The 71,695-nt window shown below is 40.8% G+C and overlaps 5 protein-coding genes and 3 non-coding genes across 8 annotated transcripts; 4 read left to right on the forward strand and 4 right to left on the reverse strand.

Moving 5' to 3' along the window:
- Nucleotides 1-4,569: 4,569 nt before the first annotated feature.
- LOC147005582 (U6 spliceosomal RNA) lies at nucleotides 4,570-4,674 on the forward strand. The gene has a single exon (XR_015046800.1). It is a non-coding gene; the product is annotated as a U6 spliceosomal RNA (small nuclear RNA).
- Nucleotides 4,675-8,305: 3,631 nt separating this feature from the next.
- Nucleotides 8,306-8,602, reverse strand: LOC110291977 (late cornified envelope protein 3B-like). The gene has a single exon (XM_021159155.2). It carries the CDS (start codon nucleotides 8,600-8,602, stop codon nucleotides 8,306-8,308), a length of 297 nt encoding a protein of 98 aa, XP_021014814.1.
- A 12,145-nt stretch (nucleotides 8,603-20,747) lies between these two features.
- On the reverse strand, nucleotides 20,748-21,044 carry LOC110292033 (late cornified envelope protein 3B-like). The gene has a single exon (XM_021159191.1). The coding sequence runs from the start codon at nucleotides 21,042-21,044 to the stop codon at nucleotides 20,748-20,750; it is 297 nt and encodes a 98-aa protein (XP_021014850.1).
- A 9,268-nt stretch (nucleotides 21,045-30,312) lies between these two features.
- On the forward strand, nucleotides 30,313-30,417 carry LOC115030681 (U6 spliceosomal RNA). The gene has a single exon (XR_003836286.1). It is a non-coding gene; the product is annotated as a U6 spliceosomal RNA (small nuclear RNA).
- A 3,660-nt stretch (nucleotides 30,418-34,077) lies between these two features.
- Nucleotides 34,078-34,374, reverse strand: LOC147005583 (late cornified envelope protein 3A-like). The gene has a single exon (XM_085835313.1). It carries the CDS (start codon nucleotides 34,372-34,374, stop codon nucleotides 34,078-34,080), a length of 297 nt encoding a protein of 98 aa, XP_085691439.1.
- A 5,258-nt stretch (nucleotides 34,375-39,632) lies between these two features.
- LOC115030692 (U6 spliceosomal RNA) lies at nucleotides 39,633-39,739 on the forward strand. The gene has a single exon (XR_003836294.1). It is a non-coding gene; the product is annotated as a U6 spliceosomal RNA (small nuclear RNA).
- Nucleotides 39,740-42,663: 2,924 nt separating this feature from the next.
- Nucleotides 42,664-42,960, reverse strand: LOC110292006 (late cornified envelope protein 3B-like). The gene has a single exon (XM_021159173.2). The coding sequence runs from the start codon at nucleotides 42,958-42,960 to the stop codon at nucleotides 42,664-42,666; it is 297 nt and encodes a 98-aa protein (XP_021014832.1).
- An 8,010-nt stretch (nucleotides 42,961-50,970) lies between these two features.
- On the forward strand, nucleotides 50,971-51,267 carry LOC110292002 (late cornified envelope protein 3A-like). Its single transcript, XM_021159168.2, has one exon. The coding sequence runs from the start codon at nucleotides 50,971-50,973 to the stop codon at nucleotides 51,265-51,267; it is 297 nt and encodes a 98-aa protein (XP_021014827.1).
- The last annotated feature ends 20,428 nt before the right edge of the window (nucleotides 51,268-71,695 follow it).

Consider the following 71,695-nt stretch of genomic DNA (forward strand, 5'->3'; position numbering starts at 1 on the left):
ACTCATTCTATGAAGCCACAATTACTCTGATACCTAAACCACAAAAAGACCCAACAAAGATAGAAAACTTCAGACCAATATCCCTTATGAATATTGATGCAAAAATCCTCAATAAAGTTCTTGCTAACCGAATCCAAGAACACATCAAAACAATCATCCATCCTGACCAAGTAGGTTTCATCCCAGGGATGCAGGGATGGTTCAATATACGGAAATCCATCAACGTAATCCAGTATATAAACAAACTCAAAGATAAAAACCACATGGTCATCTCCTTAGATGCGGAAAAAGCATTTGACAAGATCCAACACCCATTCATGATAAAAGTCTTGGAAAGATCAGGAATTCAAGGCCCATACCTAAACATGATAAAAGCAATCTACAGCAAACCAGTAGCCAACATCAAAGTAAATGGTGAGAAGCTTGAAGCAATCCCTCTAAAATCAGGGACTAGACAAGGCTGTCCACTTTCTCCATACCTATTCAACATTGTACTTGAAGTCCTAGCCAGAGCAATTCGACAACAAAAGGAGATCAAAGGGATACAAATTGGAAAAGAGGAAGTCAAAATATCACTTTTTGCAGATGATATGATAGTATATATAAGTGACCCTAAAAATTCCACCAGAGAACTCCTAAGCCTGATAAACAGCTTCGGTGAAGTAGCTGGATATAAAATTAACTCAAACAAATCAATGGCCTTTCTCTACACAAAGAATAAACAGGCTGAGAAAGAAATTAGGGAAACAACACCCTTCTCAATAGTCACAAATAATATAAAATATCTTGGCGTGACTCTAACTAAGGAAGTGAAAGATCTGTATAATAAAAACTTCAAGTCTCTGAAGAAAGAAATTATAGAAGATCTCAGAAGATGGAAAGATCTCCCATGCTCATGGATTGGCAGGATCAACATTGTAAAAATGGCTATCTTGCCAAAAGCAATCTACAGATTCAATGCAATCCCCATCAAAATTCCAAATCAATTCTTCAACGAATTAGAAAGTGCAATCTGCAAATTCATCTGGAATAACAAAAAACCTAGGATAGCAAAAACTCTTCTCAAGGATAAAAGAACCTCTGGTGGAATCACCATGCCGGACCTAAAGCTCTACTACAGAGCAATTGTGATAAAAACTGCATGGTACTGGTATAGTGACAGACAAATAGACCAATGGAATAGAATTGAAGACCCAGAAATGAACCCACACACCTATGGTCACTTGATCTTCGACAAGGGAGCTAAAAACATCCAGTGGAAGAAAGACAGCATTTTCAACAAATGGTGCTGGCACAACTGGTTGTTAACATGTAGAAGAATGCGAATCGATCCATTCCTATCTCCTTGTACTAAGGTCAAGTCTAAGTGGATCAAGGAACTTCACATAAAACCAGAGACACTGAAACTTATAGAGGAGAAAGTGGGGAAAAGCCTTGAAGATATGGGCACAGGGGAAAAATTCTTGAATAGAACAGTAATGGCTTGTGCTGTAAGATCGAGAATTGACAAGTGGGACCTCATGAAACTACAAAGCTTCTGCAAGGCTAAAGACACCATCAATAAGACAAAAAAACCACCAACAGATTGGGAAAGGATCTTCACCTATCCTAAATCAGATAAGGGACTAATATCCAATATATATAAAGAACTCAAGAAGGTGGACTCCAGAAAGTCAAATAACCCCATTAAAAAATGGGGCTCAGAACTGAACAAAGAATTCTCACCTGAGGAATACCGAATGGCAGAGAAGCACCTGAAAAAATGTTCAACATCCTTAATCATCAGGGAAATGCAAATCAAAACAACCCTGAGATTCCACCTCACACCAGTCAGAATGGCTAAGATCAAAAATTCAGGTGACAGCAGATGCTGGCGAGGATGTGGAGAAAGAGGAACACTCCTCCATTGTTGGTGGGATTGCAAGCTTGTACAACCACTCTGGAAATCAGTCTGGCGGTTCCTCAGAAAATTGGACATAGTACTACCGGAGGATCCAGCAATACCTCTCCTGGGCATATATCCAGAAGATGTCCCAACCGGTAAGAAGGACACATGCTCCACTATGTTCATAGCAGCCCTATTTATAATAGCCAGAAGCTGGAAAGAACCCAGATGTCCCTCAACAGAGGAATGGATACAGAAATTATGGTACATTTACACAATGGAGTACTACTCAGCTATTAAAAAGAATGAATTTATGAAATTCCTAGCCAAATGGATGGACCTGGAGGGCATCATCTTGAGTGAAGTAACACAATCACAAAAGAACTCACACAATATGTATTCATTGATAAGTGGATATTAGCCCAAAACTTAGGATACCCAAGATATAAGATACAATTTGCTAAACGCATGAAACTCAAGAAGAATGAAGACCAAAGTGTGGACACTGTGCACCTTCTTAGAATTGGGAACAAAACACCCAGGGAAGGAGCTACAGAGACAAAGTTCGTAGCTGTGATGAAAGGATGGTCCATTTAGAGACTGCTGTATCCAGGGATCCGTCCCATAATCAGCTTCTAAACGCTGACACCATTGCATACACTAGCAAGATCTTGCTGAAAGGACCCAAATATAGCTGTCTCTTGTGAGACGATGCCGGGGCCTAGCAAACACAGGAGTGGATGTTCACAGTCAGCTATTGGATGTATCACAGGGCTCCCAATGGAGAAGCTAGAGAAAGTACCCAAGGAGCTAAAGGGATCTGCAACCCTATTGTTGGAACAACATGATGTACTAACCGGAACCCTGGAGCTCTTGTCTCTAGCTGCATATGTATCGAAAGATGGCCTAGTCGGCCATCAATGGAAAGAGAGGCCCATTGGACTTGCAAACTTTATATGCCCCAATATAGGGGAATGCCAGGGCCAAAAGAATGGGAATGGGTGGGTAGGGAAGTGGGGGGCGCTATGGGGGACTTTTGGGATAGTATTGGAAATGTAATTGAGGAAATTATGTAATAAAAATATTTAAAAAAAAAAAAAAAAAAAAAAAAAAAGAAAACCCATCTTTTATAGGTGTGCAGTTTGGTAGACTTAGGATATTCAAAGGGTAACATTATTGTCACTAATTTTGTAACCCCTCTACTACTATCAGAAGTATATCCATACCACTGTCACCTGCATTCCCAAATCCCTATTAAGACACTTGACAAGACAAGATACTATGTAAATAAAGTGATTCAAGAACAAGAGCCTCTTGTTCTGGTCTTTTTTTACTTAACTCATTTTTAAAACCTCACTAAGTAATTTATTAAAAATTCTTCCTGAAAGGAGAACTGGAGAGATGGTACAGTGGTTAAGAGGTTTGCCTGCTATTTCACAATACTTGAGTTTCCCCCCAGCATCCACATGGTTGCTCTCAACACCTTGTAAATCTTGTTCCATAGTATATGATACCCTTTTCTGGACTATGTGGACATCATGCATTTTAGAGTTGAGGACACGTACATTCAGGCCAAACACCCAAGTACTATTTTATAGCTCTCTCTGGGGCACAAAATTCAGGAACTAAACAACTGACAAGGGCCCAAGGTACTCTTGGAACTTAAGGATTCACAAATCCCCTCTCTGAGATTTACATATGGAGTAATGATTGCTGGGAATGAAACTTTACAGCCATTGGAGCTGCCTGGAAGTCACACAAGGAGCTTCAACAGCTTTCATGAGTCATCACCTATGCTGGGTGGGCATTGTGATGATCCATCTGCCCTTTAAGCCCAATAAAAATTAGTTTACAAAGTTGAACTTTGGGAGAATCATTTCTTTGATTGGTTATTGGTGTCCATATCTGAAGTGAGGAAACTTTTTCTTTTTCTTTTTTCCCCAACAAATCACATGAAAGGAAGAAAAAGAACCAGAGTTGTAGAATGGGATTTTCTGTGTCTACTGTCCTCTAGCTCACAGACAAAAATCTCACTTTGTAGTAGTCTCCAGCCAGTCAGGAGCTGGCTGCCTTCACATCACCACTCTTGCCCTTCTCCCATAAAACTCTTACCTACAACTCCTCATATATTTTCAATACACAGAGACTGAAGAACTTTTGCTTGGAGCTGCCACTAGGGCACCTTAGTGACTGATGTTTAGAACTCTGAAAGATTCAGGAGTCAGAGTCCAAGACCACAGACCTTATCACCAGATCCTATGTTTCTAGTTCATAGACGCAAAGTCTCCTGGAAGAAGAAAAAGGAGAATGAAGCATAAAGGTTCCTTAAGGAGTGCTCTAAAGCCTTCATAGTATTTGCTTCTTACCCTCACTGAGGTCTTCTTCCTTCCTGCTCTCTTTCTCTTTCTTTTAAAACTACTTTTTAATTCTTTTTTTTTCTTTAATTTTTTATGTGTATTGTAGTTTCATGTGTTTACATGTCTATCTGTTTACTACATACGTGCAGTGTACATGGAGTCAAAAAGGGAAAGTTAAATTCCCTGGAACTCTATCTACAGATAATTGTGATGTACCATGTGGATGATGGAAACCAAGCCTGGATCATCCAGAAGAGCAGCTCATGCTCTTAAATTGTTGTGGCATCTTTCTGGCCATGATTTTCCTTAGGTGTTTAAAAATAACCCTTGACATTGACAACACATATGCTAATATTGGAATGAAACAGAGAAAATTAACAATAGGCCCCATGCATGGACGACATGCAAATTCATGTAGTGTTCCATATTTAAACAGAAATCAAACTGATATTACATAACAGATTCCTGTGATAGATGTTTAATCCATGAGGTGATAAACACATCTAAACACAAATGCCTATGTCACAGTCCTGGTTGTATAACTTGCTGTGTAACGGGACAGGCAGTCAGGTAAATAAGTCACTGCATCAAGTGACAATCTCACAGATGAACACCTGAGGAGTAATCAGGTTTAGGTAAGAGTTCACAGGTATAAGTTTTTTTGTTGCCTCATGTGTTGGGATGTTGTCATTTAATGTCACTTGGGAGTGCCTGAGATGAGGTCAGTAGCCTGTCAGAGATGACAGTGTTGGGAATGCAGAAGGAAGAGTGGGATGAGAAACTCCACCCTACCAAAGAGGGGGAGGGTAGCCTGTTCTCAGGCACTGAGAGTAATGAATGAAACCCAGAGTAGAGAGGTCCCTAGAGAGCAGACAGTGCACATAGAAATCATATCTGAGAGCAAAATTTAATGTATAATAATAGCAGACTACTACTCTCAGTAAAAATGCTGATTCAGGAGCCCAGTATTCCTGGCTTTGTATCCTGATCTGTATGGATGTTGACTGTCTGAAGGTGTGGGTGTTCCAGGAGAGACAAGGCTACTGTGTGGTGAAAGCACAACTTAGTTCAGATGTCAGATCATGACCCAAACAATATCTCCTCAATGAATTGTGTGTCTGCCACTTTGCATATCTCTAAGCTTCAGAGCTAAGTCATAGAAGGTGCTAACTCCTTTGGGTTGGGATACAGAGAAGGAATCAGCTGATTAATAACAAATAAATGTGACAGTGATTTGTGTACACATGACAGTGCTATTGACATAATGTGTTCACACCATGCAAGGTGCTTTTAAAGTTGGTTTGTTAAATCTTCCTCTTAACACTAGAGGTACATTTCCTTTTGATCCTTAACTGAACACATGGAACATGAATTACAGCCACTAATCCACACAGTGGTTTTCTTTTCCCCTTTCTGGAGCTTCTGGGTGTTCACTGGTTCATGGCTCTTGGTCCACACAACAGTACAATATACTCATCTTTGCAGCAACCAGCCCAACTTATCATTCTGATCTGCATTGAGTCATAATTGATTAATAACTTGACAGCATTCTGGCCGAGGATGGAGGGATACCCAACAGTTTTCCCAGTAGTGACTCATGATCATCTTGTGGTCGTAGATATCATCATGGCAGCTGAGGGTTCCAGTTTAGGGAGCTGGGTTATTCTAGAGAGTGGGTCCCAAAAACACCTGGCTAGTGTATCTTTTTGGGAATTATTTTCTTTATTAAATTATAAAGATTAAAAAAAAACCCTGAGTCCTTGGATCTTGGAATGGAAATAATCAGATATTTTTCAGCCTTGTAATTTTAATTTGAAAAACCTCTATATTTTCCTGGGTTTGGTGGACTGCTCTTTCACAGTAACAATTTTTAGAGCCTTACAGGTATATGAGACTAGTAAGAGAACCAACATTCTCCATTCTAAATGTAAATGTGAAAGCCATATTATTAGAAGGGGAGTTTGAGTCATGTATTAGGATATTATTTTTAAGTATAAATATTAAAAGATAAGAAAAATCAACCTGTCAGAGGCTAAATAATAGATCAATGTTTTTGTAGACTCTTGAAAAATTACAAGGGAGAGTGAAGGGCCTAGTGGCCAAGAGCATGGATTTATAAGCTGTGCCTTCTGGGTCCTGGGACAAAGCAGTTTATCTACTGTAAGATGTGTGGCCTTTCAGAGAAATGACCTTACAGGTTACTTACAGAGCTGCATGTCTGTCTCTTAGGAGTTTCTCACATGTAAAGCTCTAGGGAAGTATTGACCAGACAGTTAAATAAATCCATAATCTGACCAGCATTTCTCTGTTCCTCTCCTCCCTTTTTCTAACTGCTTGGTATTCACACCTGTTACTGTCTCACTTACTAAATCATCAGCCCTGACTGCTCTCTTGACTTACTCTGTTTTAACTTAATATCCTCACCTGACCTCTCTGCTAGAGTTTTGTTGTGTTTGTACTTCTTATACCTTCGTTCTTTACTTCTTTCATGATTTGTAATTTTTCAGTCTTTGTGTTACTGGTGTCTTGGAATGGATATTCCTTTACCATTGTCCAGGGCTAGCCTGTGACTTGTAGGATGTTTAGGGCTATCCTGGTTTCTACCCACAAATGCAAACAACATCCATCATAAACAGAAAATTATTTTAATTACAAATTTGTATTAGCATACAAAGGTTTATGCTTAATTATGCAAAAATCAACAAAATCTTTTTGTCTTTCCTCCTCTCCCTGACACCTGCTCTTCTCATCCTTCTCGACTCCCTACGTTCCTTTTCACATTCATGTTGTGTCTTCTTTTGTTGCCCCCTTTCCTACCTTGTCTTGTTCTTATTTCATGAGCTTGATCTGGTTTTCAGTCTAAACCTACCCACAATTATATTTTTTAGAACATGCATACAGTCATTTAAAGTATCCTCCTATGAGAGAGATGCACATTTTGTCTTTCTGAGTTTGGGTGACCTCACTTCATATGAGATGATACAGATCCATTCATTTTCTTGCAGAATTCACAATTTCAGTCTTCTTTACAGGTAAGTAAAATTCTATTGTGAAATATGTTACATTTTTTAATCATTCACTCTTCTGTTGATAGGTATCTAGGCTGCCTTCATTTCCTCGCTATTGTGAATGGATAAGCAATAAACATGGATGTATAAGCATCTCTGTGGTTGGATAGGATTTCTTCTGTGTCTGTGTCCAGAAGCAGTGTGGCTGAGTTACATGCTGGATCTGTTTTTTCATTGTTGAGGAACTTAAATTCTGACATATGGTGGCTACACTAATTTATATTTCCACTTGTTTCTCTTCTTCACAACATTATATTAACAATTATTTTCTTCATTGTAGTCATAATGACTTAGGTGAGATGAAATCAAATGGTAGTTTTAATTGGCATTTTCCTATAAGGAAGTCCATTTTGTTTTTACTGCCAGAATTGCCTCTGGGTATTTATAGATACTCCTCAGAAATCCATGATATCCCTACTTAAAAACTACTCTATTTGAATACTTAACAAACTGTAGAGTCAGTATTTTTAAAGGAGATGCTGGAAATCAATCATCAGAGCAAATAGTAGCTCCTCACAGTAGGTTTAGGTTTTTACTGTGAGATGAATATACACTCCATATGTCATAGGACATACCATTCCTTGTGAGATACCCCAGTCCTGTCCATTTCCTCCTCTGCTTTTTAAGCCCAAGTGAACATTAACATGTCTGATAGACCCCTCCACTCTTCCTGTGTAGAGCTATGATTGTTTTTTCATTTTGTGGATTATGTATTGCTGTATTTGTGGGTTAGAGGGGAAGGGCACATATCTGCCATCTGTGGAGGGACAGGGAAAAATGAGAGTGACACACCAGTGTGGTGGGGATAGAATCTTTATTCTAGTCAAAACCAAGGATGGGCACATGCATTCCACAGGAAGGAAGTGAACAAGGGGAGTGAGCATCAGACAGGCAGAGAAGACTCTCCAGGATCAGACAAAACAAGACTAGCTGGGTTTTCCTTGACCCCTGGGATGTTTCCTCCAGACTGTCTTGTCTCAGCATCATGTTCCAGGTCAGGAGCAGCCCCCAGAGCTGTGACCACAGCCTGAACCCCCAGACTGCTGACCACTGCCACGGTCACAGGAACTGGAGCTCCTGTGCATGCATCTGTGGGACCTGCGCCTGTGGTGGCTCAGGCAGCAGCCTCCCTCAGAGCTAGGGACACTGCAGCTCCCAGAGCTTGTAGCACAGCAGGAAGAGGCTGCAGGCAGACACTGTGTTGTGCTCTTTGGGGGGCATTTTGGGGAGCACTTTGGGGAGGGGCACTTGGGAGGAGGCTGGCACTGCTTCTGGCTCTGCTGGCAGGACATCTTGGCAGGAACTGGACCTAGAAGAGTAGGATAGAAACATTATAGGGAGAAGCTTCTGATGAGTGTCTACTGACTTAGTCTATCAAATGCCTGCCTTCCGTGACCTATCTGACTTTCATAGTCAAGATTTCTATGACATAAACAGAGACATAGAGGCACACATCAACTTGAATATAGCATTCTTTAGATGATCAGAAAGTTCAGCATGCATTCCCAGTAAGTGCCCTCAGAACAATGAACTTTAGAAAGGCAAAGAGTAACTGATCTCAATGTCTGGCAAGGCACTGTCTTGCATTTTCCCCTGCTTGCAGGAGGGGATGTGGATATATCTAATTAGCTCTCTGCTTAACTGTAGCTAGTATAGGTAATGAGAAAATGACTCTTGGAGAAAACTCTGGGCTGATACAGACCCCCATCAGAGTGGAGGCAGTGCTGAGATCCAGGACTCTGGTTTGTCTCAGCTCCAGAGGTACCCAGAAAGGCTCCTCTCTGTGTTCTCCTCCCCCTCTCTTGGCCACCATCTCTTGGTCAAATTCCTGTAGTCTCTTCTAAACACTTATGCTTCTTTGAGCCCAATCAATTCCAGTTTCTAATCTCCACATGGTTTTAGCTGAGGTCCTTTAAGCCCAGTCAAGTCCAACTTGTCATCTTCACACAGGGTCTTAGCTGAGGTCATGTCCCTAGTTAGGTACTCACCAGATACAGCAAAGGCAGGAGAAGAAGGCTGTGCTGAAGAGGCTGTGGCTGAATGGTCCAGGGCAGCAGCTCTTTTATCCTTGACAGGTGTGTGATGCACAGCCCAAGCATGCTGTTCTTTCACAACAGGGGAGTTGACAGAGCCAGGATCATCCATTCATCATCTTTCTGAGTTCCTACTACAATTACCACCAGCATGGAACCTGGAAAATGTGACTTTGCACTCAGGCCTGCCTAGTAAGGATATAAGGAAAGGCTGTTCTTCTGCCAACTTTACCATAATTAGTCTGTTTATATTCTTTTTTTTTTTCATTTAGCCTTTACTGGGAAAATGAATTTTAACACAGTAAACTGGAGAGATGTATTAAGGAGTAATTGCAATAATCTAGGGGTGAGATGATAATGTCCTAGGGTGATGATAATGAAACACAGAGGCATGTAATAGCCTGACACAATTTGGAGAATTAAAATTATGAATTAATGCATGTGTTTTTCTACCCATTATGTCCTCTGTTAGGCCTAGCTCTCATGCTTGCTTCCTGTAAACAGTTCTTGACTATGCTCTCTTTCACTGAACGGTTTACACTGAAATAAAACACTATCCATCTATAACCTGCCACTCAGCACTTAATTTTCAGATTCTTTTTTTTTAATTTTTAATATTTTTTATTACATATTTTCCTCAATTACATTTGCAATGCTATCACAAAAGTCCCCCATAGCGCCCCCCACTTCCCTACCCACCCATTCCCATTCTTTTGGCCCTGGCATTCCCCTATATTGGGGCATATAAAGTTTGCAAGTCCAATGGGCCTCTCTTTCCAGTGATGGCCGACTAGGCCATCTTTCGATACATATGCAGCTAGAGACAAGAGCTCCGGGGTACTGGTTAGTTCATCATGTTGTTCCAACTATAGGGTTGCAGATCCCTTTAGCTCCTTGGGTACTTTCTCTAGCTTCTCCATTGGGAGCCTTGTGATACATCCAATAGCTGACTGTGAGCATCCACTCCTGTGTTTGCTAGGCCCCTGCATAGTCTCACAAGAGACAGCTATCTTTGGGTCCTTTCAGCAAAATCTTGCTAGTGTATGCAATGGTGTCCGCGTTTAGAAGCTGATTATGGGATGGATCCCTGGATACGGCAGTCTCTAGATGGTCCATCCTTTCATCACAGCTCCAAACTTTGTCTCTGTAACTCCTTCCGTGGGTGTTTTGTTCCCAATTCTAAGAAGGGGCACAGTGTCCACATTTTGGTCTTCATTCTTCTTGAGTTTCATGCGTTTAGCAAATTGTATCTTATATCTTGGGTCCCTAAGTTTTGGGCTAATATCCACTTATCAGTGAATACATATTGTGTGAGTTCCTTTGTGATTGTGTTACCTCACTCAAGATGATGCCCTCCAGGTCCATCCATTTAGCTAGGAATTTAATAAATTCATTCTTTTTAATAGCTGAGTAGTACTCCATTGTGTAAATGTACCATAATTTCTGTATCCATTCCTCTGTTGAGGGACATCTGGGTTCTTTCCAGCTTCTGGCTATTATAAATAGGGCTGCTATGAACATAGTGGAGCATGTGTCCTTCTTACCGGTTGGGACATCTTCTGGATATATGCCCAGGAGAGGTATTGCTGGATCCTCTGGTAGTACTATGTCCAATTTTCTGAGGAACTGCCAGACTGACTTCCAGAGTGGTTGTACAAGCTTGCAATCCCACCAGCAATGGAGGAGTGTTCCTCTTTCTCCACATCCTCGCCAGCATCTGCTGTCACCTGAATTTTTGATCTTAGCCATTCTGACTGGTGTGAGGTGGAATCTCAGGGTTGTTTTGATTTGCATTTCCCTGATGATTAAGGATGTTGAACATTTTTTCAGGTGCTTCTCTGCCACTCGGTATTCTTCAGGTGAGAATTCTTTGTTCAGTTCTGAGCCCCATTTTTTAATGGGGTTATTTAACTTTCTGGAGTCCACCTTCTTGAGTTCTTTATATATATTGGATATTAGTCCCTTATCTGATTTAGGATAGGTAAAAATCCTTTCCCAATCTGTTGGTGGTTTTTTTGTCTTATTGATGGTGTCTTTTGCCTTGCAGAAGCTTTGTAGTTTCATGAGGTCCCACTTGTCAATTCTCGATCTTACAGCACAAGCCATTGCTGTTCTATTCAAGAATTTTTCCCCTGTGCCCATATCTTCAAGGCTTTTCCCCACTTTCTCCTCTATAAGTTTCAGTGTCTCTGGTTTTATGTGAATTTCCTGGATCCACTTAGACTTCACCTTAGTACAAGGAGATAGGAATGGATCGATTCGCTTTCTTCTACATGTTAACAACCAGTTGTGCCAGCACCATTTGTTGAAAATGCTGCCTTTCTTCCACTGGATGTTTTTAGCTCCCTTGTCGAAGATCAAGTGACCGTAGGTGTGTGGGTTCATTTCTGGGTCTTCACTTCTATTCCATTGGTCTATTTGTCTGTCACTATACCAGTACCATGCAGTTTTTATCACAATTGCTCTGTAGTAAAGCTTTAGGTCCGGCATGGTGATTCCACCAGAGGTTCTTTTATCCTTGAGAAGAGTTTTTGCTATCCTAGGTTTTTTGTTATTCCAGATGAATTTGCAGATTGCACCTTCTAATTCGTTGAAGAATTGAGTTGGAATTTTGATGGGGATTGCATTGAATCTGTAGATTGCTTTTGGTAAGATAGCCATTTTTAAAATGTTGATCCTGCCAATCCATGAGCATGGGAGATCTTTCCATCTTCTGAGATCTTCTATAATTTCTTTCTTCAGAGACTTGAAGTTTTTATTATACAGATCTTTCACTTCCTTAGTTAGAGTCACGCCAAGATATTTTATATTATTTGTGACTATTGAGAAGGGTGTTGTTTCCCTAATTTCTTTCTCGGCCTGTTTATTCTTTGTGTAGAGAAAGGCCATTGATTTGTTTGAGTTAATTTTATATCCAGCTACTTCACTGTAGCTGTATATCAGGTTTAGGAGTTCTCTGGTGGAATTTTTAGGGTCACTTATATATACTATCATATCGTCTGCAAAAAGTGATAGCTTGAGTTCATCTCTTCCAATTTGTATCCTCTTGATCCCCTTTTGTTTTCGAATTGCTCTTTCTAGGACTTCTATTACAATGTTGAATAGGTATGGGGAGAGTGTACAGCCTTGTCTAGTCCCTGATTTTAGTGGATTGCTTCCAGCTTCTGACCATTTACTTTGATGTTGGCTACTGGTTTGCTGTAGATTGCTTTTATCATGTTTAGGTATGGGCCTTGAATTCCTGATCTTTCCAAGACTTTTATCATGAATGGGTGTTGGATCTTGTCAAATGCTTTTTCTGCATCTAACGAGATGACCATGTGGTTTTTGTCTTTGAGTTTGTTTATATACTGGATTATGTTGATGGATTTCCGTATATTGAACCATCCCTGCATCCCTGGGATGAAACCTACTTGGTCAGGATGGATGATTGTTTTGATGTGTTCTTGGATTCGGTTAGCAAGAACTTTATTGAGGATTTTTGCATCAATATTCATAAGGGATGTTGGTCTGAAGTTTTCTACCTTTGTTGGGTCTTTTTGTGGTTTAGGTATCAGAGTAATTGTGGCTTCATAGAATGAGTAGGGTAGAGTACATTCTGTTTCTATTTTGTGGAATAGTTTGTGAAGAACTGGGATTAGATCTTCTTTGAAGGTCTGGTAGAACTCTGCACTAAACCCATCTGGTCCTGGGCTTTTTTTGGTTGGGAGACTGTTAATGACTGCTTCTATTTCTTTGGGGATATAGGGCTGTTTAGATCATTAACCTGATCTTGATTCAACTTTGGTACCTGGTATCTGTCTAGGAACTTGTCCATTTCATCCAGGTTCTCCAGTTTTGTTGAGTATAGCCTTTGGTAGAAGGATCTGATGGTGTTTTGGATGTCTTCAGGATCTGTTGTTATGTCTCCTTTTTCATTTCTGATTTTGTTAATTAGGATGCTTTCCCTGTGCCCTCTAGTGAGTCTGGCTAAGGGTTTATCTATCTTGTTGATTTTCTCAAAGAACCAGCTTCTTGATTGGTTGATTCTTTGAATAGTTCTTCTTGTTTCCACTTGGTTGATTTCGCCCCTGAGTTTGATTATTTCCTGCCGTCTACTCCTCTTGGGTGAATTTGCTTCCTTTTGTTCTAGTGCTTTTAGGTATGTTGTCAAGCTGCTAATGTGTGCTCTCTCTAGTTTCCTTTTGGAGGCACTCAGAACTATGAGTTTTCCTCTTAGAAATGCTTTCATTGCGTCCCATAAGTTTGGGTATGTTGTGGCTTCATTTTCATTGAACTCTAAAAAGTCCTTAATTTCTTTCTTTATTCCTTCCTTGACCAAGGTATCATTGAGAAGAGTGTTGTTCAGTTTCCACGTGAAGGTTGGCTTTCTATTATTTATTTTGTTATTGAAGATCAGTCTTAGTCCATGGTGATCTGATAGGATGCATGGGACAATTTCAAAGGCTTGTTTTGTGACCAATTATGTGGTCAATTTTGGAGAAGGTACCGTGAGGTGCTGAGAAGAAGGTATATCCTTTTGTTTTAGGATAAAATGTTCTGTAGATATCTGTCAGATCCATTTGTTTCATAACCTCTGTTAGTTTCACTGTGTCCCTGTTTTTTTTCTATTTCCATGATCTGTCCATTGGTGAAAGTGGTGTGTTGAAGTCTCCCACTATTATTGTATGAGGTGCAATATGTGCTTTGAGATTTACTAAAGTTTCTTTAATGAATGAGGCTGCCTTTGTATTTGGAGCATAGATATTCAGGATTGATAGTTCCTCTTGGAGGATTTTACCTTTGATGAGTATGAAGTGCCCCTCCCTGTCTTTTTTGATGACTTTGGGTTGGAAGTCAATCTTATCACATATTAGAATGGCTACTCAAGCTTGTTTCTTCAGACCATTTGCTTGCAAAATTGTTTTCCAGCCTTTCATTCTGAGGTAGTGTCTATCTTTTTCTCTGAGATGAGTTTCCTGTAAGCAGCAAAATGTTGGTCTTGTTTGTGTATCCAATTTGTTAGTCTATGTCTTTTTATCGGGGAGTTGAGTCCATTGATATTAAGAGATATTAAGGAAAAGTAATTGTTGTTTCCTGTTATTTTTGTTGTTAAAGTTGGCATTCTGTTCTTGTGGCTGTCTTCTTTTAGGTTTGTTGAGGGATTACCTTCTTGTTGTTTCAAGGGCGTGGTTCCTGTCCTTGTATTGGTTTTTCCCTTTATTATCCTTTGAAGGGCTGGATTCGTGGAGAGATAATGTGTGAATTTGGTTTTGTCATGGAATACTTTGGTTTCTCCATCTATGTTAATTCAGAGTTTAGCTGGGTATAGTAGCCTGGGCTGGAATTTGTGTTCTTTTAGTGTCTGTTTAACATCTGTCCAGGATCTTCTGGCTTTCATAGTCTCTGGTGAAAAATCTGGTGTAATTCTGATAGGCTTGCCTTTATATGTTACTTGGCCTTTTTCTCTTACTGCTTTTAGTATTATATCTTTATTTAGTGCATTTGTTGTTCTGATTATTATGTGTCGGGGGGTATTTCTTTTCTGGTCCAGTCTATTTGTAGTTCTGTAGGCTTCTTGTATGTTCATGGGCATCTCTTTCTTTAGGTTTGGGAAGTTTTCTTCTATAATTTTGTTGAAGATGTTTGCTGGTCCTTTGAGTTGAAAATCTTCATTCTCATCCACTCCTATTATCCGTAGGTTTGGTCTTCTCATTGTGTCCTGTATTTCCTGGATGTTTTGAGTTAATATCTTTTTGCATTTTCCATTTTCATTGATTGTTGTGCCGATGTTCTCTATGGAATCTTCTGCACCTGAGATTCTCTCTTCCATCTCTTGTATTCTGTTGCTGATGCTCGCATGTATGGTTCCAGATTTCTTTCCTAGGGTTTCTATCTCCAGCGTTGCTTCACTTTGGGTTTTCTTTATTGTGTCTACTTCCCTTTTTAAGTCTTGAATGGTTTTATTCAATTCCATCACCTGTTTGCTTGTGTTTTCCTGCAATTCTTTAAGGGATTTTTGTGTTTCCTCTTTAATGTCTTCTACCTGTTTGGTTATGTTTTCCTGCAATTCTTTAAGGGATTTTTGTGTTTCCTGTTTAATGTCTTCTACTTGTTTAGCAGTGTTCTCCTGTATTTCTTTAAGTGAGTTATTTAAGTCCTTCTTGATGTCCTCTACTATCATCATGAGATATGCTTTTAGATCCGTGTCTAGCTTTTCTGGTGTGTTGGGGTGCCCTGGACTGGGCGAAGTGGGAGTGCTGGGTTCTGATGATGGTGAGTGGTCTTGGTTTCTGTTAGTAAGATTATTATGTTTACCTTTCGCCATCTGGTAATCTCTGGGGTTAGTTGTTATCGTTGTCACTGTTTAAAGATTGGAGCAGACTCTGTGTTCCACTCACCCGAAGTCTCAAAATCCTGTGGCGGGGGTCGTGGGTAGCTGGCGGGTGTCAGCCGATCCTGCGCTCTAGCTACCCCGGTGCTGGTCCGGCCGGAAGAGGCCTGTGGCCCTACTCAGGCCGGTTTTCTGCTTCCCTAACTAATGCAGTCTCAGGTCCCACACGCAATTGGATTGGAGCAGAAGCTGTGTTCCACTCACCAGAAGTCTTAAGATCCTGTGGCAGGTGATGTGGGTAGCTGGCGAGTGTCAGCCGACCCTGCGCCCTAGCTACCCCGGTGCTGTTCTGACAGGAAGAGGCTTGTGGCCCTACTCAGGCCGGATTTCTCGAATAATTCTATATACATGTTATAGACACAGTTTCTATAAAACACACTATCTACCGTCTACTTACATTTAATTGTCCTGCTATTTCTAGTTCATGTGAGATCAGTTTTAAGTGAGTCAGTTTCCCTGCCTGTAGAGAGTGTGTCATCCCTTAACACCAGGGTCAGAGGCACTGGCTGAGCAAAACAAGATTTAAGAATCTTATCAACTATCTTACATTTAATCCATCTACTTACCATCTACTTACATTTAATTGTCCTGCTATTTCTAGTTCATGTGAGATCAGTTTTAAGTGAGTCAGTTTCCCTGCCTGTAGAGAGTGTGTCATCCCTTAACACCAGGGTCAGAGGCACTGGCTGAGCAAAACAAGATTTAAGAATCTTATCAACTATCTTTCTTCAGCACTTCAGCCAAGTGCTCTGAAATAATTCTGGAGCTAAGGCAGCAACATAAGATGCCATGTAAAAGTCAAGTTTGTCCTTTGAAAGTGTCCCATGAGCCCCCAAATATTGGCCCCATTTCTAAGTGCATCTCTCAAGTTGAGGGGATAGCTACCAACTTAGGAAAAGTCTTTGAAGAACAGCCCCCTAAAATCTTTAAAGTTTAATTGAAGCATTAGACAAAAGTTCAAATTACTTCTCATAAAGATAAATAATTCACCTTTTAAAAATGAAGTCACATTTAGTCACTTTACTAAAACAGCTTAAAACTGGCATAAATATTGTATGCTAAACCAAAATTAAGGTCTCAATCCATGCATGTTGGTTAGCCAGTTTTTCAAAACTCTAGAAGAATGATATTTCTTTCTCTCTCTTAGAATTTTCCAATTTGTCTGTAGCAAAACATTATTCTAAAGCCGGTCTCTGAACAGTGTCATGGCTGGTGACTGTCATCAGGCATTAAAGTAGCCTTTATTACCCTTGATGTCCACTTCCAGGTCAGAATCCTCTGAGATCTTGGAGTCAGGGTGTTCCTGAGACGCTGGGGAGGGTGAACACTGAGAACTATCCAAAGAGGTACTTTTATTCTGTTTGCTGGGTAAGTCTTGGCCCTGGTCACAGGAAGTGTCCAAACTGTCCAACTCATCCTTTTTTGTTGCTTTGAGGATTCTCTTGTTTCAGTCTTCTCCATTTAGCTTGGCGATTCTGAAACCACGTTTGACCTGTCTCTCCCTAAGCTGCAACATCTTGGCCAGATGCTTCTTCTCAGGTGGGGAGAGGTATTTCTGAGTCTAGAACTTTCTTTCCAGCTCAATGGTCTGGTAGTTGGAGAACCTCACTTGACCGCAGATAATTGTCCTATTTCTTAAAGGTCTCACCAAAGCGACTTCAGTGTGGTGTACAGACAGTTTGCCTTTGCTTTTTCTCCCACAGAAGCTCCTACCCTTCCTCCAGCCCTCTTGGCAAGCAAGATATGCAGACAGGTGGTTTCTGTGCTCTGTCCTCCTGCAGCAAGCCCTGAGCTCCTTCCCTCTCCCTGACTGCTCCAAGGGAACCCAGCCTAGCATTAGAATGACACTACCCATAAAACTCCCCCTTAATGGAGACACCCTGAGGAGCCAAATGCTAGAGCAAGACATCCTCCCTGAGTCTCAGAAACCAACATTCTTCCTGATAAATGATTGGACTCTCCAGGTGCCTGTCCTTGAGACCTTAAAGAAATAAACTCAAAGGAGATTAGGGTCCCGAGTTTACATCATGGAGAAAAGGCAATCAGAGGTCACAGACAGTTATGACCAGCCAAAAAATTAGTCCCTGATAGCCCCATAACAGACACCATTAACCCTTCTCCTAGCTTCAGTTCTATCCCACCAAATAATTACAGTCCTCCACTCCCCTTTTCTGTGAACATTCAGGGGATTCCTAACTATACTCTATATTAACCCAGTGCTTTCTGGACTCAGGTATCACCTGCCAGCATTCACGCTGTCAATGCAGGGCATGTGATCTGAGTTCAAACTTGAAACAATAAAAGACTCTTTTGCAAGTTGCAGTGGACTTCACAATTCTTGGGTTCATCTGGGTTTTCTGTGGACTCAGGGCATAACAATGCCTAATTTTAAAAAAAATGTGATACTATGGCTTTTAGCCAAGACAAAGGGAGCAGAATGATATGAAAATTCATGAAACATTCCACATTTAAAAAGAAATCAACCTGATATTCCAGACAAGTTAACTGTGATAGACATTTAACTCATGAGGTGATAAACGCATAATTTCCAACATGTATGGCACAGTCCTGGTTGTATAACTTGCTGTGTAACAGGACAGACAGTCAGGTAATCAAGTCAGTGCATCAAGTGACAATCTTACAGATGAACACCTGAGGAGTAATCAGGTTTAGGTAAGACTTCACAGGTATAAGGTTTTTTTTGTTGTTGCCTCATATGCTGTTATGTTGTCATTTCATGTCACTTGGGAGTGCCTGGGATGAGGTCAGTAGCCTGTCAGAGATGACAGTGTTGGGAATGCAGAATGAAGAGTGGATTGAGAAACTTCACCCTACCAAAGAGGGGGAGGATAACCTTTTTTTGGGTCACTGAGGGTAATGCATGAAACCCAGAGGATAGAGGTTCCTAGAGAGCAGATAGTACACATAGAACTCATATCTGAGAGCAAAATTTTATGTATAGTAATAGCAGACTAATACTCTCAGTACAAACGCTGATTCAGGAGCCCAGTATTACTGGCTTTGCATCCTGATCTGTATGGATGATGACTGTATGAAGCTATGGGTGTTTCAGGAAAGACAAGGCTACTGTGTGATGAAAGCACAACTTAGTTCAGATGTCAGATCAAGACCCAAACAACATCTCCTCAATGAATTGTGAGTCTGCCACTTTGCATATATCTAAGCTTCAGACCTAGGTCATAGAAGCTGCTAAGTCATTTGGATTGGGATACAGAGAAGGAATCAGCTGATTTAAAACAAATAAATGAAGCAGTGATATGTGTACACGTGACAATGCTATTGAAATAATGTATTCACAATATGCAAGGTGCATTTAAATTGCTGTTAACTTGATTTCCTCACCTGACCTCTCTGCTAGAGCTTTGTTGTGTCTGTACTGCTAATACCATAGTTCTTTACTTCTTTCCTGATTTGTAAGTTTTTAGTCTTTGTGTTACTGGTGTCTTGGAATGGCTATTCCTTGAACATTATCAAGTGCTAGCCTGTGACTTTTAGGATATTTAGAGCTATCCTGGTTTCTACCCACAAAATGCAAACAACATCTATCATAAACACAAAATTATTTTAATTTCAAGTTTGTATTAGCATAAAAAGGTTTATGTTTAATTATGTAAAAGTCAACAAAATCTTCTCTTTCCTCCTCTCCCTGACATCTTCTCTGCTCTTGCCCCTCTCAACTCCCTACTTTCCTTTTCACTTTCATGTGTCTTCTTTTGTTGCCCCCATTTCCTACCAAGTCATGTTCTTATTTCATGATCTCGATCTGGTCTTTAGTCTAAAACTACCACAATTCTTTTCTTTAAGAACATACACACAAACATTAAAAGTATCCTCCTATGAGAGAGATGTACATTTTGTCTTTCTGAGTCTGGGTGACCTCACTTCATATGAGATGATACAGTTCCATTGATTTTCTTGAAGATTTCACAATTTCAGTCTTCTTTACAGGTAAGTAAAATTCTATTGTGAAACATGTTTGTTACATTTTCTAATCATTCACTCTTCTGTTGATGGGTATCTAGGCTGCCTCCATTTCCTTGCTATTATGAATTAATAAGCAGTAAACATGGATGTATAAGCATCTCTGTGGTTGGATAGGATTTCTTCTGTGTCTGTGTCCAGAAGCAGTGTGGCTGAGTTACATGGTGGATCTGTTTTTCATTGTTGAGGAACTTAAATTCTGACTTGTACAGTGTCTACACTAATTTATATTTCCACCAGTTACTCTTCTTCACAACATTATATTATCATTTATTTTCTTCATTGTAGCCATAATGACTTAGGTGAGATGGAATCTAATGGTAGTTTCAATTTGCATTTTCCTGACTGGAAGTCCATCTTTTTTTTTTTTACAGCCAAAATTGCCTATGAGTATTTCTAGACACTCCTCAGAAATCCATGACATCACTACTTAGAAGAAAAGCTACTCTATTTGAATACTTACTTAACCGCCAAGTCAGTGTTACTAATTAGATGCCAGAAATCACTCATCAAAGCAGACAGTAGCTCAGCATGGTAGTCTTAGGGTTCTTCTTTGAGATGAATATACAATTTACATGTCATATGATATACCATTCCTTGTTAGAGACCCCAGTCCTGCCCATTTCCTCCCCTGCTCCCTAAGCCCAAGTGAACATTAACATGTCTGATAGACCCCTCAACTTTTCCTGTATAGAACTATGATTGTTTTTTTTTTTTTTTTTTTTTTTCATGCTGTGGATTGTGTAGTGCTGTAATTGTGGGTTAGAGGAGAAGGGCACATATCTGCCACTTTTGGAGGGAGAGGGAACAATGACAGTGGCACACCAGTGTGGTGGAGATAGAATCTTTATTCTAGTCAGTACCAAGGATAGGCATGGTCATTCCATAGGTAGGATGGGAACAGGGGCTGTGAGCATCAGACAAACAGAGAAGGCTCTCCAGGATCAGACAAAGCAAGACTAGCTGGACTTTTCTTGACCCCTGGGATTCTGTTTCCTCCAGACTGTCTTGTCTACATCATGCTCCAGGTCAGCAGCAGCCCCCAGAGCCGTGACCACAGCCTGAACCCCCAGACTGCTGACCACTGCCACGGTCACAGGAACTGGAGCTCCTGCGCCTGCATCTGTGGGACCTGCGCCTGTGGTGGCTCAGGCAGCAGCCTCCCTCAGAGCTGGGGATACTGCAGCCTCCAGAGCTTGTAGCACAGCAGGAAGAGGCTGCAGGCAGACACTGTGTTGTGCTCTTTGGGGGGCACTTTGGGGAGCACTTCGGGGAAGGGCACTTGGGAGGAGGTTGGCACTGCTTCTGGCTCTGCTGGCAGGACATTTCGGAGGGAACTGGACCTAGAAGAGTAGGATAGAAACATTATAGGGAGAAGCTTCTGGTGAATGTCTACTGACTTAGTATGTCAAATACCTGCCTCTTATTGTGGATCTGCTTTCAAAGCCAAGATCTCTATGAAATAAACAGCAATGTGGAAGTATACATCTATGTGAATACAACATTCTCAAGACTATCAGATAGATCAGCATGCATCCCTAGTAAATGGATTCAGAACAATGATCTTTTTACAAAGGCAAAGGGTAACTGATTTTGACTTGTAAGACATTGTCTTCCTTTTAGCCCTACTTGCAGGAAGGGATATTGATACTTCTAAGTAGCTCTCTGCTAAAAGTCGCAAATAAAGGTAATGGGATAATAACCCTATGGAGAATCCTCTGGGTTGATGTATACCTCTTAGGAGAGGGGAGGCCATGCTGAGATCTAATATTCTGGTGTGTCACAGGTCCTAATGTACCCACACAGGCTCCTGTCTATTTTCTTCCTTCTCTTTTGGTCCCTGGAAGGTCCACTTCCTGCTGCCTTCACACTTGATACCCTTGCTTCTTTCACCTTGGTCAAGTCCAGTTTGTCATCTCTATACCTTCTTAGCTGAGGCCCTGTCCCTAGTTAGGTACTCACCAGATACCGCAAAGGCAGGAGAAGAAGGCTGTGTTGAAGAGGCTGTGACTGAATGGTCCAGGGCAGCAGCCCTTTTATCCTTGGTGGATGTGTGATGCACAGCCCAAGCATGCTGCTGCTTTCATAGCAGAGGAGATGACAGAGCCAGGACAATCCATTCATCATCTTTCCATGATCCTCGTACAATTACCATCAGTAGAGAGTCAGGAAATATTGATGTCTCTGACTTTTCACTCAGGTCTGGCTAGGAATGAGAAGATATGGGGCTGTTCTTCAGCCACCTTTACCATATTTATTCATTTCATATTCTTAAATATAAGCTCTGGGCCTTGGTCTTGTCTGTGAAGCCATAGCATGGGTTACTATGATATCTTTTTCTTGTGTTGATTATGATCTATTAGGAAAGAGGTGAAAATATTAATACACACAGAGTCATATATCCCATGCTGTAATCTACCTATGTGTAATGTCATCAAGCTTTAGTGCATGGCATTTGGTGTGAACCTTGCTTCACCATATATGTAATCCACAGTATCCTGTCATATCTGGATGTAGCCAGTGACTATATTATTGAACTTCAATGATGAGAAGAGTAGGTAAAAAATGTCAAATTAGACCCAAGACCCTGTCGAAATGATAGAAATCCCCATAAAGATCTCATGGAACTCAGACATCTCATCATAGGATTTCTGGTGAAGAGGGAGGTTGCGCTGTGTTGACAGTTGTTTGATGAGAACAACTCATTATAACTTTTAATATGTGAGACTGATCTACTTAAATCATCTTGCAAACTATCCTTGAGTATTTGTTACCTACAGTTGTAATGGAAAAAAAAAAGCTACTAAAGAACTTGACCAATAGTGCTGTAGAGTTGGCTCATTACTTAGCAGTACTTATTGCTGCTTCTGAAGCCCTAGATTTGGTTCCTACTATCCAATTTATATTAGCAACTCTTTGCAATCCATCTCCAGAGGATTCATTCCATCTCTAGAGGATTCAATGCCTCTTCTGACCTCTTAGACACAAAATACATATGTGGCACATAGGTATACATGCAGAAACTCCCACAAAAAAAAACAAATTAAAAAATGTGCAAAATAGACCATGTTAAAAATTATTTATTTATTTTTATTAGATGTTTTATTTATTTACATTTCTAATGTTATCCCCTTTCCTGATTCACCTCCACTCAGAAACCCTCTATTCCATCACCTCTCCTCTTGCTTCTATGAATGTGTGCTCCCATCCATCCACCCACTCCTGCCTCCATGCCCTCACACTCACTTACACTGGGTCATCAAGCTTTCAAGGGAATAAGGGCCTCTTCTCCAATTGATGCCTGACAAGGCCATCCTCTGCTACCTATATGGCTGGAGCCATGGGTCCTTCCATGTGTATTCCTTGGGTGGTGGTTTAGACCCTGGGAACTCTGGTTGGTTGATATTGTTGTTCTTCCTATGGGGTTGCAAACCCCTTCAGCTCCTACAGTCATTTCTCTAACTCCTCCATTGGGGATCCCCACACTCAGTGCAATAGTTGGCTGCGAGCATCCACCTCTGTATATGTCAGGCTCTGGATGAATTTTTCAGGAGACAGCTATATCAGGCTCCTGTCAGCATGCACTTGTTGGCATCCACAATAGTGTCTGTGTTTGGTGACTGTATATGGGATGGATCCCCAGGTGGTGCAGTCACTGAATGGTCTTTCCTTCAGTCTCTGCTCGACACTTGGTCTCTTTATTTTCTCCTTTTGTTTCCCCTTCTAAGAAGGACCAAAGCACCCACACTTGGTCTTCCTTCTTCTTGAGCTTCATGTAGTATGTGAATTGTATCTTGGGTATTCAGAGCTTTTGGGCTAATATCCACTTATCTGTGAATGCATACCATGTGTGTTCTTTTGTGATTAGGTTATCTCACTCAGGAAGATATTTTCTAGGTCCACCCATTTGCCTAAGAATTTCATGAATTCATCATTTTTAATAGATAAGCAGTACTCTGTTGTATAAATGTACTCCATTTTATGTATTCATTCCTCTGTTGAAGGACATCTGGGCTCTTTCCAGCTTCTGGCTATTATATATAAGGCATGAACATAGTGGAGCATGTGTCCTTGTTATATGTTGGAGAATCTTTTGGGTATATGCCCTGGAGTGGTTTAGCTCTGTTTTCAGGTAGTACTATGTCCAGTTTTCTGAGGAGCTGTCAAACTGATTTCCAGAGTGGTTGTACCAGCTTGCAATCCCACCAGTAATGGAGAAGTGTTCCTCTTTCTCCACATCCTTGCCAGTATCTGCTGTCACCTGAGTTTTTGATCTTAGCCATTCTGACTGCTGTGAGGTGGAATCTCAGGGTTGGTTTGATTTGCATTTCCCTGATGACTAAGGATGTTGAACATTTCTTTAGGTGCTTCTCAGCCCTTCCAGTTTCCTCAGCTGAGAACTCTCTATGTAGCTCTGTTACTCATTTTTTAATAGGGGTATTTGATTTTCTGGAGTCTAACTTCTTGAGTTCTTTGTACATATTGGATATTAGCCCTCTATCAGATATAGGATTGGTAAAGATGTTTTCCCAGTCTGTTGGTTGCCCTTTTATCCTACTGACAGTGTCTTTTGTCTTACAGAAGCTTTGCAATTTTATGAGGTCCCATTCTTGATCTTAGAACATGAGCCATTCGTGTTATGTTCAGGAACTTTTCCTCTGTTCCCATGTATTCTAGGTCTCTTCCTTACTTTCTCTTCTATTAGTTTCAGTGTATCTGGTTTTATGTGGAGGTCCTTCATTAACTTTATGAAACATGTTTGTACTTTAGAACAGAAACAAGTGTTCCTGGGTTGTTTATGACTGGTTGTAACCCTTTATAAAATGTAGATTACTATATTTTACCTTAGGTGTAATATTTCCCCAATATTTTATTCTCCTGTGACAGAGACTAAATGACTATTTGATGTTAGAGAAGAAAATATTTCTTAATAAGATCTCTGTCTTTCTCTGTCTCCCTGTCTCTCTGTCTCTCTCTCTCTGTCTGTCTTTGTCTCTGTCTCTGTCTCTGTCTCTCTCTCTCACACACATACACACACACACACCCACACATACACACATACACTTGAAATTATCTTCTATGGCACTAATTTCATTTGCTTTTTCTTCAGAGACATGTGCAGCAATGTTTCTTATTAAAGCAAAGAGCTGTTCAGTGTGCTAACTGGAAATTGAGGAACCCCCATGCACCGTTTCTCTCCCAATGGCCATTTCAGAGAGTGAGGTACTCCCACCCATCATCTCTTTCTCAATGGCCATTTCACTAGCATTGTTTAATGCCCATAAACCTTTTCATGCCAAAAGAAGGTACTCACAAGGAAGGGGAATAGGCATCTACCTGGCCTACCACAGGACAATGCTGTGGATGGATGTGGAATGGGGCAATATGTAGTTTCTCATTCCTTTGATTGGCTGATGGTGCCAGGCCTTGGGTAATACACAATTAGAAGACGGGTGTATTTTAATTAGAAGCTACTTTCAGTCATTTCTGGGCTGCATACCAGACTCATCTGCTTTCTAGTATAAGATCCTGGTGTGAGAGACCTTCCATCTTCTTCCCTAAAACACTGTTTAGCCTGAGCTCCGGTTAGTATTTGATTTCCCTCAAACACATGTGGAAACTTTATCCCCTAATTTTATGGTATTAGAAGAGTAAACTCTAGGAGAACAGTTGAATTATAAGAATGTGTGAGAAATGCATCTTAGCTGCCCTGATGTCATTTGTTAAAGGAGCCTGAGAGGGCTAAGATTTTCCTAGATTCCTGTATGTGAATGTCTTGAGGACACTCCCCACCCCCCTTTCCCCCGCCAAGGCCCTTTCTTGAAGGCCTCCAGCTTTCTAGATCTGGTTCATGCTCTCCTTAATAAAAGATCCTCTCATGGAAACTGTCCACTTCTTTGTATTTTAAGATAAAAAACATTTGACAGAGCATGCCTTAAGAGGCAGGCAGCATGGATTGCAATGGGAATGCATCTGAGAACCAAGGAAAGCTTATGTAGGAAAACAGCAAGAGAATAAGCATTTTGATGTCTAGAGCTGGGGCTCACAGTTCTCTCAATTGTGCTGCAAAAAATCCTGGAGCCTTAGATGTGTGGCAGAAATGAAACATTGATTTTACATATTTTACAATTCTTCAGAAGAAAGGACAGGCACCATTTTTGACCAGGTGGGTAGAATCTTAAGTTATTGGGAATCACACTTCAAAAGTATCCTCTGTAATGTTTTGTTATCCTCTGTAAACTTTCACACCAAAACCTTCAGAAAGTCTCAGCCAAGAATCTTCTCAAAAATGCAAGCCATCTTCTGTTGTACTTTCAGATGCTTCATTCCTGCCAGCCTATGGAGTCTATTATCCTGGAGAAGAAACTGTCCTGTCCTGGAAAGGCAAAGGATATGAGGACTTCATTGCAGGGTTCCAGATGGGAAATGTGCCATCTCAGAAAGAATGGGCATCCTGTTACCCATACAAGGCAGCAGTTGGTCTAGAAGGATGGCTTAGGAGGAGTTCTGGACTTAAATGATGCCCCCATGTGCTATGATAGAGGCCTGTAGCCATTCAGGCTTACCTCCTTGGTGGATTCTGTTCAGATCATGTAACTTCATATCAGTGGTAACGCCTTCCTTCCAACTGAGTAGAACTAATTGCCAACTCAAGGATTTCTTGCTACCATAATAACACTTATTTGAGTCACACTTCTACAAACCTGGAGGAGAGATGCACAATACATATCATGACTGTCATTAAATGTCAGAAAATCTACCTCTGTATGGTATGTAGTTTGGCAGACTTATGATATTCAAAGGGTAAAATTATCTTCACTACTTTTTGTTTTGTTTTGTTTCTGTTTTTTGGGACAGGGTTTCTCTGTATAGCCCTGGCTGTCCTGGAACTCACTTTATAGATCAGGCTGGCCTCAAACTCAGAAATCCACCTGTCTCTGCCTCCTGAGTGCTGAGATTAAAGGCCTGTGCTACCACCACCCAGCTTTCTTCACTACTTTTTAAAATACCTGTATTATTGTCAGAACAAAATCAATACTCACTATAACCTGCATTCCCAATGCCCTATTGCCCCTCAAGAGAGTATTCAACTGACGCAATTCAAGAAGAAGAGCCTCTTGTTCTGGTTCTTTTCACTTAACTTATTTTTAAAACCCCAAGATACCATTTAATAAAAATTCTTCCTAAAAGGTGAGCTAGAGTGATGGCTTAGTAGTTAAGATCTCTGGCTGCTCCTTCTCAGGAAGTATTTTTATTTTCAGCACCCACATGGTAGCTCTTAAAAGCCTGTAAATCTTGTTACATTGTGGTATATGAAATCCTCTTTTGGCCTGTGTGGGCACAGAGCATGTAAGTGTTGAAGAGGTACATACAGACCAAATACTCATACACATAAAAAAATTAAAATAAGTTTAAAAAGCTGATCTATATGGAGACAAAGTTACCTGGGTAATCCTTCCTTCCTTCCTTCCTTCCTTCCTTCCTTCCTTCCTTCCTTCCTTCCTTCCTTCCTTCCTTCCTTCCTTCCTTCCTTCCTGTCTTTCTTTCTTTCTTTCTTTCTTTCTTTCTTTCTTTCTTTCTTTCTTTCTTTCTTTCTTTCTTTCTTTCTTTCTTTCATCTGGAATAACAAAAAACCTAGGATAACAAAAACTATTCTCAACGATAAAAAACCTATGGGTAATACTTTCATTTTCTTGCTTTATAGAGTTATTCTTGTTGTTTTAATATCCTTTCTGTGTCCTATTAGTTGACATTTGGGCTATATATATATTTTTTGCTCTTCTAGATAATATAGAATACCACATTTCCTTGTTTTTTTTAAATTCTTGAGCTTTCTTTACTTTTCTTTCTTCAGTGTCTTAAAAATGGATGTTAGGTTGTTGGTCTGATAGTTTCTTCCTTTTCAATATATTAGTTGTAGGGATTTGTGTTGTTCAAGACAACACAAGACAAAGATCTCAGGACAGAGGAAATTTATTTGTCTCAGTGGAAAAAAGGTCAGGCAGTGTCTTAGTCACAGTTTCTATTCCTGCTCTAAACATCATGACCAAGAAACAAGTTGGGAAGGAAAGGGTTTATTCACCTTAGACTTCGGTACTGCTGTTCATCATCAAGGAAGGCAGGACTGGAATTCAAGCAGGTCAGGAAGCAGGAGCTGATGCAGAGGCCATGGAGGGATGTTACTTACTGGCTTGCTTCCCCTGGCTTGCTCATTTTGCTCTCTTATAGAACCCAGGACTACCAGCCCTGGGATGGCACCACCCACAAGGGGTCTTTCCCCCTTAATCACTAATTGAGAAAATGTCCCACAGCTGGATCTTATGGAGGCACTTCCCCAACTGAAGCTCCTTTCTCTGTGATAACTCCAGCCTGTGTCAAGTTGACACACAAAACTGGCCAATACAGGGAGTAAGGGACAAAGACAGGAATTAGAAGCTAGGGAGAAGGGATAAAGGAACAAAGGAAACAGGGATATTGTGCTGGGCAGGGGCTAGGGATGATGACCAAGGACTGCCTCCAGATAGAAAGGGAAGAGAGTGGTCCATAGGCTAATGGAAGTTTATAAAATCAGAAGGAGAAACCCAGTGTTAGGATGAGGTATTCAATTTTGATTGAACATTTTAATTAAGGCAGGCAAAAGGGGTTCTTTGATTGTTGGTTTTTAAACTGTGATAACTGGAGGTTGGTAGTTAGTGTTAGGAGGAGGAAGTGGCCAAATAAGGGAATAGTGGCTAATTTTGAAAATGTAATCTAATGGGTTTTAGCAAGGCAAAGGGAATGATGGAGAAGGGCAAGCCTGTCAGTCATGTTTGGCATGTTTGAGGTGGCAAGTATGACATTACAGTGTGCAATATTTTCCAGACTTCTTTACCAAAACGCTCTTTGTTGGCATCGCTCATCTGATTTGTGCTAAGAAAAATGTGTAAATATTTAGAAATTAACACTAGAAAGAATGGTGTTTCTAAACTTCCTATCACTCCTTAAACACCCTTGAAAAGTTTTGAAAAGTTCATGAAAACTTTTCATGAACTTCTGTGAGGGTCTAAAATCTAATCTCTCTTCTGTGGCTTTTCTTGATCTCGGCTCCTGTTACTTGAACATGCTGCTAGTGGGCAGTGATACTCAGAAATAGATTAGAGAAACATGCAGCTGAGGTGCAGGGTAGGCACTAGGGAAACAAACAAACAAACAAACAAAGCTAATTAAACCAAACAAAAAACCTGTGTACCTCTCAATATCATGAACACATACTATTTCACAGCTCTTTCTGAGGCTCAAAACCCAGGAAATAAACACCATACAAGGTGCCAGAAATTCTTGAAACTTCCAGAATTTACAAAACCCCTCTCCAAGATTTATATATGTAGTGATGTTTGCTGGGAATGAGACTTTGCAGCCATTGGAGCTGCCTGAAAGTCACACAAGGAGCTTAGAATATTCAGCTTTCATGAGTCATCACCAATGCTGGGTGGGCATTGTGATGATCCATCTGCCCTTTAAGCCCAATAAATATTAGTTTGCAAAGCTAAACTTTGGGAGAATTATTTCATTAATTGGCTATTGGTGTCCATATCTGAAGTGAGGAACCTCTTTCTTTTTCTTTTTTTTCCCCAACAAATCACATGAAAGGAAGAGAAAGAGCCACAGTTATAGAATGGGATTTCCTGGGTGTTTTGTCCTCTAATTCACAGACAAAATCTTCCCTGGCACTAGTCTCCAGCCAGTCAGGAGGTGGAGGCCTTCCCATCACCACTCCTGCCCTTCTACAATAAAACTCTTACCTACAACTCCTCACATGTTTGCAACATCCAGAGACCCAAGAACTTTTGCCTGGAGCTGCCACTAGGGCACCTTAGTGACTGATGCTTAGCACTTTGAGTATCTACATGAACATCTTGGGGAAAGATTCAGGAGTCAGAGTCCAGGACCACAGAGATTATCACCAGATCCCATGTTTCTTGTTCATATACTCAATGTCTATTTGAAGAAGGGAAAGGAGAAATAAGCATAAAAGTTCCCTGAGAAGTGCTTTAAAGCCTTCCAAGTATTTGCTTCTTACCCTCACTGAGGGCTTTTTTCTTCCTGTTCTCTCTCTCTCTCTCTCTCTCTCTCTCTCTTTCTTTCTTTCAAAAAGATTTATTTATTTATTATATGTAAGTACACTGTAGCTGTCTTCAGACACTCCAGAAGAGGGTGTCAGATCACATTACAGATGGTTGTGAGCCACCATGTGGTTGCTGGAATTTGAACTCAGGACCTTCGGAAGAGCAGTCGGTGCTCTTAACCACTGAACCATCTTGATAGCCCCCTGTTTCTTTTAAAACTACTTTTTCCTTGTCTTTTTATCTTTAAATTTTTTATGTGTATTGTAGTTTCACTTGTACACATGTTTGTCTATTTACCACATGTGTACAGTGTACATGGAGGCAAAAAGGGAATGTCAAATGCCCTGGAACTTTATCTACAGATAATTGTGATGCACCATGTGGATGCTGGAATCCAAACCTGGATCATCTGGAAGAGCAGCTGGTGGTCTTAAACTGTTGTGGCATCTTTCTGGCCCTGATTTCTTTATTCATTTAAAAAATAATGCTTGCTTTTAGAAGCACATATGCTAAAATTGGAATGATACAGAAAAGATTACCAACAGGCCCCATGCAAGGATGACATGCAAATTCATGTAGTGTTCTATATTTAAACAGAAATCAAACTGATATTACACAACAGATTACTGTGATAGATGTTTAACCCATGAGGTGATAAACACATCTAACAAAAAATGGGTATGGTGCAGTCCTGTCTGTATAACTTGCTGTGTAACGGGACAGTCAGGTAAATAAGTCACTGCATCAAGTGACAAGATCACAGATGAACACCTGAGGAGTAATCAGGTTTAGGTAAGAGTTCACAGGTATCAGTATTTTGTTGCCTCATGTGATGGGATGTTGTCATTTAATGTCACTTGGGAGTGCCTGAGATGAGGTCAGTAGCCTGTCAGAGATGACAGTGTTTGAAATGCAGAAGAAACAGTGGGATGAGGAACTCCACCCCACCAAAGGTGTGGGGTTGGGGTGGGGAGGAGGAGGGTAGCTGTTTCTGGGGCCCTGAGAGTAATACATGAAACCCAGAAGGAGTGAGGTCTCTAGAGAGCTGACTCTCCACACATAACTCATATCTGAAAGTAAAGTTTCATGTATCATAAGAGGAGAATAATTCTCTCAGTAAAAATACTCAACGAGGAGCCCAGTGTCCCTGACTTAAAATCTTGATCTCTATGGGTGATGACTGTCTTAAGGTATGGGTGTTCTGGGATAGACAATGCTACTGTGTGGTGAAAAGTACAAAGTAGTTCAGATATTATATAAAGACCTAATCAACATCTCCTAAACAACTTGTGATTCTACCTTTTTGTATTTCTCCAAGCTTCACACATAGGTCACAGAAGGCGCTAACTCATTTGGGTTAGGATACAGAAAGGAGATCAGCTGATTAATAGCAAATAAATGAAGCAGTGATTTTTGTACACACGCCAGTGCTGTTGACATAAATGTAGTCACAGCATGCAAAAGTGCATTTATATCAGCTTGGTTAAATTTTCCTCTTAACATTAGGGATACATTTCCTTCCGATCCTTAATCAGACACATAGAACATGAATTACAGTCACGAATACACACAGTAGTTTTCAGTTTCTGCTTTCTGGAGGTCCTGGGTGTTCACTGGTTCTGGGTTTATGGTTTTCCGTTCACAGCAGGACAATATATATGTGGTCGCAGCTCCCAGCTTGACCTACAGTTGTGAACTGCTTGTGGTCATATTTTATCATTGACTTGACAGCATTCTGGCCCAGGATGAAGGGAAACCCAACACTTTTTCCAGTATTGAGTCGTGAGAATCTTGTCATAGATTTAATCATGGCACTTTAGGAAGTTGGGTTGTTCTAGAGAGTGGGTCCCAAAAGTACCTGGCCAGATTATCTCATACCATTCTTTGAGAAGTATTTTCTTCATTAAATTATAAAGATTAAAAAAAAACCCACCCCAAGTTCTTGGATCTTGGAATGGAAGTAATCAGAAAATTTCCAGCCTTGGTTTTAATATTTGATAAACCTCTATAGTTTCCTGGGTTTGGTGGACTGCTCTTTCACAGTAGTAAGTTTTAGAGTCTGGCAAATGGATGAAACAAGTGAAGGATCCAACATTCTAAGTTCCAAATGTGAGAGCGAGATCATTAAGGACGGGTTTGTGTCATATATTAGGATACCAGTTCTAAATACAAAAATTTAAAGATAAGAATAAAAATCAACTTGACAGAGGCTAAATAAAAGATCATTGTTTCTGCAGAGCTCTTTAGAAATCTCAAGTGAGGGTCAAGTGCCAAGTGGCCAAGAGCATTGATTTATAAGCTGTGCCTTCTGGGTCCTGGGACAAAGCAGTTTCCCCACTATAAGATGTGTGGCCTTTCAGAGAAATGACCTTACAGGTTACTCACAGAGCTGAGAGTCTCTTAGGAGTTCCTCACACAAGAAGCTCTAAGGAACTATTGACCAGACAGTTAAATAAATCCATAATCTGACCAGCATTTCTCTGTTCCCCTCCTCCCTTTTTCTAACTGCTTGCTATTCATACTTGTTACTGTCTCACTTTCTAAATCATCAGCTCTGTCTGCTCTCCTGACTAACTCTGTTTAATTTCATTTCCTCACCTGACCTCTCTGCTAGAGTTTTGTTGTGTTTGTACTTCCTATACCATCGTTCTTTACTTCTTTCCTGATTTGTAAGTTTTCAGTCTTTGTGTTACTGGTATCTTGGAATGGATATTCCTTGAATATTGTCAAGTGCTAGCCTGTGACTTGTAGGATGTTTAGGGCTATTCTGGGTTCTACTCATAAAATGCAAACAACATTCATCATAAGCACAATATTATCTTAGTTAAAGTTTGTATTAGAACACAAAGGTTTATGTTTAATTATATTTTAAAAAGCCCAACAAAATCTCATTCTCTTTCTTCCTCTCCCTGACACGTGCTCTGCTCTTGCCCCTCTCAACTCCCTACTTTCCTTTCCACGTTCATGTTGTGTCTCCTTTTGTTGCCCTTCCTCCTTAACAGGTCTTGTTCTTATTTCATGATCTTGATCTAGGTTTTCAGTTTAAACCTATCACACACTCCTTTCTTTCAAAAACATACACACAAACATCAAAACTATCTTCATATAAGAGAGATGCAGATTTTGTCTTTTTGAGTCTGGGTGACCTCACTTCATATGATATATTATAGATTCATTTTTTCTAGCAGATTTCACAATTTCAATCTTCTTTACAGGTAAGTAAAATTCCACTGTGAAACATGTTACATTTTTAAATTATTCACTCTTCTCTTTATGGGCACCTAGGCTGACTCCATTTCCTTGCTAATGTAAATGGATAAGCAATAAACATGGATGTATAAGCATCTCTGTGGTTGGATAGGATTTCTTCTGTGTCCGTGTAGAGAAAAATATGGCTGAGTTACATGGTAGTTTTGGTTTTGATTGTTGAGGAACTTACATTCTGACTTGTACAGTGCCTTCATCATTTCTATTTCCACCACAGTTACTCTTCCCTACAACCGGTTTGATATGTTATCATCTATTTTCTTTATCGCAGCCAAGATTTGTGAGAGGGAAACTAATGGTGGTTTTTAATTTGCATTTTCCTGACTCCAAGCTTATTTTATTGGAGAAAATTGTCTCTGGCTGTTTTTAGACACTCCACAGAAAACCACAACATCCCTACTTAAAAAGACCTGGCTACTCTACTTGAATACTTACCTAACTGCAAAGTCAGTGTTACTAATTAGATGCTAGAAATCACTCATCAAAGCAGACAGTAGCTCAGCAAGGTAGTCTTAGGGTTCTACTTTGAGATGAATATACAGTTTACATGTCATAGGACATACCATTCCTTGTTAGAGACTCCAGTCCTGCCCATTTCCTCCTCTGCTTTTTAAGCCCGAGTGAACATTAACATGTCTGATAGACCCCTCCACTCTTCCTGTGTAGAGCTATGATTGTTTTTTCATTTTGTGGATTATGTATTGCTGTATTTGTGGGTTAGAGGGGAAGGGCACATATCTGCCACCTGTGGAGGGACAGGGAAAAATGACAGTGACACACTAGTGTGGTGGGGATAGAACCTTTATTCTAGTCAAAACAAAGGATGAGCACATGCATTCCACAAGAAGGAAGGGAATAAGGGCAGTGAGCATCAGACAGGCAGAGAAGACTCTCCAGGATCAGACAAAACAAGACTAGCTGGGTTTTCCTTGACCCCTGGGATGTTGTTTCCTCCAGACTGTCTTGTCTCAGCATCATGTTCCAGGTCAGCAGCAGCCCCCAGAGCTGTGACCACAGCCTGAACCCCCAGACTGCTGACCACTGCCACGGTCACAGGAACTGGAGCTCCTGCGCCTGCATCTGTGGGACCTGCGCCTGTGGTGGCTTAGGCAGCAGCCTCCTTCAGAGCTGGGGACACTGCAGCCTCCAGAGCTTGTAGCACAGCAGGAAGAGGCTGCAGGCAGGCACTGTGTTGTGCTCTTTGGGGGGCACTTTGGGGAGCACTTTGGGGAGGGGCACTTGGGAGGAGGCTGGCACTGCTTCTGGCTCTGCTGGCAGGACATCTTGGCAGGAACTGGACCTAGAAGAGTAGGATAGAAACATTATAGGGAGAAGCTTCTGATGAGTGTCTACTGACTTAGTCTGTCAAATGCCTGCCTTCCGGACCTATCTGACTTTCATAGTCAAGATTAGTATGAAATAAACAGAGACATAGAGGCACACATCAATTTGAATATAGCATTCTTTAGATGATCAGAAAGTTCAGCATGCATCCCCAGTAAGTGCCCTCAGAACAATGAACTTTAGAAAGGCAAAGAGTAACTGATCTCAATGTCTGGCAAGGCACTGTCTTGCATTTTCCCTGCTTGCAGGAGGGGATGTGGATATATCTAATTAGCTCTCTGCTGAACTGTAGCTAGTATAGGTAATGAGAAAACGACTCTTGGAGAAAACTCTGGGCTGATACAGACCCCCATCAGAGTGCTGTGATCCAGGACTCTGGTTTGTCACAGCTCCTGAGGTACACACAAAGGCTCCTCTCTGTGTTCTCCTCCATCTCTCTTGGTCCCCATCTCTTGGTCAAATTCCTGTGGTCTCTTGTAGACACTTCTGCTTCTTTGAGCCCAATCAATTCCAGTTTCTAATCTCCACATGGTTTTAGCTGAGTTCCTTTAGGCCCAGTCAAGTCCAGCTTGTCATCCTTACACAGGGTCTTAGCTGAGGTCATGTCCCTAGTTAGGTACTCACCAGATACAGCAAAGGCAGGAGAAGGAGGCTGTGCTGAAGAGGCTGTGGCTGAATGGTCCAGGGCAGCAGCTCTTTTATCCTTGACAGGTGTGTGATGCACAGCCCAAGCATGCTGTTCTTTCACAACAGGGGAGTTGACAGAGCCAGGATCATCCATTCATCATCTTTCTGAGTTCCTACTACAATTACCACCAGCATGGAACCTGGAAAATGTGACTTTGCACTCAGGCCTGCCTAGTAAGGATATAAGGTAAGGCTGTTCTTCTGCCAACATTACCATACTTAGTCTGTTTATATTCTTAAGCACAATCTCTGTACCTGTGACTTTGCTGGGTAGCCATAACATAGGTTATAGTGGTATTTTCTTATTCTTGGGTAAATTATGATATATGAGGAAAGAGATGAAAATACAGATGTAAACACAGAGTCATTTATCACATGAAAAATGGTGTAATCCACCTATATGCTATGCCATGAGGTTTTAGTGTATGTTATTTGGTTTGAACATTGCTTCACCTTATATGTAATCCAGAATATTCTGGCATATCTGGTTGTAGCCAGTGACTGTACTCTTAAACTCTGACAATGAGAAGAGTAGGTAAAAACTGTCAAAGTAGATCCAAGACCTTGTCTAGATGATAGAAATCCCTAGGTAGAACAATGGAACTGAGAAAGCTCATTGTAGCGTTTTTCGCAAAGAGGGATTTTGTGCCCAGTTGATGGTTACTTGTTGAGAACATCTCCGTAGAATGTATAATATATCAGACTGATCTACTTAAATCCAACTTGCACGCTTTTCTTGCGTTTACCATTTGTTACTTACATTTTAATGAAAAAATAGCCACAAAAACCCCATCCTACAGGGCTGTGGAGATGGCTCTCAGTTAAGAGTACTTGTACCTCTTGCTGACAACTTAGGTTTAGTTCCCACAACCACATGGATATTCAGAAGTGTTTGCAACTCCAGCTACTCTGACATCCAAGGGGACAATACACATATGTGGCACAAAGTTATATATGCACATTCTCCCACACAAAACCAAATAAAAAAGAGCATGATCAAAATTTAATAATTTGTTTACTATATTTTAATTTATGTAACATGGGATTTTTTGGTAAAATAAAATGGATTGTTTATGACTGGTTATAACCCTTTATAAAACATAGAGGATTATATGTGTGATGTCCTACATGTAATATTTTCACATTATCTTATTCTCCTGTGACTATCAGAGAGGAAATGTCTGCTTGCTGTTAGAGAAAAAATATTTCTTAATACATTCTCTCTCCCTCCCCACCTCTCTCTCTGTCTCTCTCTGTCTCTCTCTGTCTCTCTCTGTCTCTCTCTGTCTGTCTCTGTCTCTGTCTCTCTGTCTCTGTCTCTGTCTCTGTCTCTGTCTCTGTCTCTCTCTGTCTCCTATCTGAAGTTCTCTTCTTTGGCATCAATGTAATTACCTTTTCCTTCAGAGACATGTGCAGTAATCTGTACCCTTATTAAAGGAAAGAACAGCTCAGTGTGCTAATTGGAGAGTGAAGAACTTCCATTCACAGTTTCTCTCTCAATAGTCATTTCACTAGCATTGTTTGATGCCAATAAACCTTATCCTGCCAGGAGAAGGTGCTCACAGAGAAGGGGAATAGGTATACACCTGGCCTACCACAGGACAATACTGTGGATGGATATAGAATGGGCAATACTTAGCTTCTCATTCCTTTGATTTACTGATGGTGCAAGGTCTTGGTAAATGCACCATTAGAGGAAGGGCATATTATAATTTGCAGTTACTTTTATGGAATTCTGGGCTACAAACAAATGTCTGTCTGGTTTCTAGTCTAAGATCCTGGTGTGACAGAACCTTGCATCTTTTTCCATAGGATATATGTTTGGCTTGAGTTCCTGTAGTAGAACCAATATTTGCTTCCCCTCAAACTCATGTGGAAACTCTAACCCTTAATTTTATAGTATTAGAAGAGTCAACCCCAGGGGAATATGTGAATTATAAGAATGTTGTAAGAAATACATCTTGGCTGTTTTGATGCCATCTGTTACTGCAGCTTGAAATTGCTATGAAAGATCCCAGCTTTCTGTATCTGACTGTCTTGAGCAATCCCCATTTTCTTGAAAGTCTCCAGATTTTTAAAAGTTTTACATGTCCTTCTTACTGGAAGTTCCTCTCCCATAACCCATTCAGCTCTCTATGTTTTAAGTTAAACACATTTGACAGAGCATGCCTTATGAGTCAGGCAGCATGGACTGCACTGTGAATGCATTTGGGAACCAAGAGGAGTTTATATAGGACAAACAGCAAGAGAATAAGCATTTTGTTGTCTAGCGCTGGGACTCACAGTTCTCTCACTTGTGCTGCAAAAATCCTGGAGCCTCAGATTCTTGGCAGAAGTCAAACACTGATTTCATTTATTTTGTAATTCTTCAGAAGCAAGACAGACACCAGTTTTGATTAGGCGGGTAAAATCTTACTTTATTAGGGACCGTATTTTTAAAGTATCCCCTGTCATTCTTTTGGCAAGTTTCACATCAAGGAATCTGTACATGATATGCAAGCCATCTTCCAGTGTACTTATAGATCCTCCATCCCTACCTGCCTATGGAGTCTTATATCCTGGAGAAGAAACTGTCCTTCCCTGGAAAAGCAAAGGGTATAAGAACTGCATTGCAGGGTTCCAGATGGGAAAAGTGCCATCTGAGGAAGAATGGGCATCCTGTTACCCATACAAGGCAGCATCTGGTCAAGAAGGATGGCTTATGAGGAGTTCTGGACTTAACTGATGCCCACAGGCTCTATGATAGAGGCCTGTATCCTTTCAGGCTTACCTCCTTGGTTGATTCTGTTCAGATCATATTACTTCTAAGTCATTGGTGACTCTTGCCTCCCAATCGGGTAGAACTAATTGCAAATTCTTGTTACCATAATGACACTGATTTGAGTCACACTTAGACAAACCTGGAAGTGAGATGGATACTATAAAATATAATTCTCATTACATGTCAGAAAACCCACCTTTGTAAAGTGTGCAGTTTGATAGACTTGGGATATTCAAAGGGTAACATTATTGTCACTAATTTTGTAACCCCTCTACTACTATCAGAAGTATATCCATACCACCGTCACCTGCATTCCCAAATCCCTATTAAGACACTTGACAAGACAAGACACATGTAAATAAAGTGATTCAAGAACAAGAGTCACTTGTTCTGGTCTTTTTTCCTTAACTCATTTTTAAAACTTCTCTAAGTAATTTATTAAAAATTCTTCCTGAAAGGAGAGCTGGAGAGATGGTACAGTGGTTAAGAGTTTTGGCTGCTCTTTAAGTATACTTGAGTTTTTCCCTGCACCCACATGGTTGCTCTCAACAGCTTCTAAATCTTGTTCCATATTATATGATACCCTTTTCTGGACTCTGTGGACATCACACATGCAAGATTGAGGACACATACATTCAGGCCAAACACCCAAGTACTATTTTATAGCTCTTTCTGGGGCACAAAATTCAGGAACTAAATAACTGACAAGGGCCCAAGGTACTCTTGGAACTTAAGGATTCACAAATCCCCTCTCTAAGATTTACATATGGAGTAATGATTGCTGGGAATGAAACTTTACAGCCATTGGAGCTGCCTGCAAGTCACACAAGGAGCTTCAACAGCTTTCGTGAGGGATCACCTATGCTGGGTGGGCATTGTGATGATCCATCTGCCCTTTAAGCCCAATAAATACTAACTTACAAAGGTGAACTTTGGGAGAATCATTTCTTTGATCCGTTATTGGTGTCCATATCTGAAGTGAGGAAACTTTTTCTTTTTCTTTTTTCCCCAACAAATCACATGAAAGGAAGAAAAAGAACCAGAGTTGTAGAATGGGATTTTCTGTGTCTACTGTCCTCTAGCTCACAGACAAAAATCTCACTTTGTAGTAGTCTCCAGCCAGTCAGGAGCTGGCTGCCTTCACATCACCACTCTTGCCTTTCTCCCATAAAACTCTTACCTACAACTCCTCATATATTTTCAATACACAGAGACTGAAGTACTTTTGCTTGGAGCTGCCACTAGGGCGGCTTAGTGACTGATGTTTAGAACTCTGAAAGATTCAGGAGTCAGAGTCCAAGACCACAGACCTTATCACCAGATCCTATGTTTCTAGTTCATAGACGCAAAGTCTACTGGAAGAAGAAAAAGGAGAAAGAAGCATAAAGGTTCCTTAAGGAGTGATTTAAGCCTTCATAGTATTTGCTTCTTACCCTCACTGAGGTCTTCTTCCTTCCTGCTCTCTTTCTCTTTCTTTTAAAACTACTTTCTAATCCTTTTTTTTTCGTTTAATTTTTATGTGTATTGTAGTTTCACTTGTACACATGTGTGTCTGTTTACTACATATGTGTAGTGTACATGGAGCCAAAAAGGGAATGTCAAATCCCCTGGATCTCTATCTACAGATAATTGTGATGCACCTTGTGGATGCTGAAAACCAAGCCTGAATCATCCAGAAGAGCAGCTCATGCTCTTAAACTGTTGTGGCATCTTTCTGGCCATGATTTTCCTTAGGTGTTTAAAAATAACGCTTGCCTTTGGCAACACATATGCTAAAATTGGAATGATACAGAGAAGATTACCAATAGGCCTCATGCATGGATGACATGCAAATTCATGTAGTGTTCTATATTTAAACAGAAATCAAACTGATATTACATAACAGATTCCTGTGATAGATGTTTAATCCATGAGGTGATAAACACATCTAAACACAAATGCATATGTCACAGTCCTGGCTGTATAACTTGCTGTGTAACGGGACAGACAGTCAGGTAAATAAGTCACTGCATCAAGTGACAAGATCACAGATGAACACCTGAGGAGTAATCAGGTTTAGGTAAGAGTTCACAGGTATAAGTTTTTTTGTTGCCTCATGTGTTGGGATGTTGTCATTTAATGTCACTTGGGAGTGCCTGAGATGAGGTCAGTAGCCTGTCAGAGATGACAGTGTTGGGAAGTCAGAAGGAAGAGTGGGATGGGAAACTCCACCCTACCAAAAAGGGGGAGGGTAGCCTGTTCTGGGGCACTGAGAGTAATGAATGAAACCCAGAGTAGAGAGGTCCCTAGAGAGCAGACAGTGCACATAGAACTCATATCTGAGAGCAAAATTTTATGTATAGTAATAGCAGACTACTACTCTCAGTACAAACGCTGATTCAGGAGCCCAGTATTCCTGGCTTTGTATCCTGATGTGTATGGATGATGACTGTCTGAAGGTACGGGGATTCCGGGAGAGACAAAGCTACTGTGTGGTGAAAGCACAACTTAGTTCATATGTCAGATCATGTCCCAAACAACATATCCTCAATGAATTGTGATTCTGACAATTTGCATATCTCTAAGCTTCAGACCTAGGTCATAGGAGCTGCTAACTCATTTGGGTTGGGATACAGAGAAGGAATCTTCTGATCAATAGCAAACAAATGTGACAGTGATTTGTGTACACATGACAGAGCTATTGATATAATGTATTCACACCATGCAAGGTGCATTTAAATTAGCTTTGTTAAATCTTCCTCTTAACACTAGAGATACATTTCCTTCTGATTCTTAACCAGAATTATGGAACATGAGTCAGAGCCATTAATCCATACATTGGTATTCATTTTCCACTTTCTGGTGGTTCTGGGTGTTCACTTGTTCTGGGTTCTTGGTTCTTGGTCCACACAGCAAGACAATATATACGTTGTTGCAGATCCCTGCCTAACTTATCATTCTTAACTGCTTGTGGTCATATTTTATCAATGATGTGACAGCATTCTGGCACAAGATGAAGGGAAACCTAACAGTTTTTCCAGTAGTGAGTCATGAGAATCTTGTTGTCATAGATTTAATCATGGCAGCTGAGGGTCCCAATTTAGGGAGTTGGCTTGTTCTAGAGAGTGGGTCCCAAAAGTACCTGGCCAAGGTATCTCATGCCATTCTTGGGGAATTAGTTTTTTCATTACATTAAAATTTTTTAAAAAAATCCCCAAGTCCTTGGATCTTAGAATGGAAATAATCAGATATTTTCCAGCCTTGGTTTTTAAATTAGAAAAACCTCTATATTTTCCTGGGTTTGGTGGACTGCTCTTTCACAGTAATAATTTTTGGAGTCTGGCAGATGGACGAGACAAGTGAAGGAACCAACATTCTAGGTTCCAAATGTGAAAGCCAATTATTAAATGGGGATCTTGAGTCATATATTAGGATATTAGTTATCAATATAAAATTTTAAAGATAAGAAAAATTAATTTGATAGAGACTAAATAAATGATCATTGTTTCTGCAGAGCTCTTGAAAAAATCTCAAGGGAGAGTCAAGTGCCAAGTGGCCAAGAGCAGGGATTTATAAGCTGTGCATTCTGGGTCCTGGGTCAAAGCAGATTTCTTCACTGTAAGATGTGTGGTCTTTCAGAGAAATGACTTTACAGGTTACTTACAGAATTGAGAGTCTATCTCTGAGGAGTTCCTCTAAGAGAGGCTCTAGGGAACTATTGACCAGACAGTTAAATAAATCCATAATCTGACCAGCATTTCTCTGTTCCCCTCCTCCCTTTTTCTAACTGCTTGGTATTCACACCTGTTACTGTCTCACTTACTAAATCATCAGCTCTGTCTGCTCTCTTGACTTACTCTGTTTTAACTTAATATCCTCACCTGACCTCTCTGGTACAGTTTTGTTGTGTCTCTACTTCCTATACCTTCGTTCTTTACTTCTTTCCTGATTTGTAAGTTTTCAGTCTTTGTGTTACTGGTGTCTTGGAATGGTGAGTCCTTGCTGTAGAGTCTAGCCTGTGACTTGCAGGATGCTTAGGGGTATCCCTGGCTTCTACCCACAAAATGTGAACAACATCATAAGCACAAAATTATTTTCATTAATAATTTATATTAGCATACAAAGGTTTAAGTTTAATTATGTAAAAATCAACAAAATCTTGTCCTTTTTCTTCCTCTCCCTGACACCTGCTCTTCTCCTCCCCCTCCTCTCCCTACTTTCCTCTCCACTTTCATGTTATTTCTCCTTTTGTTTCCCCCCATTCTACCAAGTCTTGTTCTTATTTCATGATATCAATCTAATTTAATAGTCTAAACCTACTATACCCTTTTGTTTAGAAAACATACACACAAACATTAAAAGTATCCTCACATTTGAGAGATGCAGATATTGTCTTTCTGAATCTGTTCATTACATTTCCCCTGCTGCTTCAACCCAAGTGAACATTAACATGTCTGACAGAATTCTAAACTTCTCCTGTGTAGAGCTATGGTTCCTCCCCCCTCTGGATTATGTAGTGCTGGAATTGAGAGTTAGAGGGGAGAAGCGCATATCTGCCACCTGTGGAGAGACAGGGAACAATGACAGTGACACACCAGTATGGTGGGGATAGAATCTTTATTCTAGTCAGAACCAAGGATGGGCATGGGCATTCCACAGGAAGGGTGGGAACAAGGGCTGTGAACATCAGACAGTCAGAGAAGGGTGTCCAGGATCAGACCAAACAAGACTAGCTGGGCTTTTCTTGACCCCTGGGATGCTGATTCCTCCAGACTGTCTTGTCTCCACATCATGCTCCAGGTCAGCAGCAGCCCCCAGAACTGTGGCCACAGCCTGAGCCCCCAGACTGCTGACCACTGCCACGGTCACAGGAACTGGAGCTCCTGCGCCTGCATCTGTGGGACCTGTGCCTGTGGTGGCTCAGGCAGCAGCCTCCCTCAGAGCTGGGAACATTGCAGCCCCCAGAGCTTGTAGCACAGCAGGAAGAGGCTGCAGGCAGACACTGTGCTGTGCTCTTCCTGGGGCACTTTGGGGAGCACTTTGGGGAGGGGCACTTGGGAGGAGGCTGGCACTGCTTCTGGCTCTGCTGGCAGGACATCTTGGCAGGAGTCAGTTGGTCTGTTTAAGGAAAGAAAACAATGTTTGTAATCTACGGAGTAGTATCCTCATCTCTGGTATTTTCTTTCTACTGCTTCAAGAACTGGGGAGAGCTGATGTGAATAGAATTCACTGCATAGTACCAGGTACCTCCCCTTCTATTGGCTACCTATGCACTAGAAGTACAGGCTGAGTCTGTCTGGTAATCTGGTTTTTTGTATCTTTGAAGAATACCAGGCAGGTGCATATATTTGGGGGAAAAAAACGAATTTGGAGAACCGGTGTCATAGGGTACATGTGCATTCCTGAATGGGAAGGGCATGAGGTGTAGGTTGTGGATGCTGAGCCTGTGACTTTTGTAGATTGTAGAATTCTTGTCAACCACTTTCATTCTGCCTGTTTAAATACTGTAAACTCATTGTTTTTAAATTGAATGCTATAAATTGATTTTTCCCCTATTACACTTATGTCTGGATTTCTTGTTTTTTTTTTTTTTTTTTTTTTAGATATATTTTTTTAATTATTTATTTTCCTCAATTACATTTCCAACGCTATCCCAAAAGTCCCCCATACCCTCCCCCCCCCACTCCTCTACCCACCCATTCCCACTTTTTGGCTCTGGCGTTCCCCTGTACTGGGGCATATTTGGATTTCTATGGAAGAATTTTTTTTCTCTCTACTACTGTGATCTTAATGTTCCCTTCCCACTTCTCCTTCCAAGGCCCACCCCGGTGGATACTCACTAGATTCAAAGGAGACAGAAGTCCAGGTCTGAGGATGCTTTGGCAGAAGATCCAAGGACAGGAGCTCTTTTATCCTGTGCAGTTGCTGATGTCACCTGGGTATGCTTCTGCTTTCACAACCAGAGGAGGTGTTACTTAGACACATGCCTTGTGGTTTTTTTTCCTGGTATATCCATAAAGTCCAACTAAAGATTGAACCAGGAACCAGGAACAAGGATTGTTCATATACATCCCAATGAGTCTCCAGGAAACTGCTCTTCCTTCCTTCTCCCTCCCTCCCTCCCTCCCTCCCTCCCTCCCTCCCTCCCTCCCTCCCTCCCTCCCTCCCTCCCTTCTACCTCCTTTTCTTTTTTTCCTCTTTTATGTAGCATTCCTTGGAAAATATTCTATCTTATTTTCTTTGGTATGATTGTTAATGAATTCTACACACACACACACACACACACACACTCACAAAATCCAAATCTTAAATCATAAAATATTGTTTTCCACAAATTTAATGCTGCTCAAGGAACATGACCTTCAGTTGTAATTTGCTGCTGTCCCCTGAGCTCTATCAGTGGGGCACCTCGAAGTGATGGGGGAGTGTTAGGCCTTGTATGGTGACAGTCCTTGAGTAACCTCATGGCTTCTAACAATTAAATGGACTTGCTGAACACAGAAGAACAGGAGCAGGTTATCAACTTTAAATAGAATAATAATTGCATTACACATATGAAGATGCCTCTGCTTGATGTTTGTAAATTCATGTAAGCTGAAATCTTACATGATGTGATATTATACTTGAGTAAAATATATTTTGGGCAATAGTTAACAACTTTAGTAATTCACATACAATTTAAATATTTTGATTGTTAAAATATCACATCATATATTTGTGTTTTTTTACAGAAAGAAATATTTATGGCTTAGAATTAGCCCATAAAAAGCAGGTGATGGATAATATACACAGTTACTTATATCTTATAATTAATTATATTGTGAATAAAAATCATCATAGTAAAGATGTCTCATTATTTATGGCTATTAAAACTTATATAATAATTTAAACATTAGGTTTGGTTCCTTTCATTATAACATTAACTGTTGCTTCCTTTCTGAGACAAAAACTGTAGGAAGATGAGGAAAGCTGATGTGTATGGAATTCATTGGATCATACTGTTGCAACATTCAAATCTACTGAGAAAAAAAAACTTAGACTCAATTCAGTAGATTAAATGAACTTATTCTTACTCCTTCCAGGTGAACATCATCCTTATAGCCAAAGAACATGTCATGCTGAAAGAAGCTAAAGGGGAAGGGGCTGTGAAGGTAGACACCAAAGCTGTACATTGCAATTATCTCCAGAACACACAGCTGGGCAAGAAAATTGTTTTACTCCCTTTAGTTAGTTTCCTTTCCAGTTTTTTATTAATAAAAAGACCACTTCAACCCAATCCCACAGTGATAAGAAAAATTTACAAAAGCAGAAAGCAAGTGGTTAACTACGTCAAGCAAGACACCTTTATCCTACTCTTTTTATTCTTTGTCTTTACTATCTCTCAACATTTTTTATTAGATATTTTCTTTATTTACATTTCAAATGTTATCCCCATTCCTAGTTTCCCCTCCAAAATTCCCATATTTCCTTCTCACCTCCCCAACCCACCCACTCCTGCTTCCTGGTCCTGGCATTTCCCTCTACTGGGGCATAGAACCTTCACAGGACCAAGGGCCTCTCCTCCCATTGATTATTGACTAGGCCATCCTCTGCTAGAGCCATGAGTCCCACCATATGTTTTCTTTGATTGGTGGTTTAGTCCCAGGAAGCTCTGGGGAGTACTGGTTAGTTCATATTGTTGTTCCTCCTATGGGGATGCAAACCCTTTAGTTCTTTGGGTATTTTCTCTAGCTCCTTCATTGGGGACCCTGTGCTCCATCCAATGGATGGCTGTGAGCATCCATTTCTTTATTTGTCAGGCAATGGCAGACCTCTCAGGAGACAGCTTTATCAGGCTCCTGTTAGCAAGCTCTTGTTTGCATCCCCAATAGTGTCTGGGTTTGGTGGGTGTTTATGAGATGGATCCCCAGGTGAGGCAGTCTTTGGATGGTCATTCCTTCAATCTCTGCTCTGAACTTTGTATCTGTAATGTCTTCCATGGGTATTTTGTTCCCCCTTCTAAGAAGGACTGAAGTACTCGCACTTTGGTCTTCCTTCTTGAGTTTCATGTGTTTTGCAAATTGTATCTTGGGTATTCTGAGCTTCTGCACTAATATCAACTCATCAGTGAGTGCACATCATGTGTGTTCTTTTGTGATTGGGTTACCTCACTTAGGATGATATCCTCCAGATCCATCCATTTGTCTAAGAATTTAGTAAATTCATTGTTTGAACTCACCTGCAGGCTACTAGGATCTCACAGGCATTATAAGGCAAAGGTCAGCAGTCTTTAAAGGATACCTGGCACCATATTAAGTTTTTTAGCCATCACTGGGGAGTTACCAGTAAATTACTACACAGGTCTGAGCACTCTCGGGGAAGTGTCAGTAACTGAGGTAGAGGAGGCAGCAACCTAGTGTCACCAGGCTAGGACTGGCTGTCACATCCCCATGCCAGGAGCTTCTCACTTTGTTCTCTATCCAGATGTGCTCTCTGCAGAATGAAGTTCTTGGTCCCTGGTGCTTAAGATTCACTCTTAGCCTCACTGAAGTTTCAGAGCCATTTCTCTTGCTTTGTTGAGAGCCTGTAACTAGATAACAGATGGAAAGGGGATCAGATGAGTGATGAGATTATAGACAGTTTTCCATGAATACTCAGTGATGCAGACACAGGAAGAGAAGAGTAGAAAATGTGTTTCTGTTCTCAGCAGCTGTGCTGGGTAGAGCAAGCCTCAGACAATGCCCTATGCAGGTGCTTAGTGTCCCTTTTGGTTTTCCTGGGCACTCTGAATTTACAATGTATATCCTAATGTAGTTCTTCAGGGTGTCCTTGGAATAGAGCAGTGGTTTCCAACCTTCCCAATGCTGTGGCTCTTTAATACAGGTCCTTATGTTGTGGTGACCACCAACCATAAAATCATTTTTGTTGTTACTTCCTAAGTGTAATTTTGCTACTGTTATGAATCATAGTGTAAATATCGTGTTTCCCTATGGTCTTAGGTGACCTTTCTGAAAGGGTCAGTTGACCCTCAAAGGGGTTACAACTCTCAGGTTGAAAACCACTGGTATAGGTAATTATATAGGGAGTAGAGGTCAGCCTAGTAGAGGTGATGTTAACAGTGCACTGAGTATAGCACATCATCTATGTGTCTTCACACAAACCAGATCCACTCCTTCTGAATGACCATCATTGGATTTTTCCTTTGAATTTCTTCTCACTTGGTCATTAACTCCTGACCTCAATTATGTGTCAACCGTGTGCTTAGCACTGATGACATAACTGTAATAAGACCCAGATTGTTCTCACAGGTGTATTATAATTATTCAAAGGGAAGTATACCAAGTGATAACCTATAACTGTGGTGCGCATAAAAGAGAAATTATAGGTTCTTGAGGTACTTAAGAAGATGTTTTAACCTCATTGGGAATTCAGGTATCTGGATAGTTGAATAGCTTTTGACTTTTTTGTTCTATAGAACCAAGTACAAAGACTGACTTTGGTTTAAACACGCTTAATCTTGAGTCATGAGGGAGCAACTGAAGAGCACTATGACAATGGTTGGTCAACTCAAGGTTTCTGGGTGACTCATCAATGAGAAACTCCTTAATTCCTTTGAGCGAGTTGGGCATTGAAGGCATGAACTGGGGCAGGAAAGGCTGAGCCAAGTGGGCTGTGTCACCAGAGCTGTCCATCTGGCTTCTATGACTATGTGACACATGTCTTTGTTGATTCCAAGAAATCATATGGAGTCTATTTGTGACTCCTTAAATTGTTGGTCATTCATTCTTAGCTTCTTTGACTTATTCAAATACAGTTACTATGATCTTACCTACTATATTATGCTACAAAACATTATAAAAGATATTCATAATTTCTAAAAATACATAGTTTCTAAAAATTCAGACAGGGCTTTAGTTCTAGAGAAATGTGTGAAGTAGCAAGACTGGATCTCATATCAAAGAGCCACTAAAACATGGGATCATTGCTATAGAAATGGAGAAGTAATTTAACAAAACCATTAGCAACTGATAATAAAATATTTCAGCAAATAAATAGTAAAAAATAGCATCTTCAATTTGAAAATGGGAGTCAAAAAAGCCTTAGGACTACCATCATGGCTAGTAGTGAGAGAATGGACCTTTATTCCTAAGATAGAAAGCAGAACAGAGGTAGATCTATGCTGCTTAGGGTCCAATGTTAGACCTAGAATATAGTTCAAACAAAGACACAAAGGCAATTTACCAGAGGAAGGAGATGTCAACATGGATAAAGGAATATTTCACAAGACCCCATCTGTACATGAAGAGCTATAGGAAATCAAAGGATGTAGAGGGAAGGAAGACAAGATCTTTTCTTCTCTTTTTGTCTCTTCTCTTCTCTTCTCTTCTCTTCTCTTCTCTTCTCTTCTCTTCTCTTCTCTTCTCTTCTCTTCTCTTCTCTTCTCTTCTTCTTTTACTCCTCAAGAGCTGTGATCCCAATTCTCAATAGTCATCTCTAAACACTTGCAAATCAAGACAACTGAAGTTCGAGTCAGTAGGGTGTGTGTATGTGTGTGTGTCTGTGTGTCGTGTGTTTAAGTGAGTGTATGTGTTGGGGGTAGGTATGTGAATATGTTAATACAAAAGGGTCATGAATTTGAGAGAAGCTCATCATGGTGGGACAAGAGAGAAGTTGGAAGGGGCTGTGGAAAGGATCCAAGTGTAACAAATACTGTTTATATGTATGAAATACTCAAATTAAAAAATATACTGAAACAATTGGAAATCAAAGCACATTTACTATTATATTATAAATGAAAAGCTATAATAATAAGATATTCTATATACATATGATAAATGATATGATAAAATAAAAGCATAAAACTATATAATAAAAGATAATAGGTCAATGTGTAAACCATAAAATAAAAACTTCTAAAATACAATATAAGATAAGATACTGTGACAATGGTTATATAATTTTTATGATAATTTTTTATATATGACAAAAAAGATACAGTTCAAAAGGAAAATACTAAACTCCATCCACAATTTAAACTTCTGAGGTAATGGTACATAATTAAACATGCCTGTAGTGATTCATGACTAATTTTAGTACTTATGAGTCTGTGACAGAAAGATGAGTTTGTGTCTACTTTTAGGTACAGTTAGATTGATAAAAAGAATAGTATAACAGAAACCAAAAAAATTTTAAAAAGAACCAAACCAGGACTAATGTATTTCTATAAAAATAAAATGCTTATACACAGCCCAAGAAACAATAAAGAGTCAAGACTATTAGGGTGAGAAATATTTGTGAATGATACATCTTATAAAGAGTTAATATCATAGTATATTAAGAATTCAAAGATCTCAATAGCAAAGAAAAAATCCTGATCTTAAAATCAGAGAATCAACCTGAGGAAATATTTCTTAAAAGACATACAAATGGCTTGTAGATGTATGAAAAACCGTTTATTATCCTTAATCATCAGAGTACAAATTAAATCTACAATGAAACATCCCCTCACTCTTGTGAGATTGGTTATTACTAAAGATACAAGAAAGAACAAGTATTGCAACAATTTTGAAGAAAAAAAAGAGGATATTAGTGTAAAGGGTCCAAGCCATTGTAGAAGATAGTTTAGAGGTTCTGAAAAGAATTAAAAACTAACTGCTATGTGGTTATCAATGTCACTAAGTCTGTATATACCCAAAAGGAAAGGGGCATTCATACACTGAAAAGATATACACCCTCATATTTATTGTTGCACCATTTGCGAGATCTATAATAAATAATCTGCCAAAATGTGTATTTGTGGATGAATGCATATAGAACATGTGACATACAATCAGCCTTTGGAAAATAATGACAAGTATTCCTGTCATTTGAGCCAACAGGAATGAATCTGGAAGAGGACACATTAAGTGAAATAAGCTATAAACAGAAAGATCTATTCTCCCATGATAACAGTCATGATTGGATTTTAAAATAAATTGCACTTAAAGGAGCATGGTGTAAAATGAAGGTTGCCAGAGACTGAAGATGGGATGAGCAGACTGGGGAGATCTTTCTTCTTAATGATAAAAGTTGTGAGTCTTGCCATCTCTAAGTACCTTCTCTGAAACTGGTCTCAGGTATCTTTCTGTTGTCTTCTATACACTGTATCCCTATAAGGCACTGTCTTTTCTCTACTGTCACCCCCCCCCAAACATCTGAAAGTTCTGTCCTATAATTTTTGGTCTGCAGTACAGTAGTGGCTTTCCCTCTAAAGGCTTGAGCCTTATGTTTGAGCTCTTCATAATACATCAATGATAACATTGTGATCCCATCATGTATTCAATTTTTGAGCAATGGGCATCCTATATACATCTCCATGTTAATAATCTTAAGAGATCAAAACAGGTTTAGAGCTTGTGAATGAATGGGGAAAGGTGGGTCAAGGTCTGGGGAAGAACAAAAGGAAGTGATTTTGCAGTCATAAGTGCTTCCTGGTTCCACCTTAAGGGATCATTAGGCACGTGTACAGGAAAGCACTGGAAGCCAGTAACTGGGAAGTGTGTAGCACTGCCACCTCCCCTAGTTGTGAAAACAGCAACATGCTTGGGTGATGCTTCACCAGTTCTATAGAGAATAAAAAGGCTCCTACTCTGGATTCCTCATCCACAGCCTGCTCAGAAAGTCTCCTATCACCTTTGCATCAGGTAAGTGCATGTCTGGGACCATTTCATTATCTGGGACTGTGTGGGACAGCATGCCTGTCATATCTGATCTCTTCCTAGAACCCTAGGAAGAGGCCCAGAATAGGCCCTGGTGGGGAGATAATAGCGAGGGAGGAAGGAGTGTTTGGCTCACAGTCAGGGATCTAGGAATCCTACAAGCCACAGGACATAAGGATTACCTTTTTAAAAAAATCATTGTTCTGAGTGCATTTACTAGAGATGCTTGTGGATCTATCTTATAGTCTTGAAAATGTTTTATTGGATAGACATGTGCCTTCGTGGTCCTATTTATTTCATAGAGATCTTGGCTTAGGAAGCAGATAAGTCAAAGAAGGCAGGCATTTGATAGACTAAGTCAGTAGGCATTCACCAGAAGCTTCTCCCTATAATGTTTCTATCCTACTCTTCTAGGTCCAGTTCCTGCCGAGATGTCCTGCCAGCAGAGCCAGAAGCAGTGCCAACCTCCTCCCAAGTGCCCCTCCCCAAAGTGCTCCCCAAAGTGCCCCAGAAAGAGCACAACACAATGTCTGCCTGCAGCCTCTTCCTGTTGTGCTACAAGCTCTGGGGGCTGCAGTGTCCCCAGCTCTGAGGGAGGCTGCTGCCTGAGCCACCACAGGCGCAGGTCCCACAGATGCAGGCGCAGGAGCTCCAGTTCCTGTGACCGTGGCAGTGGTCAGCAGTCTGGGGGTTCAGGCTGTGGCCACAGCTCTGGCGGCTGCTGCTAACTTGCATCCTGAGGTTGAGACAAAAGGGTTTGGAGTACTGAGCAGTAGTGCCATGTTGGCTTGTTCTTTTTTCATATATCGGAATCTGTCTTGGGCTATGTGTTCTTGAGCTCTTCTAATGGATTTCCCAAAAGCCTGGTTGCTTCTCCTTCTCATGGTTCCATCACCTGTCTCCAACCATGTAGATGAATAAAATTCTTTCTCAATATCACCAGTGTATTACTTGTTCCTTGACTTATTCCATATAGGGATGCTCAGTGTTTTTTTCCCCCCCTTTCTCAGCTTTTGAAGGCCCAAGGTACCCAACACTTGAGATTATCTTAGCTTGGGGATGAAGAAATAACTCCTTAGATTCTTCTTCTTACAAAGGACTTCTGTGGGAACTTCCAGGATAGAATTGTGCTTCATGGGGCAGAAATATTATGAGGATTTTGAAGAGCCTCTTGGGAAAGGGTTGAGTTTTCTTGTGTATTTGAGGGTTAGTGCAAACCTCCTAGTCTCTGTGTAAGATGGAAGAAAGGATGCAGATGTGGAGAAAGGTCTATAGGGAGGCAATTAAGCCAAGCCACCACATAATAGAATCCAGAGGGTGAACCGAGCAATTGGAAAGTGAATAAACTGAAGAAATTGGAGTTGAGGGACTTTTTCTGAAAGCAAACGAAGAATTGTGTGTGTTGAAAAATCTGAGAAAAAGAGGATATGGAAAATATCTCAGTGGCTGAAGATTTTAGACTTTGATTTCTCTTACAAAATGAAGAGGTAAAATGGTGTGAGATTTGCAAAGGGAAATCCCTTTTGGGGTCACCAACTTTGACTTTGGAGTGGAGCAGAGCTTATTTCTACTGTGAACTATGGTGGTCATTTTCCATGTCAGCTGTGTGTGTGGCTTCATCTTGATGGTTTATGTTTCACAATATTACAGAAGAACATATGCCCTATGGTTCTTAAACTAACTTCAGAATGATGTCCTACCTTGCCAATAGTCACAGTTTAAGATGAGGGTATTTGGAGGCTGAGCATGGAGAGTCTAGACTAAGAACAAAAATCTGTGTAAAATGATGGGAATTTAATGGAATAAAATATCTCAAACACCTTTGCTTTTTAATTTACTCTCAAAGTCAACTGGGCACCTGCTCTGCATTAATATTCTTGGATACATACCTTCTTATTAAAGAGAAAGACACATATCAAGAGGAAGTCTGAATGGGAGTCCATGCTACCTCTGGTCCATATCTCAAATCATTCAACTGACTGGGACAGAGTGCTCTGAGAAAGTAACCACGGACATGGGATTCCTTTTGAGTAGGATGAAGTATCTGTAGGATAGGCTTTATGATCTTCATGATGCTCTTGGGAAGAACTCTACAGAGTCTGAATTAAAATGCATCACAGATGAAAGGGAGAGAATGGACGAGCTCTTTATGAGAACATCCAGTTTCACATTTAGTTAAACTGCATACCCAGAATTGTAAAAATTGATGAATCTGTGCTAGTTAACCTTGAGCTCAAAAAACCATGGGCATTTCAGGGTGGATAATCTAAGACTCATCAGTTAAGTTCCAGCAGCACATACCTGGGGGAGGTGAGTTGAGCAGGTTGAATCACAGTTCTGAAGACTTAATAGCTGAATGAAACATCTTGCCTCTGCTTCCATCTACTCTCCTCACTCAAAATATGGGACTGTAATAGTTTCTTGGAGAACTAGATGGTTTATGTAAATAAATGCTATTTTTAAAAAATCATTTGTTCTTTAATGTGAAAACTGGGAAACAAGGCTCACATCTCAGAAGCTTCTAAGTCAGACTTGAGCTTCTCACGGTAAAGCACCACCAGGATTCTTGCTGTTGGTAAGTCTAATGGGGATGAGGAAGGAAGGAAGCACAGCCAGTGACCTGACACAGGCCATTTATTAGGATAGCCATATAATTAATTACACATAGCTTTGTCACTAGAAATGTTTCCAGTCAAGTCCTAGTTGGTAGAGGAAAAATTGGTTCCTTAGACTTGGTTAGGTTATAGATATAAGTCAGAGTTTGAGCAGTGGGACAGGAAGGACTCCTCCTGAGATTTCCAGGTTTTTATGTCTCAGGACAGAGAGTTATAACCAGGACATATGATTAGAAATAGAAATATTTATTAAGAACAAGAAAGAGACTCCATAGAATGGGTTAGAGAACAGAGAAAAAGCATAATCTCAAAAGGGCTGAATCTCAGGACAATTCATTATCATTTCTATAACACTCATCTCCTCCCAATGTAAATCATGTTTGTTTTCTTTCCCCATGCTTGCTATATGTGCTGCATATTGCCCACATAAAGAAGGGTCTCAAGTCTTCTTCTGCCCATAGTTTCTTTCATATGTTAATTTTGATCTCTCTGACTCTGACTCTGTATCTATCTATCTATCTATCTATCTATCTATCTATCTATCTATCTATCTATCTATCTATCTATCTATCTCTATCTCTGGCCATACTTAGGACACAATCAAAAGCCAGCTCAGCAATCATCAATTCATTTGTTATTCACTTGATTGATGAATAGTTGTTGAGTGCCAGGTGCCATTTTAGGCACATGGCTACCATGGAAACAATGTTTCTGTTTACTTGGATCAGATTCTTTTTTTTTTATTAGATATTTTCTTCATTTACATTTCAAATGCAATGAGGAAACTATGCCTGCCTCTTGCCCTGCTCCCCAACCCACCCACTCCCACTTCCTGGCCCTGGCATCCCCCTGTACTGGGGCATATAATCTTTGCAAGACCAAGGACCTCTCCTCCCATCGATGGTCGAATAGGTCATCCTCTGCTACATATGCAACTAGAGATACAGCTCTGGGGGGTACTGGTTAGTTCATATTGTTGTTCCGCCTATAGGGTTGCAGACCCCTTCAACTTCTTGGGTACTTTCTCTAGATCCTTCATTGGGGGCCCTGTGTTCCTTCCAATAGACGACTGAGAGCATCCACTTCTGTATTTGCCAGGCACTGGCATAGCTTCACAAGAGATAGCTCTAGACAAGGCTGCCCACTTTCTCCCTACCTATTCAATATAGTACTTGAAGTCCTAGCCAGAGCAATTAGACAACAAAAGGAGATCAAGGGGATACAAATTGGAAAGGAAAAGTCAAAATATCACTATTTGCAGATGATATGATAGTATTTATAAGTGACCCTAAAAATTCCACCAGAGAACTCCTAAACCTGATAAACAGCTTCAGTGCAGTAGCTGGCTATAAAATTGACTCAAACAAATCAATGGCCTTTCTCTACATAAAGGATAAACAGGCTGAGAAAGTAATTAGTGAAATAACACCCTTCACAATAGTCACAAATAATATAAAATACTTTGGTGAGACTCTAACTAAGGAAGTGAAAGATCTGCATGATAAGAACTTCAAGTCTCTGAAGAACAAAATGGAAAAAGATCTCAGAAGATGGAAAGATCTCTGCTGCTCATGGATTATCAGGATTAATATAGTAAAAAATGGCTATCTTGCTGAAAACAATCTACAGATTCAATGCAATCCCCATCAAAATTCCAACTCAGTTCTTCACAGAGTTAGAAAGGGCAATTTGCAAATTCATCTGGAATAACAAAAAACCTAGGATAGCAAAAACTATTCTCAACAATAAAAGAACCTCTGGTGGAATCACCATGCCTGACATTAAGCTGTACTACAGAGCAGTTGTGATAAAAACTGCATGGTACTGGTACAGTGACAGACAGGTAGACCAATGGAATAGAATTGAAGACCCAGAAATGAACCCACACACCTAGAGTCACTTGATTTTTGACAAAGGAGCTAAAACCATCCAGTGGAAAAAAAGACAGCATTTTCAACAAATGTTGCTGGCTCAACTGGCCGTTAGCATGTAGAAGAATGTGAATCGATCCATTCTTATCTCCTTGGATCAGATTCTTATCCGAGTGAACACTTTCCAGGTTGGCATCTGTAGTTTCTTGCACTATATGCAGTTGGATTTATAAGTTCCTTGGTAGTAGTCATCAGTGTAGGATGTTTAAATCCAGGCCTAGTAAAAATTTAAGGCATGAAATTGCTTGACTTTGTAGGGTGTTAGGAAGTCAGAGAGTCACTGCTTGATTCTCAGCTGTATCAACAGCTTTAGTGATGGGGGAAAGTCAACAGATTCTGATTGCAATTGTTCATCCCACATCACTCCACATCTAAGTCAGAAGAGAAAACAGGTACAATACACACTATTATCTGGTGCTGGTTCCAGGAGATTTACAGACTGTTTTAAAATGTGTTTCTTAAATGTTTAATCCCAATTGCCAAGGCAGCAGCAGCCCACTGATTTGTGCCCCAGATGTAGACAGTGATGCTATCACAGGAGTCACAACTCTCATGGTGATGCCCATGGCACTGTAGCAACTGTGATGGCCTAAGCAGCAGCTGCCCTCAGAGCTAGGGTCACTACAGCCCACAGAGCTTGCAGTATATCAGAAGGAGGCCATAGACAGACACTGTGCTGGGTTATTTGGGGGACACTTGGTTGAGGAACACTTGAGTGAGGCTGGCACAGTTGCTGGAGAAGTGGCAGGAATTTACAGGAGGAGTCAGTGAGCCTGCACAAAATAAAATAATAAAATAAAATAGTAAAACAAAACAAACAAAATATGTCAATGTGTAAGCGTCAAACCAATGTTGCCTCTTAATTTACTTTAGTTGGAGGTACATGTACTTTCATTCGATCAAGATCTAGAGAAGAGAAAAGGACTGTTTTGGAACTATATAGCCCTGGTGAGCTATGGTTCTTTGCCTCCATCTTTTGGCAGGACTGTTAGCATCCTTATGAATGAACCTTCCCTTTAGCATAGTACGGGTAATCCCAAAGACCATGTGTGAACAGTGCCCCCTGCAGGCATTCAGTGCACAAGACACATGGTGCCGCATTGCTTTCCAAGGCTCCACAGTTCTCTGTGGATGTTTGTGAAGAGTGTGAAAATCAGTGAGGATTTGAGGAAGCAGCAAGTATCTCACCAGGCATGAGAGGGAGAGTATGGGATCCTGACATCAGCCTCATCACAGAACACTGCCATGGTTCACCGATCTTCACCTTCATCCCACTCTTCCACTGTTGCCATTCTTATCATACATCAGGGCCTCTCTGCCACCTCCAACCTGTCTTCCCTAGAATCTCCATGTTGAACTACAGGCATGTCTGGTCAACTCTGTTGGCTCAGGTCCACAATGATCACTTACTCATTCTGTGATTCTAGGTAAAAAATGTTTTGTGTTGACTGTGTACCATGGAACCCAGGACTTCGGACCTTTTATCTTGAACTGGGTTTTATGATGCACATGGAAGTGTGTGCCTTTGTCCTATCCCTGGGGTAGGTTCACTCCCAGGGTCAGGTTTTCATTGCTTTCCTACGAACACTTAGAGGAATTACCAAACAGAAGACGGGAATCTTAATAAGTGTTACCTTCATCTCAGGTTCTGTGGTAGCCATTGTACTTGTATGTTTTCATTCTTTTCACATGACCTTACTCAGAGCATGTTCTTCAGGTTCACAGGTGATATGGAGACAAACAGAGCCCATTAATGCCCTTGACTAGCTCTTAGCCTCTCAGAAGGACAGATGGTATACTGAACAACTAAACCTGACCTTGTAGATTACAGACTAAGTGGCAGTGCACACATGTGTAGATAGGCAGCAAGCAGCTTGAGCCAGTGCTTGTGGGTGTCACTACCACTTCTTTGTAGAGTTCCTTAGAGGATGATGAATAAGTTCCTGCCATATGGGTTTTGATGGAGCCATGTACTGATCTTGGTAAGGAGACATGGTTAGGCAAGGGGTAAGTAAAAGAATGGAGCTGGGACTTGGAAGGTAGAACTTCTTCCAAATGCATCCTGCATCTGGAATGAAACATAGGAGGAGCAGAGCTGAGGGAGGGCTTGCTAGAGGATCAGATCATGGAAAAATATGACCGCCATCTCTGGAACCAACAGAAATCACAATTAAAGGGTAAAGGGGCATCTGTTTGTGGCTCTCTGTTGTGTTTGGGAAGTTGCATTCCATTATTTATCCAGTGATGAAGATTTTGTTTTTAGTGATGAACCTGATGGAGATGCATAATTTCACTTACTGAATAGGCATGGTAATGGTTGAGAGTTGTATTTGGCAATTTCATATAAACAGGATGATATTTTTATTTTATTTTAATTATTACCCCAAGTATAAATGAACCATTGGCTCCATCTCTAAAAAGACAATACAATATGTTATATGTGCCACAGAAAGAACACTCATTAATTCTTAAATAACATTTACTGGTCTGTATTAAGTCCTCTTTTTCCTCTGTTTTTCACTTCAGTTTGAACATTTGCAATACAATGACTTCTTTAAAGAATCCCATAGAGTTATTCATCTGAGATGTAGCTCAGTTGGTAGAGCTTTTGTTACATATATAAGACTGAAAACAAGAATTCTATTCTCAGATGAATACTGTATGCAACAAATATAACACTGATGGATATTCCTGAAGGAGAGGTTCAGATCATTTGTAGTCTGTAGTCTGGGATTTAAATCTTCTTGCAGAAGTAAATATATATTTTTTATTCTATTGCATTTTTATTAGATATTTTCTTCATTTACGCTTCAAATGCTATCTCCTTTCCTAGTTTCCTCTCCAAAAGTCCCCTATAACCTCTCCCCATCCTGCTTCCCAACCCACCCACTCCCTCTTCCTGGCCCTGGCATTCCCCTGTACTGGGGCATATAATAGAAGTAAATATTTTTACTTTTTGGTTACATGTGTTCTTTTTGTGCAAGCACAGGCCACTTAAAATCAGTCAAGAATCAGGGCGTAACACACAATACTTAGATTAGTCTGGAGTCCAATGATTAAAATGTCCCAGAGATACCTGCTAGAGTTGTCATGAAACACAAGCAGATTTCCTGGTGACTTCCCTTTGAAGATGTCATGCCAGGTGCTTCTCTTCCTGGAGAGGGTAAGTCATTATCTCCACCCAACAGTCTTTCCCTTTGATAAGCACAGGCAGAATGGACAGCCAGAGGAGACACCCTGTGAGGACAGAGCACTGACTCACCAGCTAGTCTTTTCTCCCAGAGCATGTTGGAAATCCCAGATGGAGAAGATATGAGTGCCATCCATGGTTATGAGCCCCTAGGGCTTGCAGAAACATTGTGAAGACTGAACCTGGTTTAGCAGATTGAACCCTTGGAAAAGGTCATCAGCTGGTTATGCCATGTGACCTCATGGGAACACACACTGTGGTTTTATCTTCACTAGTGCATTTCAGGCAAGGTACCGCAATTCGTGACAACATAACTGACAAGACTATGACCTTGCGTGCAAATCCATGTGACAATTGACAAGTCATTTCTCTTCTAGTTCAGACCATTATGTTGTATATACTACAGATGAAAAGTCATGGGTTTTTAAATAACATGGATTTTCAAGTAACACCCTCATTGTGTTCTCATTCGCCCTCATATAATTTGAAATGTATTTGGATCATTTATAAGGAGCATTAATGAGGAGCCTGGGCATGTTGGGTTAATTTCTGATTTATGTGTATCTCCTCCAGCCCCAGTTCTGGTCCTTGCCTGGGTCACAGTAGTCATCCTGTATGATAAATCCCTGGTCCATTTATTCTAAAGCTTTAGCTGATTGAATGTTTAGAGTCTTACATACTGAATGATTTTGTTCATATCTCCAAAGTGGAGGGCAATAGGAGGTAATGTTTCATCCCATCTAAGGCAAATAGATGCAGGTGTGGCTTTGAAGGACTGGGGCTCACTCTACTCTGGAAAGAGTGACTTGTAACTTCACTGATCCACCTTCATTTAAAGCCATATAAACAAAGGCTGGAGTGGGGAGATTCCTAGTCCTTGATCTCGGTCTTGGAGTAAAATTTGTGGCATGTTTCTTCCCTTCCTCCTGGTGAAAAGGATCAACACATCTCCCTACACTCCAAGGAGCTCCAAAAGGATCACTCACTCATAAGGTTACAATGTTTCTAAGGAAACCAGATGAGCATTTCAATCCAGGCTTAGACTTTCACATTGTATTTGTTCTCTAAACCTGTTGAGATTAATGGGAGAAAGAGTTGGCAGAACAAAGGAAGTGGGCAGCATACAATTTGCTTAAGTGCTTATCTAAGGAGGCCAGACTGGAGAATGACAATGTTCTATTGTCTACAGGCAAAAGGATGCTGCAACAAGCAGCAGGCATTGATAAATTTAAAGCAGAACCTAGATTCTTCTCCCTAGAAATAAACATACCTTTGTCAGCCAGATTTGTAATTTGAAAAGCAACTTAAACCCTGATGCAGAGAACCAAACCTTAGAAATGTTATCTGTTGACAACAGTTTCTTACACTCTAAAGTAGCAATTCCTGGTGATTCTTTGTCCTAACTGTTGAACTTGGGACCTTGTTAATTTTAGGAGAAATGTCATAAATTATTTTTCTGTCAAGATTATAATTGATGTTGCTGACTGATTTGTAATGTTATCAGTTAAGTTCTATTAATGGACATATTTATTGTATTCATAAATACAAAAATGAACACACACACACTCACTCACCACTCACACTGCTGGGAATCCATTCAGGTCATGTGTCTCCTCCCTTCAGAGAGTCAAGGTGTAAATCAACAGTAGGACTAACTAAAGGCATATTTTCCTTAGTCTACCCTTTTTGCCTTTAAATGTATATCAGAAAGGGGGAAAAATCTGCCTAGACATGGGTCGAGAAAGAAGACACTCGAGTCAAGTCTTATTAGTACTGGGGCAGAAACTATTTGAAATGAAGGCTTATGTTGAATTAAACTGGATTAGGCTACTTGTGAGTGTGTGTGTGTGTGTGTGTGTGGTGTAAGGTGGATGTTTTTCACTGATTGGAGTGATTGATTCTTGTGCAGGAGATGGCAATACTTGAGATAGAGTGAGAGTCTCTGTGCTTTAGACACACTGAGCTTAGACTGCTCATCTTTATTCTAAATGAAGTTTTGGAGTCTTTCATATATAAATTAAAGATGAATATCACATTGTTTAAGGAGGGCCTAATTACTGGAATTAGTTTTATGATGTCTTTATGCACTCATGTGCTAATTAAAGAAGCTGAGAAGTCACCATATCTGCTCATAAAATGCTTGTGTTGTCAAAACATCCCTTCTCTCACCTCTCAGTATCTATAGACTGCTTATAAATGGATGTGAGTCATATTGTGAAACCTGTCTGGTCTTGAATTTGTATTTAAAAAATTATTTATAAGAAGCATTTGCTTCTTGATCTGTTGGTGCCCCTAATGCTGTTGCTATTTGACTTCCAGACCCAGGTCTTGCAGTCACTGGTCATCTGTCAGGCATGGAGGTCCTCACTACTGACCTTACAATTACAGTATGAGTTTTTGATAATATAACTTGAGATTTTTGGGACTTAGGTCATTCTCTACAGCAGCTGCAGTAGAGTCAGAGCAAGATTCTCTTGGAAATACATTCAGAGATGAATGAAAGTGGTCATTTTGGAGAATGCTTGGTGTGTGTGTGTGTGTGTGTGTGTGTGTGTGTGTGTGTGCAGTTTTTCTCAGAAAGATCAAGTCAACATCTACTCAGATGTATCAAATAGTATCCAACTAACTTTTCTTTTAAAGTTAAATAATATTATGCAGATAATAAATATATGACTAAAGTAAACAAGTAATAAAAAGAAAAATCTTTACCCACGTCAAGAAGACCCTTTCTTCCTAGGAAAATTAATACATTTGTGCCCATGTGTTATAAGTATACATGACCTTGGCCAGACTCAGCTGCCCTAAGAGACCCAGTCCATGGAGACAGCAACTACTAGGGCTTAGGCCTAGTGAGTTGCAGGGCTGACTCCCTTGTCTGGACTTCTCGGTAGGCTACGTCACTTTTCCATTTCCTTTGCTCTTTCATTCCCAAGCCTTTTGAGTTATGACCGAGAATTTCCTAGGTTTCAGGAAGGCCTTTGCCTGTGGTTTCATAGCCCAGGAGGCTTGTGCACAAGATGTCTTTATTGGGACGAGCCTATGAGTTCTGCTGTGGCTATTGAGGAAAAAGGTGGAAGCTACTACAAAACAGGGCAGGAGATGCTGCTGCTCAGGTATCCATCGATGTTCACCGAACTGAGAGTGACTCCATGGAGAACTCTCAAGTGTCCCCTGTCTGTTTCACCTGTAGACAAGATGAAGCTACTAAGACCCACCCTTTTCTTAGTCTGGATACCTTTGGGCAGCCTGAGCACTCCAAGGAGCCAGTCACTAGGTTGGAGAGGATCCAAGTATCAGTGTATTTATCCCAATTATGAGTATATAATTGTGAGATATTTTGAGGGTTCCATTCTCTCCTTTAACCTATCTAAAAGAAGGCAAAAGGAAGAGAGACCAGTTGTTAGTAGTGGTGCAGACAGCTTAGTAAAGACTCAGAAGGAAGCATATTCAAGACTTGATGACTCACTGCCCATGTGAGATGAAGAATAGGGTTAGTCAAGATCATGCCACTGACCAGCTCATCTAAAGGTTAGGGTGTGTGAATGAAACAGAGCAGAGGAGTCTTTCTAGAAAATTAAGATCTATCATAGAAGGACTCTGATAGACATCAGGATTTAGACAAATGAGACTGGAGCCTAGTGTTCTTCTTGTCAAAAGAGACATGGAGGAGACTTCTGAATGCAATGATTGTTTTATTTCTCTTTTCTTCCTTTCTTTCTGTCCTCCTCATCTACTTATCTTGCCCTCCCCCACTCTCTCCCCTTCCTTTACCCTCATTCTTTTCATTCACACAGATCTAGTTTGGTCTTTTTCATCCTTATTATAAGATATTTTTCAAAATTCCTCTGAATTATGAACAGCTTTGTTGTAAAAATTATTATCAATTCCTGCACAGGGTTTCTATCTGCTTTAGACCATTTATGTTCTGGGATGAAATACACACATACAAATTTTATATTTTAATATGTGTTAAGCAGCACAATAGTTGGGGAGCTGCCTACCCTCCATGTTGTTAGAATCTACCTTGTATCCATAACCCAAGTTATTACTTACTATGTTTCATCTGAGCTACTCTCAGCTACAACTAAGCAGCCCTCTGGGCCAGGTTATCTTGGCCCCTAGCCCATGACTGCTCTTTTTCTCCTGCAAATTCTTCTCTCCTATGGTGGCTCTATATCCTCCCCTATAAACCAACAAAAACTCAACCCCACCTATTTCTCTTCTCCCCAGCTATTAGCTATTGGCATCTTTATTCACCAATCACAATTAACCTGTGGGTAGAGTCACAGGGGCTATGTGCAGACTGTCTGGTCTTTGGAGCAAACAGTTTCGGGAACCTCAAATTATCATTAGGATACAAGCATCATTAGGCCAACACACTAAACAGCTTGTCAGGCAGGTTTTTATTGTGTTATCATTTTTGCATTCCTAAAATATGATGGATTGGAAATCAACTTCACTGAATTAAATGAGAAGCTCCAAGAATATTGAGATCATGTAAAGAACGACTATGAATGATAAATTGGAGATTGGTAAGTAGAAAGTCAGTGCCCCAGGAAGTTGGCTTTCAACAGGAATTCCACTAGTACATCCTTATATTCTTAATCCATATCTGAACTTCTGCAGTTAAGAAACACTGCAATAGTTGAGGTTGTTTCTGGCTCCAATATTTCTACACCTTTCTTGTTGAAACACCTCTGCTTTGCACTGTGCAAACTCAGGTGAATGCTGTCTAGGCTACTGAAATAGCAGTTCCTGTGATGGTTAAGGAACCTTATTGGAGTAGTCAGAAGGTCTCACAAACTGAAAGTCATAGAGGCCTAAGGAGACTGGAGAAGAATCTGAGATTCTAGGATAGAGCTTGGAAGAAATAATGCCATCTGAGTCTTCTTAGAAAAGGCATCGACACCTGAAAATGTCCTGGTTCATTTCTTCAGGGCTTCTAGTTTGAACCCAGGAATAGTTAACGTATTTACCTCTCCAGAGATAAGTCTTTGGATGACAGTGACTCAGAGGACAGCGGCAAATATATCAATGCATCATTTGTGATGGAAGGTATCCACACTCCAAAACCAGGAGCTTGGATGTTAGGCTTGATGAGAATATCAGTGTTAGAAACAAACTTGTCTGGGTTTACGGGTACTCCTTTGAAAGTTCCAGGAGGAAATTGATGAGGTCAACCAGTCATTTCTCTGAACGCAGGATCTCTGCAGCTTCTGAGAGAGTAGGCTGAACCTACCACATATAAAACTCCTAGGGGAAGAAGTTATGTGAAAGGCATAAAGGGCTATACAGGGAGCAAACAAACAGGGTCTCTATGTGCTTCTATGAATTAACTGTCTATCACATACTCAATATCCCAGAGCCTTGTTTTTCATCAGTAAAATAAAGATTAAACTGGCATTGTAAAATTTATTAATAATGCAATGAGCAAGGTAACGAGATGATTTATATGGAGCAAAGCCGTAGACAAAAGTACTGCTTAACATTTATGTGTGAGATTCCTTAGTGTCTCAGAGGTTAGTCCTTTGGTTAGTCCTTCCAAACTAATGTCCACCTTAATTAAAGTCCCCAAAAATGCCAGTGACTTCTGATCTCCACACTTACCATATATAAAAGATCCAACACTTTCAGTTATTTAAGAGATGCCCAACACTGGAGTACTAACTATTCTGTATCATTCTAGATGCCAAAAATCTGTGGCTGTGGGAAAGAAGTAGGTATTATATAAGGAGGATTCTTATTAAATGAAAGTTAAGAAAGTAGCAGATAAAGTATAAGACAATTCAGACAATGCAATTGTTACCAAACTTGTGTTAAACTTTGTGCCCCAAATCAGGTCTATCTACCCATACTCAGTAAGCCAATTAAAAGAGCTACATTTCTGAAAAGTGGAAGGCAGAAAAAGGAAATTTATTCAATGTGGCTGCACTGGGAAGAGGGACAAAAGGATCTAGTGCACACAGTGTGTCTTCCCAGTGTGGCCAGGTTGAGTCCTCCACAGGTGCTAGGACCTGAACTCATGTCATCATGCTTACACCTGCCCTTGTTTTAAACACTTTTTTTAGACTATTAGTTTTATTGTCATTCTGAAGATTTCTATTTCTTTTTTTTTTTATTTTTATTACATATTTTCCTCAATTACATTTCCAATACTATCCCAAAAGTCCCCCATAGCGCCCCCCACTTCCCTACCCACCCATTCCCATTCTTTTGGCCCTGGCATTCCCCTATATTGGGGCATATAAAGTTTGCAAGTCCAATGGGCCTCTCTTTCCATTGATGGCCGACTAGGCCATCTTTCGATACATATGCAGCTAGAGACAAGAGCTCCAGGGTTCTGGTTAGTACATCATGTTGTTCCAACAATAGGGTTGCAGATCCCTTTAGCTCCTTGGGTATTTTCTCTAGCTTCTCCATTGGGAGCCCTGTGATACATCCAATAGCTGACTGTGAACATCCACTCCTGTGTTTGCTAGGCCCCGGCATCGTCTCACAAGAGACAGCTATATTTGGGTCCTTTCAGCAAAATCTTGCTAGTGTATGCAATGGTGTCAGCTTTTAGAAGCTGATTATGGGACGGATCCCTGGATACAGCAGTCTCTAAATGGTCCATCCTTTCATCACAGCTACGAACTTTGTCTCTGTAACTCCTTCCCTGGGTGTTTTGTTCCCAATTCTAAGAAGGTGCACAGTGTCCACACTTTGGTCTTCATTCTTCTTGAGTTTCATGCGTTTATCAAATTGTATCTTATATCTTTGGTATCCTAAGTTTTGGGCTGATATCCACTTATCAATGAATACATATTGTGTGAGTTCTTTTGTGATTGTGTTACTTCACTCAAGATGATGCCCTCCAGGTCCATCCATTTGGCTAGGAATTTCATAAATTCATTCTTTTTAATAGCTGAGTAGTACTCCATTGTGTAAATGTACCATAATTTCTGTATCCATTCCTCTGTTGAGGGACATCTGGGTTCTTTCCAGCTTCTGGCTATTATAAATAGGGCTGCTATGAACATAGTGGAGCATGTGTCCTTTTTACCGGTTGGGACATCTTCTGGATATATGCCCAGGAGAGGTATTGCTGGATCCTCCGGTAGTACTATGTCCAATTTTCTGAGGAACCGCCAGACTGATTTCCAGAGTGGTTGTACAAGCTTGCAATCCCACCAACAATGGAGGAGTGTTCCTCTTTCTCCACATCCTCGCCAGCATCTGCTGTCACCTGAATTTTTGATCTTAGCCATTCTGACTGGTGTGAGGTGGAATCTCAGGGTTGTTTTGATTTGCATTTCCCTGATGATTAAGGATGTTGAACATTTTTTCAGGTGCTTCTCTGCCATTCGGTATTCCTCAGGTGAGAATTCTTTGTTCAGTTCTGAGCCCCATTTTTTAATGGGGTTATTTGACTTTCTGGAGTCCACCTTCTTGAGTTCTTTATATATATTGGATATTAGTCCCTTATCTGATTTAGGATAGGTGAAGATCCTTTCCCAATCTGTTGGTGGTTTTTTTGTCTTATTGATGGTGTCTTTAGCCTTGCAGAAGCTTTGTAGTTTCATGAGGTCCCACTTGTCAATTCTCGATCTTACAGCACAAGCCATTACTGTTCTATTCAGGAATTTTTCCCCTGTGCCCATATCTTCAAGGCTTTTCCCCACTTTCTCCTCTATAAGTTTCAGTGTCTCTGGTTTTATGTGAAGTTCCTTGATCCACTTAGACTTGACCTTAGTACAAGGAGATAGGAATGGATCGATTCGCATTCTTCTACATGTTAACAACCAGTTGTGCCAGCACCATTTGTTGAAAATGCTGTCTTTCTTCCACTGGATGTTTTTAGCTCCCTTGTCGAAGATCAAGTGACCATAGGTGTGTGGGTTCATTTCTGGGTCTTCAATTCTATTCCATTGGTCTATTTGTCTGTCACTATACCAGTACCATGCAGTTTTTATCACAATTGCTCTGTAGTAGAGCTTTAGGTCTGGCATGGTGATTCCACCAGAGGTTCTTTTATCCTTGAGAAGAGTTTTTGCTATCCTAGGTTTTTTGTTATTCCAGATGAATTTGCAGATTGCACTTTCTAATTCGTTGAAGAATTGAATTGGAATTTTGATGGGGATTGCATTGAATCTGTAGATTGCTTTTGGCAAGATAGCCATTTTTACAATGTTGATCCTGCCAATCCATGAGCATGGGAGATCTTTCCATCTTCTGAGATCTTCTATAATTTCTTTCTTCAGAGACTTGAAGTTTTTATTATACAGATCTTTCACTTCCTTAGTTAGAGTCACGCCAAGATATTTTATATTATTTGTGACTATTGAGAAGGGTGTTGTTTCCCTAATTTCTTTCTCAGCCTGTTTATTCTTTGTGTAGAGAAAGGCCATTGATTTGTTTGAGTTAATTTTATATCCAGCTACTTCACCGAAGCTGTTTATCAGGCTTAGGAGTTCTCTGGTGGAATTTTTAGGGTCACTTATATATACTATCATATCATCTGCAAAAAGTGATATTTTGACTTCATCTTTTCCAATTTGTATCCCTTTGATCTCCTTCTGTTGTCGAATTGCTCTGGCTAGGACTTCAAGTACAATGTTGAATAGGTATGGAGAAAGTGGACAGCCTTGTCTAGTCCCTGATTTTAGAGGGATTGCTTCAAGCTTCTCACCATTTACTTTGATGTTGGCTACTGGTTTGCTGTAGATTGCTTTTATCATGTTTAGGTATGGGCCTTGAATTCCTGATCTTTCCAAGACTTTTATCATGAATTGGTGTTGGATCTTGTCAAATGCTTTTTCCGCATCCAACGAGATGACCATGTGGTTTTTGTCTTTGAGTTTGTTTATATACTGGATTACGTTGATGGATTTCCGTATATTGAACCATCCCTGCATCCCTGGGATGAAACCTACTTGGTCAGGATGGATGATTGTTTTGATGTGTTCTTGGATTCGGTTAGCAAGAACTTTATTGAGGATTTTTGCATCAATATTCATAAGGGATATTGGTCTGAAGTTTTCTATCTTTGTTGGGTCTTTTTGTGGTTTAGGTATCAGAGTAATTGTGGCTTCATAGAATGAGTTGGGTAGAGTACCTTCTGTTTCTATTTTGTGGAATAGTTTGTGAAGAACTGGGATTAGATCTTCTTTGAAGGTCTGATAGAACTCTGCACTAAACCCATCTGGTCCTGGGCTTTTTTTAGTTGGGAGACTATTAATGACTGCTTCTATTTCTTTGGGGGATATAGGGCTGTTTAGATCATTAACCTGATCTTGATTCAACTTTGGTACCTGGTATCTGTCTAGGAACTTCTCCATTTCATCCAGGTTCTCCAGTTTTGTTTAGTATAGCCTTTGGTAGAAGGATCTGATGGTGTTTTGGATGTCTTCAGGATATGTTGTTATGTCTCCTTTTTCATTTCTGATTTTGTTAATTAGGATGCTTTCCCTGTGCCCTCTAGTGAGTCTGGCTAAGGGTTTATCTATCTTGTTGATTTTCTCAAAGAACCAGCTCCTTGATTGTTTGATTCTTTGAATAGTTCTTCTTGTTTCCACTTGGTTGATTTCACCCCTGAGTTTGATTATTTCCTGCCATCTACTCCTCTTGGGTGAGTTTGCTTCCTTTTGTTCTAGTGCTTTTAGGTGTGTTGTCAAGTTGCTAACGTGTGCTCTCTCTAGTTTCTTTTTGGAGGCACTCAGAGCTATGAGTGGGGGTCGTGGGTAGCTGACGGTACCCCGGTGCTGGTCCAGCCGGAAGAGGCCTGTGGTCCTACACAGGCCGTTTTTCTGCTTCCCTAACTAATGCAGTCTCTGGTCCCGCGTGCAATTGGATTGGAGCAGAAGCTGTGTTCCACTCTCCAGAAGTCTTAAGATCCTGTGGTGGGTGTTGTGGGTAGCTGGTGAGTGTCAGCCGACCCTGCGCCCCAGCTGCCCCAGTGCTTTTCTGACCGGAAGAGGGTTGTGGCCCTATGTAGGCCGGATTTCTCTCTCCCCAACCAGAGCAGTCTCAGGTCCCGCGCAATTGGATTGGAGCTGAAGCTGTGTTCCACTCACCAGCAGTCCCAAAATCCTGCGGCGGGGGTCGTGGGTAGCTGGCGGGTGTCAGGCAACCCTGCGCTCCCGCTACCCCTGCGCTGATCCAGCTGGATGAGGCCTGTGTTCCTACTCAGGCCGGTTTCTGCTTCCCTAACTAATGCAGTCTCAGGTCCCGTGCAATTGGATTGGAGCAGAAGCTGTGCTCCACTCTCCAGAAGTCTTAAGATCCTGTGGCGGGTGTTGTGGGTAGCTGGCGAGTGTCAGCAGACCCTGCGCCCCAGCTGCCCTGGTGCTTTTCTGACTGGAAGAGGGTTGTGGCCCTATGTAGGCCGGATTTCTCTCTCCCCAACCAGAGCAGTCTCAGGTCCCGCGTGATTGGACTGGAGCAGAAGCTGTGTTCCACTCACCAGCAGTCCCAAAATCCTGTGGCGGGGTCGTGGGTAGCTGGCGGGTGTCAGGCAACCCTGCGCTCCCGCTACCCCAGCGCTGATCCGGCCGGATGAGGCCTGTGGCCCTACTCAGGCCGGTTTCTGCTTCCCTAACTAATGCAGTCTCAGGTCCCGCGCAATTGGATTGGAGCTGAAGCTGTGTTCCACTCACCAGCAGTCCCAAAATCCTGCGGCGGGGGTCGTGGGTAGCTGGCGGGTGTCAGGCAACCCTGCGCTCCCGCTACCCAGGCGCTGATCCGGCTGGATGAGCGATTTCTATTTCAAATTACTAAATTATGACTTTTCTTTTTGTGGCTTAGATTATTCTTCCCTGCTTCTGTGCCTATTTTAGACCTGGGAAGCCTTATTGTAAAGAGAAAAAAATCTTGCCCAAACATTTCATATCCCAGAACATAGTTGCCCCAGAGCTGGCAAAGGAGGCTTAAGCCCCACTAGAAGCAAAATGGGACAACAGAAAAATACCATATTCAGAAAAGAAGATGGAGATATGTGGAGAATTGCAGGCTGGTCTCCAGTTGAGCTGAGGTCTGAACCCCGAGAATGGTGATAATTCACCTAAATGACATGGTAGGCATTCTCTTATGCTCCTGGAACCCTGGCCCCTGCCTCAGTTACCACCTCCCACAGCCCCCATAAAAGAAGCATGGTCAGTAATCATGTAGGCAATGGCCCAAGCTTCTGACCTTCAGGCTAAACTCCTCCCCAGTTACCTAGCAACAGTGAAGACCATAAAAAGCACCACCTCACTTTCTTACTCTCTTACACTTTTATTTGTCTCCTTCTTAGTCCCTTACTCTCACCCTTTTTCCCCTCTCTTTGTCTTCCCTCTATCTCCTCTCTCTTTGTCTTCTCTCCTCTCTCCTTTCTCTTTGTCCTCTCGTCTCCTCTTTCCCTCTTTCTCTCTAGCCTTCTCTCTCTCCTTCCCCCTCTCTCTTTCTCTCCCTTCTCTCTTTTCCCTGCATTTCTATAATAAAGCTCTTAAACCATAGAGAGTCTCTGCTCATCAAGATCTGCTGCACACACTCTCGCAGGTATTGGGAACCTCTCTTCCCTCATACCTCTCTCCTATAACCCTGGTGGCTTTAGCAAGGTAGCTCCAGGGTCCCCAGGTAGGGCCACCCCATGAAGAGTGTGTCAGAGGCTTGAATGCCCACCCAGGGATGAGTGGAAGGTGTATGGCAGCTCTCCCACGCCTGAAAGACCAGAGAATAGGTAAAACTCTGGCGGGGCATGGGTTCCCCACTCCTCCCCTGGGCCCTCCTTTTTAGTTCTCACAGAGATAAACTTGCCTTGAGTTTCTGAATTTCCACTTATTGTTTATAACCCAAAAAGAAGTTAATAATTTCTATTTGCACAGAGGACAGAGATTCTGGAAGCACTTACCTGAAAAGCTGTACTAGATTCTGAGCTTGGATTTTATAAAGAAGGGCTCATCATACATACACATGTATAAATATATATTATATGATTATATAGTATATGTTACTATATATAAATATTCTGGAACTTTCTCATCATAACTCTCTCCAGTCATAATAGTTACTACTCAGCAGGAAATCGGAAACTCACTGGTTTAATGTCAAAACATGTAAAAATAGTAAAATATTCTAGCACAAGCAGAAATATTAGAAATAATTTGTTATGAACACCAATGTAAGGTTAAACTCATCATATATTCTATGAAATACATTCTCGTTTATCAATATTTTACTCCTGATACTAAAAGAAACAGCCAGAACCCACTTTGAGGATTCAAAGTAGACTTGGGATGGTGGTGAGGTAACCGTTTGCTCTGGCATTTTCCTAGCTTTTTCCTCAATGCAGCTGGAAGATCTGTCATTGCGCCTTGCCCTGCTCAGAGAGCTTCACTAAGCGCCACCTAGTGTTAGTTTTGGGTGACAGCTCTAAAAGCTGGAACCTCAGCTGTTTTCTTTTTCTTTTTTTTATTAGAAATTTTCTTTATTTACATTTGATATGCTATCCCAAAAGTTCCCTATTACCCCCCACCCCGCTCCCCTACCTACCCACTCCCACTTCTTAGCCCTGGCATTTCCCTGTACTGGGGCATATAAAGTTTGCAAGACCAAGGGGCCTCTCTTCCCAATGACGGCCGACTAGGCCATCTTCTGCTACATATGCAATCAACCATCAAACCCAGACACTATTGCATATGCCAGCAAGATTTTGCTGACATGACCCTGATATAGCTGTCTTGAGTGAGGCTATGCCAGTGCCTGGCAAATACAGAAGTGGATGTTCAAGTCATCTATAGGATGGAACACAGGGACCCCAATGTAGGAGCTAGAGAAAGTACCCAAGGAGCTAAAGGGGTCTGCAACCCTATAGGTAGAACAACAATATGAACTAACGAGTATCCTCAGCTGTTCGTTCACAGTCCATTTATTTGACAGTTCTGGTTGCAGCAGTTGCATGGGTGGCCAGTGGGCTGGTGAGAGCCAGAACTGTGAGAGAGGAACAGTTTCTATTTGGTGGGGCTGTGGTCCAGAATGATGTGGCCTGTTTTCTCTGCCTTTTTCCTGTTCTCCCACCTCTTCAGTCTGATCAGGTACATGGCAGTGGGGTTCAAGGGCATCAGCTAACCATGAAGTTTAGTTCCATGGAACCAGAAGGTACTGGAGGGAGTACTTAAGAAAAAAGATTCCATAAGTTGTTTATCAGCCTCAGAGGTTAACACTGGGCTGCCCATACCAGGGGTCTGATAATTTTCATTCTGTTTTCCATTCTCAGGCTCACAGTAGTTGTCACTCTCTGGATAGATTAGGAGAGTGCTTCAAACATGTTCAATATTTGACCGATATGGGCTGGAACTTGAAAGGTCTATTAATCCAATTGATTGGCTATTAGAACAAAATATGGACATTTTATATAGGACTTAGAAAAGACCCTAATCTTTTTTTTAATGTTAAAAATACC

Source organism: Mus caroli, unplaced genomic scaffold (assembly GCF_978045245.1).
Source record: "Mus caroli unplaced genomic scaffold, Mus_caroli_1 scaffold_3, whole genome shotgun sequence".
Taxonomy (NCBI): domain Eukaryota; kingdom Metazoa; phylum Chordata; class Mammalia; order Rodentia; family Muridae; genus Mus; species Mus caroli.

Bases quoted from the DNA above. Each gene is read 5' to 3' on its own strand.
- LOC110291977 (XM_021159155.2), bottom strand. From the start codon at position 8,602: ATGTCCTGCCAGCAGAGCCAGAAGCAGTGCCAGCCTCCTCCCAAGTGC.
- LOC110292002 (XM_021159168.2), top strand. From the start codon at position 50,971: ATGTCCTGCCAGCAGAGCCAGAAGCAGTGCCAACCTCCTCCCAAGTGC.
- LOC147005583 (XM_085835313.1), bottom strand. From the start codon at position 34,374: ATGTCCTGCCAGCAGAGCCAGAAGCAGTGCCAGCCTCCTCCCAAGTGC.
- LOC110292033 (XM_021159191.1), bottom strand. From the start codon at position 21,044: ATGTCCTGCCAGCAGAGCCAGAAGCAGTGCCAACCTCCTCCCAAGTGC.
- LOC110292006 (XM_021159173.2), bottom strand. From the start codon at position 42,960: ATGTCCTGCCAGCAGAGCCAGAAGCAGTGCCAGCCTCCTCCCAAGTGC.